Here is a 65701-nt window from a genome sequence, read left to right as displayed (position 1 = left end):
TGTACCCCTTATCGGACCATCGGCCCAGACCACCCCTCCAAACGAGCCTCGGTTCATTCGACGGGAAGCTCAGACGACCGGAGCTCTCGTCTCACCTGGGCCGAAGCTCCTCTTCATTCTCGTCCACCTCAGATATCCTTCATTCCCATACAGTATATTCCACGGCCCGCCGCTCAAACTGACTATAAGCTGCTTGACGCATGTGGATTGGCCGTGTTCAAAAGTAAAAAACAGCAAAAACCCAGCCTCCTCTCACCAAACAGTGGAAACTCCGGAAGCAATGGACGCCGCATCCCTCTTCAATGTCAAGGTAAGAAAGCTCCCTCCTCCTCCTCCTCCTCCTCCTCCTCCTCCTCCTCCTCCTCCGCAGCTCTCGATCTCCCATCTTCCGGAGCTACCTTGAAAGAAAGAGAGAAAAACAAGGGCCTAACCTCGTCTCTCTCCCCGGCAGGGCAAAAACGTCCTCGTAACAGGCGGCGCAAAGGGCATCGGCTACATGATCTCAGAAGGCTTCATCACAAACGGCGCAACAGTCTACATCTCCTCCCGCGACAGCGCCGCCTGCGCCGCCTCCGCCAAAGCCCTCACCGCCCAGGGTCCGGGCCAGTGCTTCGCCATCCCCGCCGACCTCCAAAAGCTCGACGACTGCAAACGCCTCGTCGACGAGCTCGCACAGCGCACAAACGGAAAGCTTCACGTCCTCGTCAACAACTCGGGCGCCGCGTGGGGCGACGCCTTTGACACCTACCCGGACGCGGCCTGGACGAAGCTGCTCACGCTCAACCTCCACCGCGTCTTCACTCTCACCCAGCTCGCCGCGCCCCTGCTGGAAGGCGCGGCGGCAGCATCCTCTTCGGCCTCCCCCGGTTCCGGTGGTGGTGGCGGTGGTGCTGCCGTCGCCGACCCGGCGCGCGTCATCAACATTGGCAGCGTCGACGGCCTCCGCGTGCCCCTGATGTCGAGCTACGCCTACAGCGCGAGCAAAGCCGGCCTGCACCACCTCTCTCGCGCGCTGGCGCGGGAACTCGGTCCCAGGGGCGTGACGAGCAATACCCTCGCGTGCGGCCCGTTTGAGAGCAAGATGATGAAGGCGACGCTCGAGACGATGCGCGATACGATCGAGGAAGAGATTCCGATGCGGCGGATCGGGACGCCGCAGGACATTGCGGGGGCGTGTCTTTTCTTGAGCGGGCGCGCGGGGGCGTTTGTTACGGGGGCGACTATTACTGTTGATGGGGGAATTGTGTTGGCTTCCAAGTTGTGAGGGTTTTTTGTGATGGGAAAAGGGGGTTCTTGTTATTTGAGCTCGGGATGATGATGATGGTAGTGAGGAAGAGTTTTGAGAGATAGAAGTAGACAGAGAAATAGAGAGAACCGCGATGGATCGTGAGTTTCTCGGCCATGTCACAATAGATTGACTACAATCTGGACAATAATCAATGTTGGAAAAGACCAAGAGACTTGGTTTTGTTTCTTTAACTAGGTATAATGCAAAAGATCTAGGTAAGACCTTTGGCCGCCAAGGTGGTATTCGTACAGGAAAATGATAAACTGGTGAGCGGAATCCAAATCAAACGGGTCGTGGTAAATGCCCGAAGCCTTCCCTCCTCCCAACGCCGTGTAATGTCAAAGAGTTTCCTTTCCAAGTAGTTGATATCAAACGCATTCCCTTCGGTCCCGCAATGCAATGATGCCCCTTTGTCCGTATACGCCAATGTGAGTGTTGTGTTTGTGTGTTTGTCATGAAGAAAACCCAATGAGATGAAGCTTTGTCTATCCCCGCCTCTAATCATTGAGAAGAATGCGAAAGCGATAAAGTTCCCCATAGACTTCCATGTCGATTAAATATGTGTAGTGAGCTGTGAGAGGGAAATGATGAGAGAAGGAGCAAAATGGAACGACAAAGGCACTCGAGCGATTGAATCTGGCGAGGGGGAGGCGAGTCTCAGTGTCGGCTCGGTAGGACACGGGAATTCTCTTGCCTTCGCCTCTGCCCCGACTCCGGCGAGCGTCGCGCGGTGCCTCGGTCTTCCTTCGGACCCGTTATTGTGTTTCAGCGGGGTCGTCATCCGATGATTCGGAAGGTTCGTCTGCAAGACGGCCTGAGCCAGTGGAGAGAGAGAAAAGAAAAAAGCTTCCCGAAATGACGGGGGCCATCATCGCTTTCGTACTCTTTGCGTAATTCTTGCGCGACGACAGAATGCTCTCCCTCTATGACAGCCCGCAGGACTCAAAGTCGCGCATCATGACGGCCATCTGGGCACGTTTCGCGGCCTCAGCGACGAGGGTGAAGTCGCGAAGGAAGGCCTCGGTTGAAGGGGGCTGCTGGCCGTTGGGTTGGGGTGGCGCCATCATTTGGTTTGTGGACATGTGCGAAGACGACGACGAGATGGAAGATGTGGAGTCCTGGCGCTTGGGTGACTGGATCGGTGCGTTCATGATGGGCGGTGTGGAGGGTTGATGGCGATAGATCTCGAGATGTTGTTGTGGTGGTGATAGTATTCCCTCGACGGCGAGAGAAGATTGGAATATCCGAGTACGGGATGATTCTGTGTACGGCCAGGAACTAATGGTCCGAATAAGGGCGATGGGTGGTTGGTGGTATTATATTCCCCAGATCTTCGATTTCGGAGCGCCGATCTTGACTCTTTTTGTGAGACCCAAAGCACAGGTACTTGAAAAGCAGGTGATGTCAGGCGGGGGTGAAAGGCAGGAGATGGAATGAAAAGTCCGATAGATGAGCGTGTGGAAGATCCTGCTCTCCTTTTGTGAAAAGAAAAGGATAGTCGACGGTAAGTGCGGAGTACGAAAGTAGTGTCTGAGATTTTTCGCAGGACCAAGGACGAGCAGCGGGGATCCCGTGAGGCGTGGGGTGTGGGTGAGGCCGGCGGCTGGTTTAAAGTGATCGTGGGACGACCCTGGGTTGTCGGTGACAGGCTATAATTGCGGGACCGCTTGTCTTTGCTTGCAACAATATTGGATGGCAATATTGGAACTCGGCGCGATTGCGGATAACCAACCCTTGCTCCGGCAGCGGGTAACAAGCCAACAACGAGTCGGTGGATAGATTGAGCGAGCGAGAAGAGGCAGATAGCCGAACGGAGACGGGTCAAGCTTCTCTTCCTTTTTCTGGCCGAGTAGAGAGGGAGGGATGGATTGTGCAGGATAAGTGAGACAGGCAGAAGGGGGATCGACGATACCACAGTCAGGCGCGGAGGGGATGTTGCGACTCTTATGTGTGGGATATCGTTCGAGAGCGTAGCAGCTGAGCCAGGCCTGGAAGACAGAATAAGGCGAGTGTGAGTCGGTAGTCAACGCGAGATGGGGTGGGTAGCATCAGTAGCAGCAGCGTTTCCTTGCTCGAGTGTAGGTAGGATTCAGAGCCGAACGAAGGCTGGGAGAGTAATTAAGAGGGCAGCTCGAGCGGGATTGTATGGGTGTGCGAGTGATGATGTGATGGGCTTGACTTTGATTGGGGTTGGTTTGCGGGCTGTCCAGTTGACTTGCTTTTGATCCAGACGAGGGGCACGGGTGGGTGTGTCGAACATGAAAAGTGTGGGAGGAGCGTGGGAGGAGTGTGGGAGAGAGGCCGGCCAGAAAAGCTACGGGTGGGCGAGTCGAGGATAAAGAATTTGAACTATGTCCCCATCTACCGACGCAAGACCGAGATGGCTGTCCGGGTTGGGTTATTTACTTTGCCAAAGTACACGGATACGGAGAGTAGCCGCGGTTGAAGAATCCATCTTGTCCCCAGTTCTTTTTTTTCTTCCTCCTCTTCCTCTGCTCGGCGGGTAAGAGGAAGAAAAAGAGGGACGACGCTGCGTATGTACGTCTTCACGTTATTTCCCGCCGTCTAATCCATGACGCTCAATGCCCTGGACCCGACCAACTCTGGGGACCGCGATACTAGGTCCGAAGAAAGAGGTGGAGGGATCGAACGAGCTTGTTATGACGCCGAACCTCCGTCCCCAAGCTGCTTGTTTTTCCTCAGTGCTTCTCCCTCAGTGTACTCGCCTACATCCTCGGCTTTCTCTCTTGCATCATCTAGGAGACAACGGCGCATGCTTATCCATCATCCCCAAAAACGACCCAGACGACCCAGCATAGCCCAGCCAGATCAACTCCCCAGCAGCCTGATTGATGTTTGCCATTGCGGGGGGTACTTGCAGAGGCACAAGCGTCAGGCGTAAAGCCTCGCGGTAAACGTCGCCAGAAGCAGTAATTGAGGACCTCCATTTGTCAAGTATCGGTACAACCTCTCTCCCCCATCTGAGGCAAGGGGGGGAATGGGTTTGCACCTCGTCTCGCGACTCAGCAAAGGCAAAAGGCTTTCAGGGTCTTTGCGGATCAGCGGCTCGAGCGACCGCAGTGGCAGACTGGCAGTTCGGGGAAAGACGGTGACGAGTGGGTGAAGGGGCAAATCATGAGCGGCGGATAGATCGGTCTGCTCGCTGGCAAAGCGTTTCGCAGTGTGGGGTAGGGCCAAGTTCGAAGGCGGCATGTCATGGTGCCTTGGTAGCTGGTACTGGGCAGGTTGGCCTGTGGACATGGGCCTGGATTAGGCGTATGGGGGTGATGGCCTCGGCTCTCCATGTATCGGTACCTACCACCTGCTAACCCTTTTTGCGCCGTTAGCGAGAGACTCAGGGCCGTTTCTCCGCATCGCACTGGATCGCATCAAACCGCCCCCTGGCTGCGTGATCCTGGGAAAGAAGCTCAAGAGCCAATGCACGGAAGCCTGCCTCGTTCGATTTCGGCCTAGGATGAGGGAGAGAACAGCCCAACGATGACATGCTGTGCTCCACTTGGAGAAACCAAGATTGCGCTCTGGGTGTGCTGATGTGCCCATTTCCATCAAGGCCGTCCATCATACGGATACCTATTGCCCTGCCCTGTTGCGGAATGGCTTTCCTCTCTGGCGAATGGACGGATTAACTGAGAGACGCAGGTGGAGGCGGAAGTTGCGATGCGATGCGGTGCGAGATACTCGATCACAGGCTTGACCAGGATGGAGAAGGTACCTAGTATCCCACCCGAAGGATTGTCGTCGTCAAAAACGGCAAGACTAGCTAGACATCTTGTAGAGTGACGACTGTGCATGCGGCTGCTGCTGTCCGAATACACAGGTAAGGTGAGGTGGTTGCGCGGTGCTGGGTTGATGCGGGCTGAACTCTATCTTGAACGGGATTGCGGGGAGAAGGGGGAAATCACAAGCATTGACTGTCGAACATTTGATCAAAAAGCCGGGGATTATGCGAGTGCCCAGAAACTCAAAACGACGGAATATGTATTAGCTCTCGATTCAGGACGCCCCTTCCATTTTTGCTTGTGATTTCCCCCGCCTCTGCCTTCCCTAATGATGGAGGCTGAACACGTCGTCCTCGTCAGCCCTTGCCTCTTCGACGGAGCAGGCACCTCTTGCCTCGCATTCCTCGAGCTGGCTGTGCGCAGTTGGCGCAAGGTTTTTTTCGTCTTTCTCTTTTCTCTTCCTGTGCTCCGTACGTCGCGTGGATACCGACGCAAACCTGGGCCTGGAGAAGTGGCGACGGTCATCACTAGCAGGATGGAGCCTGATTGAACCAAGTCAAGACCAACACTCAGAGCCACGAGAGCCTGCGCTAGGAAATGCCGGCTTCGGTGGAGACATGTGAAGAAGAACCGAATGATATTGACGGTGCATCCGTTTTTTTTTTTTTTTTTTCGGGCCTCTATCCCAACACACAGCTTCTTCGGCGCCTCGCCGCGGCTTTCCTCCCGGTCGACCGTCGACGCGCATGTCCGACCCCCCGTCGCTGGGTTTTCCGACTTTGCTTCGTCTTAGCGGCATAATTGCCCTCTGGGGGCCTTGGGGCCCTCTGGCTCTTGGCTCGACAGCGGAAAATATCGGGACGGAGACCCCCCACGTTAACAAACCTGTCCCACTTTGAACACTAAGGTATTCCCCATGGCCATTGCGGCGTGCCCCGCCAACAGTCTCCATTGAGGTTGATCGCTCCAGCCAAACGCGAGGCTCGCAGACTCGGAATACCTTCGGCATAAGAATCCCCCGGGGGGAGGCGGCTTGTAACACAGAATGATGCTCATATAGGACCACTCTCTTCCGATCCAAGGTTGTGAATCACCCAATGTCCATATGACGGAGAATGGCTAATTTTTTTTTTTTCATGCCTTGATGCCTTTGTCTAGGGTCTCGGTTTTTTTCTTCCCTTAATGGCCCAGTATCAACACTCCCTCCCATCGTGGAGCGCAGCATTCGGAACATGGCCCTCCAGCATTGTGTACCAGCAGCCAGATGTGCAACCTCGTTTAAGGTCTAACCGTCTGGATGTCTTGCAACAGCATAGTCTCGGACGACCATGTCGAAAACCGCTTGGTCTGGAAAGGTTCCTGCTAGCCTATCTTCTAGTATCATGCAGCTTGAGTCGAGCTAGTAGCCAGTGGCAGGTCAACCGCAAATGCTGGTAGCGACGACGCAGGTGTACGCTTCGTAGACGGCCTCATCTTCCGATTAGCTCGCCAGTGTTCGAGTCAACGCTCCGAGGAGTTGCTCGGCATGCGTCGAGTAAAAAGGATCCTCATCGAGGATCCAGAGCGTGGGAAAAAAAGGTGTGGATGGATTCCTGGAATCGAGCGATGGGCCGTCCTTCGTAATAGCGTCGGCGCTGTTGGGGCATGCACCTGCATCTTCTGCACGAGTCGCGCAATCTTTCGCCTGGCTGTTCCTGGCCCGTCATGTTTTCTGGCTTCCTGGTAATGGCTCCATGTTTGCCGGGTGGTGTCGTCGTGGCATTGTTCCTGCGGGCGGGTCAGCTTTCTTCCTGCAACCACCCGAGGCGGAAAACCCGAACGGCGGGAGGCCCATTTGGGCGTGGAATTTGACCGAAAGTACGGATACCGAGGGTCACCTTGCGTACCCCGGGCTCCAGAACAGAAGGGCGCCCCGCTCACTACCTAGAAGGGCTCTCGAACCTGGAATTCGCCGTGGTTGATCCGGAGCCACTCACCAACGGAAGGCACGCTACGTACGGGTAGGACCATTGGCATTGCTGGGACACGCCGACATCGCCTCAGAGGGCCGCTCTAGAATTTGAGCGACACTCCCATGCCTTCCCGGCCTGTGACACATGATATTTTCTAGTCTCATGACCAAGTCTGCTGAAATCTCCAGAGTCGGAGTAGTCATGGACCCCGGCCGCTGCACTTTTGAACCTCACCTGGTTTGTGTCATATAGTATCAATCAAAAGCTGCATCGGTGATGAGGGCAGAAAGGGAAGGAATTTGGGAAGACAGGGGTGTCACGATGAATTCAGGGTCCATCCACAGCGCCGCAAACCCGCTTCGTCTTCCCAGCAGAGTGACGGCCGCTGGCACAGCTGCAGCTTTCCTGCAGCTGTCCAGCACCTTTATCCAAACCACCAAACGGGCGTCCTTCACCCACTCACTGTCCACGGTTCGGTCCAACATCTCCACTCCCGTTTTGCAGTAGGAAGAGGGGAGAGAGACCACAAAAAAAAAAAAAAAAAACTCATGCCACACTAGCAGATCATCCACTTTCTGCCCCTGTCTGTCCCCGAATGCGCCGAGAAGTTCAAGGAGGAGCGGGAAGGAAAGCAAAGACCCCTTATCTCGCATGGAGAAGCGACAAATTGCCTCCTCCAAAAGCACGAAGCAGATGGGCGGTGTAGAAAGACGCGCATCGCGATAGGCACAATCGTACGGATACATCCCATCCCATCCACTGTAGAGTACCGAGACCGAGGCCAGCCACTCTCACTGGCTCTGTCCTTTTCGCAGCAAAAAAAATCACACCAGCCAGCAGCAGCACCGCACCGCACCGCACCGCACCGCACCGCATTTCACCTCTCGTCCCACTACTCACCCCGCAGAGCTCCGGCCACCGGGCACCTCCACTCCTTCGGCTCAATCTTTCGCGTCATACGAGCGCTTTTCCTCCCTCCACATCACCCCGCCCGCCCGCCCGCCCGCTTCACCACCGACCGGCCTCGCCGAGCAAGCCACGCCGGGCGCCGCCAGCTATCATGCCTGACCACGCCCGGAGAAGCCTGTTCGCCGTCCCGGCCCCCGTCGCCGCCCTCTTCCGACGCTTTCCCCTTGCCGTCTACCCTCCCAACGACTTACCCCTCCGCAGCCCCTCCCGCGGTGACACGCCGACGCTATACGTCTTCGTCGCGGACGACGATGCCCCGAGAGGCCGACCGAGCTTCAACCCCTCGTGTCTAAAGTGGCAGGTCCGTCTGATACCTCTCTCCACACACACACACACATGCAGCACCCTATACCCGTCTTCACGTCGCGCGCCGCACCCAGCTAACATCTGCCCCCAAACTTTCCCAGACATTTCTCAAAATCGCAGGCATAGACTTCCAAATCGCACCCTCAACAAACCACGCCTCCCCCTCCGGCGCCCTCCCCTACCTCCTGCCACCCTCCCCCCTACGCCCCATCGCCGGCCCCTCCAAGCTCGAATCCTACGCTCTAGAAAACACCACACTCAAACGGCTACCCGTACTGCCGGCCTCCTTCTCCTCCACATCATCCCCCGAGGCAGAGCTCCACGCCCGCCAGCAAGCCTACCAGTCCCTCCTAGACCACCGCCTCCGCGCAGCCTGGCTCCACGCCCTCTACCTCTCCCCCCCGAACGCGGACCTCCTCTCCAGGCTCTACATCGCCCCGGCGTCCAATAACCCCCTCGTCAGGCTGACGCTCGCGCACCAGGTCCGCTCGGCTGCCGAGGCCGAGGTTCTCAAGGTCACGCGGAGCGCGGTCGTCGATAAAGCAAGGATACACGCCGACGCGCGCGCCGCGTTCAAGGCCCTTGCTGCGTTGCTGGAGGAGAGTGACTCAGGGGCTGGGAGCGAGAAGAAGGGAGGAGCAGCAGCAGCAGCAGCAGCAGAAAAAGGAGATGGCGAGTGGTTCTTTGGCTGCGAGAGCCCGACGCTCTTTGATGCGTCCGTCTTCTCGTACACGCACCTGCTGCTCGACGAGGAATTTGGGTGGGTGGACGGGTCGCTATCGGAGATCCTCCGGGAGTTCCCCATTCTCGTGAGGCATCGCGAGAGGTTGCTGGAGAGGTGTTTTCCCGACGACGAGGGGGTCCTGGTATAAAATAGCAGGATTAAAGGGGGGGACAGAGAGAGGGAAAATGGAAGTAAAAGGGGGCACCAGCTTTTTCGTCCCCTTGGACGATTTGAATAGACGTTTGGCCAGATGTGACGGGATAATACCATTAGCATGTCAAGGCAGGTTCGCCAAGGTACGATAGAGGTTTTGCCTACCGGCATTGCGGTTTTCAGGTTACAGTCACTGTGCATACCAACATGACTTGCCATTTCAACGTCACGCATATTGCGAGCGAAGTGTTTGGATGGGTATCATCTCCAGAATGGCGTCTGCATGACTGAACACGGTAGCAGCTTTTCTTGCCACCGACAGACCTTGCAAGACGGCACGAACAAGTCATTGAGAATGTATTTATTTGTGCAGCGGCGTCGCCCGTCCGAGCGAGACCCACCAGCCTATGTAGACTAGACCTCGTCTGCCGCATCAGCCAATGCAAAGATCCCTCAAAAACCGGACCGTAAAGTCTCCATTCCCACTTCAAGACGAAGCCTGACGCCAATGATATGATCATAAGAAACAAAGCGCAGAAGAGTGGAAGGGGAGGGCATCTTCTAATAATTCACAAAAGGGCAAGCAAAATGGGGATGTGGAGTACCATCTAAGATAACCCCTGAAAGTCTGTACAGCAGCAGCGTTGAGGCTGTTGCGTACCACCAGACTCTAGAAAGGCTGGGACTTTGGAATATCTTCGATGACGTCCTGTAAGGAAACAAAGGCGCCTGGTCCGCCATTTTCCCGCAAATCATCCAGCAACACGCTCGTCTGGGCGTACACCTTTTCGAGCGCGGCACGAGAGGATTTGCCCAGCGACACTATTGGCATTAGTAACCAGTCAACTGGCAATCAGTAGCACACAATGACTCACATAATATCGCAGAGTTGAGTTCCTCAGCTACCGCGAGTCGGCCTTTCCTATCGAGTAGGTGTGCAACGTCCTTCTCCTTGAGAGGGTTTGCGTAGGCAAGAAGCGCATAGATATCCGCCAAGTGCTTGGTGACCTCCCGTCGAGGGTCGTTTTTGAACTCTGCGTGAAGCTCTTGACCGTAGAGCAGAGTTGCTATCTCGAGTTCGTTGATGTCGAGGTCTGGTTCGTTGGAATCTTCAGTATCCATCTGATCCCATGCGCCGTTCTCGGTGCCATTAGCGTCGAGATCCATCGCTTGGGCGCCAAGATCACTGCTGTGGCCATTGCTTTTCTTTGTCTCTGACGCGGTTCTCATTTCGGCTGCCGTTCGGACCATCTCGATGAACTTGCGGCAGCGCAGCCGGAAGTAAACCTGCTCGTTATCCTTCAGAACTTGAGGGTAGAAGGCGTTGGTGTGCTTAAGCGCCCTGTCGATATCGCCTTCCAGCACAGCTCTCCGGATTCCTACAATCTTTTAGCAAATGAACTCCTCCTCGCGGAGAGCTTGACCCACGTTGCCGCTTGTTAGCATGCTCATCGTCCTGAACATTAATCCCTTCAATGGGCGCGTTCGGGTCAAGACTCAGTGCCTTCTTCTCGGCATTAATTTCCTCCGCGAATGCCCTCGCTGTCTCCACATAGCCATCATGCTGCAAAAACTGCAGGACAAGCGCCTGTATCAGTTCTGTTTCGTTCAACGCCGGCGCTAAGCTCGTTGTGCTTGTTTCTGAAATTTCTCTCTGGATACGTTCCTTTTCTTTCTATTATGCCAGAGGAGTCAGTGGTGTCCTCCCAAAGAAGGTTTGAAGATCCTCGGATGTCGGCGTCACAATCCAACACCACTCACACCACGTATCCAAAGTGGGACATGCTCGCCGCAGCTCTGTGCTGGACACGTTCCAACGGCACGGGTTACCGGGTTACGGTACCTTGAAGGGAAAGAGAACAGTTGGGGACAGAGCAGGATGAAATTGAGATGATAACCCAGATGCAGTAGGTTTTGTGGAGTGGGGGCCCAAAAAAAGAAAGACAGAACTAACCGTCATCATGCCCTCAATATCGAAAACGAAGGGTGTTTGGCCAAAGTTGACACGAACATGCTCTCCTGATTTCTTAAGACCGACTGTTGGATAGAGGCTGTTGCCTTTTCCAATATCACGGAAAGCGGTGTCTTGCGAGGTAAGTCAGTCATCGGTAAATGTGAGAGAGTGTGATATACGTCAGGCATACCCAACAAATGACCGTTCTTTGTGAAGAAAGCACAGCCAGTGCGAAAGTTGACGCCGCAGCCGATCACATCAGATGCAGTGAATGGAGGGCCATAGTTCTTGCCGCCATTCTGCCCAGCGTAACAGTGGCCATCGTCGCTGTGGTAGCCCCACGAGTCCGGCTCCCAGCCTGGAGGTCTTGAGAGGGCCACTGTCTTGGCCGAGAATCCGATGCCAATCGTCATACTAGCCACAAGTCAGTGAACTTGTGTCCCGGGGGAGATTGTAACACAGCTAAACCTACTCATCCCGCTTGCCTGACAAAATCTGGACCTCGAAATAATAGATACCGCATTGCGGAGGCATCGGGTTATCCGCACGTATACTAAATGCTTCATGATCCCGCTCTGTCTGGCCCCTAGGCCCAATGTACCGAACTTCGAGCCCGTCTGAAAGAATATCGAGAGCGCCGTACTTGTCGTCCCTGTTCCACCTCGTAGGTAACGGGGGAAACGCTTCGTCATCCTCAACCGCGGAGGCCTTCTCGATGACGTCGTGACTCACTCCTCGATGCGAAGCCGGCTTGCTGTGAAGACTGACGCTGCTCGCGCTCGTGGTCAGGTTCCCGCCGGGCTGTGCCTGAGCCGTCTGAGACTCCTTCTGCGCTTGTATCTTTGCATAGTGCGCCTCCTCTAGCCGCTGAACGTATGCCGATCCAGTCAAATACGATGGCACAAAGAACCCGTGCCCGCTTGCGCCGCCTGGTCCTCCATTTTCGCTTGACGGGTTCGCCATGAACATATCAAAGACCCTTGAAAAGGACGGGAGGTTGTTGGCACCGCCCCGCGACAACCGCGCGGACGCGCCGTTCAGACTGGCACCATTCCTGTCTGCGTCCATGTCGCCGCTCCTGCTCGAATCGTAGTAGGCCGAGGCCGGTTCGAACGTGATGTCGTCGGAGTTGTTGAGAATCTGAGAGATGACCGAAGTTCGGCCCGGGTGGGAGAGGTAGGGCGGGTTATAGTTTGGCGGTGCCCCGGAAACGACTGAAGCGTAGGAGAAGCGGCGCGGCAGAAGACCAGAGCTTCCCGTGGGTGTGTTGGATTCCGTGTAATGTGCAGAACCATGGAACGGGTTCGTCATGGTGAGGGGTCGAGGTTGGTAGAGGGGTCGACCTGCTCGCGCACCCGTGACGTCTCGTACGCAACAAGAGCTTCGCAATGCCCCGAGAAGCCGCAGTCCGAGCTTCTTGGGATGACTATCCGGTGGCAGTTGTGTGTCTTTCTTAGTATCGAGTTATGGGGGTCTCGGATGGGTCTAATAGGGCGGTCGGTCTGAGGGACGGGACTTGGTCGGGTGGTCCAACGAGCAGTCGGGCTCGGAATGGCGTGCTAAGAAGGAGGTTCAGATCGGTCGAGACGCACTACCTTGCTATAATGGGTGCGGAGATGGTTTGCCGGGTAACGGTGAGGGAGTCAAGGTATATTCCGGTCTGTCAAAGGAAGTGAAAGACAGCCGCGCAAGACGACTCGTTCGGGGGTTGGGGGGCTAAGATGCGGCGCAGGACAGCTCGATTATCATGATAACGCAGTTCTGAAAGATCGGGAGATGGGGTTTGAGTGAGGTCAGGTCGGGGTGCTGTCGCTGTGTGGAGACGGGGGTGGTACGCAGGTGACAGAGTGAGGTGAGGTACCGGCAAGGTGTTGGTTTGCTGGCGAGGTACGGGACGGGGAAGGGAAAGCAGGCCGGGCAAGGTTGGTGGTGGACGACGGAACGTGTGGAGAGTTGTGCCTATGCGAGAGCCCATAGGTGAGGTCCAGCGCGCGGACAAATGATAGGCGCCCGGGTTGAGGTGTGAGGTGCTGGGCTGGGCTGCTTAGGCTGGCTTGGCCTGTACCGAGCGTGTCCCACCCGTCGTCCCAGTGCAAGACGCCGCTATAGACAATCACGAGAGCAGGTCATTGCTAGAGGCTAACCCGCCAGTTGAGGCGCCAAATGAGGGGCCCAGTCGCAGCTGGAGCAGCCGCAGGATCCCCCCTACTGCAGGCGAGACTTTGTCAGGGATCATTGGCACGGTGCTATCGGAGACTGGCTGGGCCACTCACTGTGTGCCCAGGGACTTAGGACTGTCGTGTGTGTTGCGCTTGTCTTGGAAGCGAAACACGCGGTTCCAGAAGAAAGCATCCTCTACTGCGGTCGGAAACATGACGGGCTTTTGCTGCAGGAACTGGTCTTATCTACAGTGCAACTACGTGGGCATTATGATGATACCGGGGGTGAACAAAGAGACCTTGAGCGAGCGAGGCACTCGCAAGCCTCAAGGCTCAAAGAATGGGGGGGCCAGAACCGTTGTCGTCACGCAGTGAAGAACACTGTGTGCTCCGCTGCCGGAACTACGGCCAACGCGACTTTCCATCCAGGTTGTCTGGGCTGCTCCATTCCCGCACCTTACTCAGCTAGATGTCAGATCCGAGCTCAGGAGCAAGCATAGCTTATGTAATGTCACGTGGTCGACACCAACCACCAACGTCCCATTTCCCGGCCTCCTCCATCACAAAGAGGCAAACGGGTTGGATGGGGGAATCATGACGGGAGGGACCAGTGCTTTTTTTTCGCGCACTTTGCCGATGGTGGGTTCCCACATGCCTCCGGCCATCGCTGAATCACATCAGCAGCGCCAGTCACACGCGCTGGCCGAGCAGCATCATCACGGCTTTACAATGCACTCGATCCAAATGTGCAAAGAATAAGACGCTGACCGCGCGGCATGGCCAGGCTTGCTCTACCAATCGCCATGGTCAGTGCATTTGATCCGCATGCTCTACCTGTCTTCAGGTCTTAATCCTCCCCAACCAGAGCTTCTCAGCCGAAAGCACTTCGCATCCATGCTTCATCTCCGACTCAAGTGGGACTTTTCACTACCGAGGGTCTCGGCACTACCATACCTATTATCCAGCCGGCTCCTTTTGCCGGGTCAAGCCACCTTGATTCACAATGCATCGCGAACTCAAACGATTCAAAGGTGCCCCGATTGGTTGGAATGGCATCAATTCTATAGCCAGAGATTCATTTCAGGCATGCGCCAACTTCGTAGTATACACTCTGTGCCTGTCCAGGCAAACGCCGTTCTCCCCTTGGCAGCTACCGCGCTGAACCATGATACCGTGTTTCCGTAACGCCAACGGGCTAATGCCGCGTGATAAATTCCAATCCGAAGACTGTATAGACCGTGCCTTGGCCAGATGTTGCAATCATTTTCCCTCCTGAACCCTGAAACTCCCAACTGTTCGGAACATGTGTCAAGAGCTGTCCTTGACGTCCCAACGACTTCAGACAAAAGAAATGTGCGAGTAAAGACGCTGCTGTTACGAAGCGGCAGAGATGGCCATAGGGGCCGGCGAGCTAGCCGGAACGCTGCCGGGCGCGCTCCGCATCTCGACATCGGCGCCGCTGTTGGCGGCACTGTTGGCGTCGCTCTTGATCTGGTCATTTTCCTTGTTCTCTTTGGTGCTGCTGTCGGCCGAAGCAGCGGCAGAGTCGTCGGTGGTGGACTCCGGCACAAACTTGGGCGGTGCCGTCCATCGAGGAACCTCCCACACAATACCTGTGAAGCTCTTGAGGACGAAGCCACCCCTCGCCCACTTGCGACAGGGCTTGCCGCTTCTGTCGAGAGCCCTCAGACCGGCGTTGATGGCACCTTGATTGGCCTTAGGACCCAGTTTGTGTCCACCGGCACCACCGCGGGCATTCGGGTCGATGGTACCATCCTCACTGTATGACATTGTTAACAACAGTCTACGCAGGCAGCGTGCAATATGGGGTGTACATACAGTCTTGCCTTCTTCTTGGGGCCAGGCTTGCCGCGGACCTTGGGTTGTCCGTCAGGCCCGAGGCCATTGGCAGCACCAGCGCCACGCTTAGTACCCTTCTTCTTTACTCCCTCTGTAGGAGGACCCATGGATGTGGGTGCTGGAGTTCCATCGCCAGCAGGCGTGCCAGGATTTGAATCGGACGCGGTTTCGCCGTTCGTGACAGCGGGAGCTGGCAAGGTCGTTGACGTGGCAGGTGAGTCTTGCGCTTCTTGTGTCTCCTTGTTTCCATTCGACTCTTCAATGTCCATTTTGACTGGCGAGTCTTCCTTGACGGAGCTGGGGTCAAGGGTCCGCTTCAGCTTGTCGGCATCGACAGTGAGGGTGATAACGAGACCGCCCTTGCCTCCATTCGACTTGCGTCGACTGACAGATGCGGTGGAAGCCATTTCGAGATGGGATGAGCGGTTGTGTGATGATGAATTGGATGGTGACGGCGAGTATTGGTTAAGCGTGGAGAGGATGGGTGAAGAGTGGAAGTTCGGCGGCGAGGCGACGGGAAGCTGAGAAGGCAATGTTGGCTTTGTCGGAGATAGCTGCTTTGATGAATGGGGTGGCGGACGGGCCGGGCATCCAATGGGCCACGAGTTGTGATCTGGTGGGTAATGGACTGGGCAAGGTTTTGGGCGGTGCGGTGCGTTGCGTTGGATTTTTTGATGAGCGGTGCGGTGCGGGTTCTTCTGGGTGTCTGTCTCTCTTGTCGGTGGCAGATTATTTCGCGTCGGCGACTCGCACATTCGACGGCGAGGCGGTGATGGGGATGGGTTGGCGATGGATGGAACGGGAGGGTGGAAGGGAAGATGAGAAGGGGGAGAGCGAGAATTTTTATTTTATGGGGGAATCCATCTGGTAAGTTTGGCGTCTCATTTTCGAGAGAGCGCCAGACCAGGCGGCGTGACAATAAACGGTTCTCATGCTGCCCGGGTTGGGTGCGGTGCGGTGCTGTGTGCGTGGTGCTGGGCTCTCTCTCGCTCGCTCAAGAATTGACCTCCAGCTTTCGCTTCCTCTCGCGCACCTGCCACTACGCAGCGCCGCAGTTGTGGGTAAGCGAAGGACCAGTGACCTGGGGGGGCCGTGGCCGGAAAGGGATGCACGGGTGGATTTTTCCCCCCTTCCAGAGGTACAAAGGTACATCCACGATCCCACTCCGCGTGCTGCGCGCTGCGTGCCTTCCTCGAAATCGAAGTTTACGTGTAGCTGTCTAAGGTAAGGTAAGGTAAGGTAAGTAGGTAGGTAGGCAAGCAGGGTACGTACTGCGGCACCCTCCGCCCCTCGCTCGGCCGGGGGCCATCCACGCACCGCGCTCCCTCACGTCAACCCGACACAGGACACAGGGCCAGCAAACGTGGACTTCCCGCCCTTGCCTTGCGTGCTTGCAGTTTGCGGATTGCCTGCTTTGACGATAGAAGGCATGCTGGGCTGTCTCGCTGCATCTTCGACCAAGGCATTCTGTTCCTTAATTGCCTCCCCCCTTTCCATCTCGCCATCTGACCTCAGCAGCACCTTTGAGATGGGAAGCTCGGTCATATCCACCGCACACACACACACCACACACTTTCCCCCTCCCCCCTTATTGCCTTCATCTCTTCTCGTCAGGAGCGTCCGTATTGTTTCCCGTCCTTTCCCCGGTCCAGTCCTTGTCCATTCCCTCACTTTCTTCGCATCTCCGTGCCTCAGGCTGGTGTCCATCAAGTATCCGCATCCTCCCACCCATTCATCCCGTCTACTTGTCAGGGCAAAGACGAAACACTTTTACACCTCGCGACAAGGCCCAACAGTCTATTACCCATTTGGGCAACGCTTGACTCGAAGATTGGCGATAGAACGCTACCTCTGGCTCTCCCCACAGGACCTCGCAGCACACCGGCCGATGATCCATGACTTTTTCAGACTTTCTGTGCTATCGCAGATAATTTCCCTCACTTCCATGACACATCCAGGGCTGCGTAGCGCTGCGGCCTAGGTTATTGAGATACGGGCTATGGTCTCCTCCCGCTCGTGGGTAATCGATGCATCATGCACCAAGCTTCCAAAATATATCATCTTCCGGCCTGGTCAATACGAATTCCGGCTAAGAGGCTGGCCAAATTTGCTGCCGTGATCGTTTGTGCGGAAACACCCTGCAGGGAGAAGTCACGGCGGGATCATCGGGTGTCCAGACTGGGCCGGCGAGCGAGGATCAAGGCGACAGGAAGATTAACAAGTCTCAAACTAACAAATTCTCATCAGACTCCGATGGGTTCAGGTCCGCGCTTGGCTGGCGCACTACGACACTCGTCCAGGTCGGCCCAGAACTCTGAATTGGTGATGGCGACCTGCAGGCTTCCGGCTGAGCCTGGAATCCCCTTGGATCCCTCGTTGGGGTCCGAAACTTAGTCATTGTGAGATCTCTCTCGTCATCAATTCGCCTTCCAGAAGTAGCCGTGTCTGCTGCATCAGAAGACCGTGGACGCCGGTGGACGGTTGTCAGCACACGAGCTGCACCTGTCAATCTAATACGATTACCTTAATCATAACAGGAGTTGCTCGAAGCTAATAATGCATTTGTGGGAAATGCCCAGCAGAGCGATTGCCAGGCCAAACCGAGATGGACACCTTTGCGACCGCAGTTGCACCACGTTCAGATTGGACTCTCGATGAGCATTGATAACAAGGCATCCTCTCAATCTGGCTCCCTCTGTTCGACACCGGACGGGCCTTTTAGGGCGTCGTATCACATCCCACGGTGCTCTCGCAAGACCTTTCGCTACGTGGTTCTCTTACATCGAGGCTTTCCTCACCAAACCACCATAAAATGTATCAGACAGAGTACGCGGAGATTTTCTGCGTGCAAAAACCTTGCGAGACTGGAAGCCCCAACGATTCGGAAAAAAGGGGCCAGCGAGAACTTCCCGCATCTGCCGTGGTCTGACTTCCCTGTCAAATGGGTTCAGAAAATGCTTTCAACCCCAACTCCAATTCCACTTGCTGAGAGCCAATAGTGCCTTCGGCTCCCAAACGAATCAACCCGACACCAGCAGAAGTGGAAAGCCGGGTGATGCAAGCCTCAATGAAAATGAGGTCAGAGCTCAGCCCTCATCAACTCGTCCCAAACGTACTTGTGAATGTCATACAAATGAAAGAAGAAGGATTTTGCCCTCTCACTGCACATCAAATCTGGCCATCGCCAATCCAAATGTTCTCTCATCAAGTAGTACTAAGCCGGTGCGTTCTCATCCAACAAACTCCCCACAAGTGGAAGGGAAGGAGCATCAGGCGCAAATAGCAAGAAACGTATGAACAGCATCCGGTGCAACCGAGCAGATTACCTCGTTTCATCGGATCTGTTCAGCCACCGTCGAAATTCACCAACAGCATCCCTTTAAGCCACGATCTGTCCGTTCCCAACAGTATCCAAACGGAAGCTTGAGAGCGTCATGTGCCGGGTGCTGCCCGACAGCGATTATCACCACCGGGGGGAAGCGGATCCTGCATTGTCATCATTCCAAAGCCAAGCGTGTACGTGCACCTTGGATTTCAACATTGCGCCTGCAGCGCTCCACACAACGAGGAGCCTATGTTCCGGCAGCGGCACCACCATCACAACGGCTCCGTCGTGCCGTGTGATTGCTTGCTTGCTTGTTCCGACTGTTCGTCGTCGCCGTCGCCGTCGCCGCAAGCCAAGGAAAAGCCCCCAGAAGTGGAGAGTGACTCGGGCTATGGAAGATCCCAGTGGCAGATTGCCTGCGTCGCTATTGGATGTCGATTCTTGGGAAGACACAAGCGTTGTTTCCCCTTACTCACGGCCGCCGTTGATCCGTCATTGACCGAGAGATGATTTACCTTTGGAATGCATCTCCATCAGCGGCCATCAGACGCTCTCTGGAATGCGTTGCTATGTTTACCTTGTCTACAACGCTGCACAGCTATATCATGAGCTCGAGAAGTCTCGATACATTGTTTGGGAGAGAAACCATCTCGTACTCACCTCAAACATTCCAATATGCATTTCACCAGCAAGATTCTTTACGTCTGCGTCGCTTTACACGTCGCCTTTCAAGGCGCGTCCGGCGCAATTCTCCGGGGACGAACCAGCGATACCGATTCGAACCAGCTGTCAGCAAGTGACTTTCAAACTCTGAGCCAAGCTGCGGAAGATCTTGACAATCAGCTGGATAACTTTTTGCGGAACTGGAACGGTGGTCACCGTAACCCCGATATCGTGAATACTGCAACCATCGCCAAGCGCCAGGCCAGTGGCATTTCGGTATCCGCACAAGATCTTCAGGATCTTCTGAAGCTCATCCAATCTATTGAGCGGCAATTGGCGGCGATAATTGCCTCTGTAGGCACCACAGCCAGCGTGACCGTGGCACCGGCTCCGTCCAACACCTTCAGCAACCCGGGGCCGGTTGCTTCGTCACCAGCGCAGTCGACCGTCCAACCTACCGTCACTGGCAATGTCCCGGCCAGCTCAGGTGTAAGTTCCCCTACCCCCAACCCCGTGCTAACAAGCAGTGCAGCAGGAGATGGTGGTCCACTCACCACGGCATATGGAACGTCCATCACGACCGGGACGAGATGCAAGACGACAGTAACTCAAACATTTACCGAGTACGTGTATGAAGACGGGACCTCGGTCGTGCCCCGAGTTGTTCGATCAATCGTGGAAGACGAAGAGGTAGATGAAGAAGAAGAGGAAGACCATTGGATTACCGCCACGGTACCTCGGGATTCTGAGGATGACGGCGACTGGGAGTCGTGGGTCGAATTCGACGGGACATCAACTGAAGAAGATGAGTCTGATGTTGGCTTCACGACGCGCGACTCCTGGACGAAATTGGGGGTCAGGCGTCGTGATTCGTTGGGTGAGAACAGTGACCCTGGGCTCCTCTTCGCTCGCGACGAAGGGAACATTTGACGATCGACTGGTGCCTCAAGGTAGGCCTCGTAACTCGAATGCGAATATGTCCATCGCTCACAATTCACAGTACATGCCGATTGAGAGGCCATCGATGAATGAAGATGAGAATGGGCAATGACTGATTATGATGGACGACGAAATTCGAATAATGATTTTCATGACTATTGACGACATTCATTTGGCACGAGAAGAACGCAAGGAGGTAGAAATGGACGCTGTTTTGTATTTCAACTACCAGAACGGCAACGGCTGGGAAATCATGGCCGTGTGTCTCGCGTCTTCAACAGACGAGCACACCGGACGGCATTATCACAGAGCACTCATTAATGCAACACTGCAAATTTCCTTATCAGCTAAACAATTATCTGTCTCATTTGTGCGTGAAACCTTTTAGCGTCTCAGTCAGTAAAGAGTCCGGGTCCGTGTGCCAAGAGGCCGGAACGGTTCCGGCCACGGCCACGCCGGCAATAATCGGTCAATAAGTGGGGCTACATAAACTCAATACTCAACCACCCTCCAGTCTCAGAGCGCCTGCATCGGCCTGCCAGAACCACAAAAACTCGGCATCTTGAACAACAAACGACTCGTCAACGCCGAAAGAACTCTGCCTGGAGGGAAACGGATGCAAGATGGTCATGTGGGTGTGGTCCGCGATGGGGCAAGATTCAGGGTGCGCGAGCCAGTGAGATGCAGAGGCATTGTGCTTATCATGGTCGAAGGCCGGATGCAAGGGCTTGGCCAGCGTGAAGGGGGGAGCGAATCTCAGGTTCGGCTATCTAGATGACCCCGTGTGACCAGAGATTAGGATGATATGACAAACAGAAATGGAACGGCCACGACGGACGACGGACGGGGGGGGAGGATTCGTGTCATGGCGGCCGGAGCGAAGAAATGAGCACCCCCTCACTTGAGGCCGGAATCGATTCCGGCCACGAAGTATATACACGGCGCCGAGTGGCGGCAGGTCAACGAAACAAACTTGCACTCCAACTCATCCAGCGACTTGCACTGAGAAGCATCTCCTCCAACTCCACTGGAAATTATTTGGTCTTTTTTACGAATTTTCCGCACACTTTTACATACCCATCTCACTTATACGTGTGTTGTTCTAGCACGTCCAAGTCAACTTACACGACTTTTACCAAAACCCATCCCTGGCCTGGACTTCAGTCACACTTACACAAAGAACCACACCATTATCACTCCATAACCCACACTCTACCCGCACCATCTCCCTCAACCCATCAATACAACCCACCCATCCCCACGTTTCCACCTCCCGCTTCTAACATCCATCACAATGGGATCGATCGACTCCACCCCCTTCCCCGTCCTCGACGACCCCCGGGCCGAGGACACCACCCTCCCGGCATTCATGGTCTCCACCACCCGCGGCTTCCTCCCCCGCGCGGACCCCGTCGCCGTGCTCCCCGCCGAGTTCGCGCCCCTGGAGGACATCCTGGCCCGCATGCCTGTCAAGAAGCTCGACGGCACCCCGGGTCTGCTGGCCTCGTCCAAGCTGGGCGAGACCGTTGACAAGGAGTTCCCGGACCTGACGGATTCCATTGACAAATACAAGGACAACCTGCCCCTGATGAATGCCCTGTACCGCGACTACTCGTTCCTCGCGTCCGCGTACCTGCTCGAGCCTTGCCACGAGCGCTTCGTCCGCGGCGAGGAGTACGGGCTTGCAAGGGACGTGCTGCCGAGGAACATTTCGCTGCCGATTGCCCGCTGCGCTGAGCTGTAAGTCCCTTGGGATTTTGTTTATCCTTTCACCAAGTCTAATAATTATCTTCAAAAAGCACCGGCTTCAAGCCATGGATGGAATACGCCGGCTCCTACGCCCTCTACAATTACCGCCTCGAGGACCCGTCCAAGGGTATGGAGTACTCCAACATCCGCCTCATCCGCGCCTTTGAGCAAGGCCTGGACCCAACGTCCTCCGAGGCCGGCTTCGTCCTCGTCCACATAGACATGGTGAAGAACACGGGACCCCTGGTAAAGGGTACCATGGCCGCCCTCCGCTCCTCCGCCTCCCCGGCCGCCCACACCCTAGACCGCGCCGCCCTCAACCAGGGTCTCACCGAGGTCCTCGCCGCCCTCCGCAAGATCAACAACACAATGGAGACCATGTGGGACAAGTCCCGCCCGCAAAACTACACCAGCTTCCGCACCTTCATCTTCGGCATCACCAGCCAGAGCATGTTCCCCAACGGTGTCGTCTACGAAGGCGTAAACGACAACAAGCCAATGTCCTTCCGCGGCGAGTCGGGCGCAAACGACTCCATTGTGCCCTTGATGGACAACCTTCTCCAGGTGCCCATGCCCGACACCCCGCTCACCGAGATCCTCAAGGACTTTAGGTCGTACCGCCCCAGCAACCACCGCCAGTTCCTCATGCACGTCAAGGACCGCTCCCTCGAGGTCGGCCTCAAGGACGCGGCGCTCGCCACCAAGCTGTCCGCCGAGGGCCTGGGCGAGCACGAAAAGGAAGCCGTCAAGGAGTCCCGCCGCTTGTGGCTGCTGATCCTGCACCAGGTGCGCGACTTCCGCTGGCGGCACTGGTGCTTCGCGCGCGAGTACATCCTCAAGCGCACGTCGCACCCTACGGCCACGGGCGGTAGCCCCATCGTCACATGGCTGCCCAACCAACTCGAGGCGATCCTGGTCGAGATGGAGGACCTGTACGGGGCCGTGGCCGGCCGCGAGGGCGAGTGGGACCTGGGAGAGGAGATGAGGGATGTGATGGACCTCGTGTCGCGGCAGAAGATATCGCTGCGGAAGGAGGTGGCCAAGTACTGCGCCGAGCGGGGGGTCAACACCGCCGCGCAGACGAGTTCTTGATGGGGGGGGGGGTGTGGGTGTTGAGGGGAGGAGACAAAGGAATTAGAGGTTGCGGGCGCAACGTTATCGCGGCAGAGAGGTGGTTTCTCATGGGCCCACCTCCTCGAGAGCACCATACAAATTCAAGTAAAATATTCTATTATTCAACAACTCTATGATTGTCTTCTCGTGCCATGCCACAATGTGAATGCGGTATACGGGCGCGCCAGACCAAAAGTTGCCAAACCGTGATCTGATTAGGTTACTTATTCAATGCCGCGTCCATGCTCTTCCTCCACTCGGGGGCCTTCCTCCTGAGGGTCCAGACGCAAATGTAGCCCGAGACCCACGTAAAGATGCCCAGGATCGTGAAAAGCCACCCGTTGCCAATGGCGTTGATGACAGGCTGCGCTGCAATCGCACCAATACAACTAAAGATGTTTCTGACAAAGTTATTGACCGCCACGCCGCCAGAGCTCCGTTTGGGCAGGAATTCAGTTAGCATGGTTGTGGCGGCGCCACTGGATTAAAATAAAAAAGCAATGTTAGCCGCAGCCGGACGCGCGATAAGAGGGACGAAGCTCAGGCGAATAGATAAACAAGACTTACAAGACAAGCATCGAACTGGCGCCAAATGTAAAGAGACCGATGCACGGCACAAACCAGAACAGGCCCTTCTCGACCACCCAGCCGTAGTAGATGAGCGACGCGGGGTACACCGTCGCCGCGATCCAAATGTTCTCGCGCATCCTGTCCTCGGGCAGCAGAATCAACTTGCCGTCGGCGTCGTAGCGCCCGGCTTTGCGAGCCTCCCTCGCCATGATGACGTCGAGCCAGCGGCCGCCGAGCAGGGAGGCGAGGAAGTAGCCCAGGCCGGCGGGGAAGTAAAAGAGGCCGACGATGAGCTCGCTGAAGCCGTAGGGGGCTTGTGAAAAGGTGGCCTGGACCGAGATGTTGACGACAAAGAGGGCGCCAAAGGTGATTGCGGCGAACCAGACTGTGATGGCGACCGGGGGGAAGCGGAGGTAGAGGAGTACGGACAAGGGGTCGATGAAGGACTTTTTGAAGAAAGCTGCTGCTTTTTTGGAGTGGACTTTGACCGATTCGGTCGTCTTGGTCCGGGACAGCGCAATCTTTTCGCCTCCTCCTTCGGATGCTGCGTGGGACGTGAGTTGGGGCGGTGCCGGGGTGGGCCTGGGACGCGCGAGGGTCTCGGGCAGGCAGAAGAGGATCATGACGAGGACGAGACCGCCATAGATGGCGAGCGTCCACATGGTCGACTGCCATCCGAACCTCTGGGCCAGCGCGCCGCCGATGATGGGCGCGAGGAGGGGGCCCGTAAGCGGTCCGAGGTAGAAGATGCTCATGGCGCGGCCCCGCTCGCGCGGCTCCCAGATGTCGGCGATGGTTCCCGCGCCGACGGCCTGGACGCTGGCGCTGGCGCCGCCGGCGAAGAGGCGCATGACGATGAGCATCTCAATGTTGACGCTCACGGCGCTGAGGATGGAGAAGATGACGAAGAGGGTGAAGGAGAGGAGGTAGATGTTGCGGCGGCCTAGAGTTTCTGAGAAGGAGGACCACCAGAGCGGGAAGATTGCCATTGCTAGCATGTAGAATGCCACAGAGAGATTGGTGATTGTCGGCGTGACGCCGAATTCCTTGGACATTTCGGTGAGGGCGGCTTGGAACCCATTGTCAGTACAAAAAAAGGGGTGTGCTTCTTGAATTTGAAGTCATTGTATATAGTACTTACGATAAAAGATGGATGAGCCCATGGGCGAGACGGCTGCAGCAAGAGCGATGATCAAGGTGATTGTCCATTTTGTCTTGTTGGTATAGAGGTATGGATTATCCACTTCCGGGATGGTGGTGAGCTGTGCAAAAAGTCCTCGCCGTTTCGACCTGGCGACGATGGAAAGAGCGCGGGAGCGGGTGGAGGAGGCCCGGGACCGCGTTCTGGCCGGTACGTCGTCGCCGGTGCCGCCGGCCGACGGGTAACCTTCCGCATCGGACTCGGCCTCGGCCTCGGCAGACTTGCGGGACCGTTCCCCATTCCGACCAACCTCTGTAATTTCGTCTTCGCTATCGCTCAATTGGCTTTGCTCCTCACTGCGGCTGGGAATTTCTTCCGGCGGAAAATAATCCTTTTCCGGATCGCGTGATGTGGCGGTCATCTTCTTTAGATTGCCGACTCGGTGCCGAGGTGGATACAGCAGAAGCAGGGCGCGAGAATCGAGGCAATATGGCGAAAAAGACACCGAAATCACGACTACCAGAGAGGGGAAGAAGGAGAGTACTTGAACTACAAGACACTACGAAGCCGAGCAAGCAACAGTGGAAAAAATGCAAAGCGTAACCAAAATGACGACAGGAAAATGGCCGGGGACCTTGCCGTATTATGAATCGGGTGTTGACCGGCTTTCCCACCCCACCCTACACCCTCCAGGAGCCCAGGGCTGGTCATGATGGCGGCTAGCCTCTTTTTTATGGCAGGTCGTCCAAAATCTGCTTGTCGGCTACCGCTACCGCTCCGCAGTGGAGTGGATCGACACCGCGCTCGGCTGCGGGTAGCCGATGTTTCGAGCGCGAGAGAGTAAGATGGTGGATGCCTCGGCGGTGTCGTCCTGTCTTGGTGGATTAGTAGTATCTATGGCGAGCGAGCTATAGAGAAGTACACAGTATGTGCCGCGCGAAGGCAGAAGCAGCAGAGTCCATCCCCGCTGATGGAATAAAGCACTTGGGGATGACTGCAATTTCCTTTCAGAATGCGGAAGATCGGCACTGGCCGTTGGGTATTGCCGTCTAGAGCCCTGTTTCCGGCTTGTAACCGCTTAGTCAAAGGCATGGCCCATCGGCAATGGGATGTGGCTCATTGGGCATGCCCGAATGTTTTCGCCTCGCTCCTCATCGAAGGCATGTTCCTTATCAGGCGGAACGGGTAGCTCCCGCCGCAACTGGGGCCTTGAGAGGGTCGGAGGAGACTGGCCAGGTCATCGCGGAGTGCATAGGTAGGTTGTAGTCGCCTGCATGCTTGGCGGCATCTAGGATGGACCGGGGGGAACAAAAATGAGAAGGTTTTCGACACTCGGAGATGAACCACCCAGTGAACCAGGTCGATGAAATGAAGCAAATGTGAAAGATTCGACAGTCGCTGACGATGCCTCAATGTGCCTCGGCCTGAGGGATCGTCGCGCAATGTCCGACAGCGAAGGGAAACATAAGGTACCAAGCCAACCATGCATGACTCGAGTTTGCAGTCGCTGGTAGTATTTCGACCACTTGCTGATAGACGCTAGGCCTGAAATTTCAACGAGAGTTCAAGTGCAGTCGCGTTCAGGGACCAGAGGCATGTTCAATGTTGCATCGAGACTATCGGAGAACAAAAAAATACAAGACAATCAGTGACATTTTCCAGGGCAGCCAACAGAGCGGGTCAGGAGCAAGACTTTTGATCCCTGCTCTCTTTGACTAGACCAGTCATCATTCAAATTCAAATAGTGAGCTGCCGAAAAGGGATGGATGGTCGGCATCATGTTGAACGAAGCTGTGGCATAGCTCTGCTACGCGCAATACAAGTACTAGTGGTTGAAAGAGACTTTGGCGAATTTCTGCCTCAGTGATAACAAGGTTGCTGGATTAAAGTTGTGTTATTGGGGAGTTGCCAGAGTTGTTCAACTCAATCTCATTAAACAAATCTGTGCCCAGTGTCACTCCCTCTGCTCCCCCCTCCGAGTGCGGGGCTCCAAATTTTCATGGCCAACGTGCTGCCCGCCGAGTGGCGCGCACCGCACCGCACCATCGACCAGCCTACAAGCCTGGCTGTGTTGAGTCGCGAATTGACTCATACCGAACTCAACCGAGCTTGTAAGTTGTGAGCGCAGAAAAGAAACGAGTCTTGCACTTTCAGCTTTGACGGCGCCAGACACATTACACTCCATTGGACCAAAATCATCAGCGTTCATCCGCAACCATGTCCCTCACAAACGCCTCCCCCATTGACGCCGCACAGGGTGCGAAATCGGCCTCTCACATCCTCGCGACCCTCCCTGCCCAAGCCCGCAATGATGCCCTCACAGCCATCCACGCCGCCCTCGCCGAGGCCAAAGATGACATTTTGGCCGCCAATGCGCGAGACCTGGAGCTCGCACGCAAAGCTGCCGCCGATGGCCAATTGAGTCAGAGTCTCGTGTCCCGCTTGGACCTGGGCAAGAAGGGCAAATTCGAGGACATGCTCAAGGGTATCTTGGATGTGAGAGGACTTGAAGACCCAGGTATGTACACTCACCCATTCTCAAGCAAATTGCTCATTTCTTTTTTAACACGACGTAGTTGGCAAGGCCACACTCAGAACCAAGCTCGACGATGGGCTCATCCTGGAGAGAGTAACCTGTCCCATCGGAGTCCTCCTCATCATCTTCGAGGCCCGCCCCGAGGTCATCGCCAACATCGCCTCCCTGGCCATCAAGTCAGGCAACGCCGCCATTCTCAAGGGCGGAAAGGAGTCCACCGAGTCCTTCGTCGCCATCTCCAAAGTCATCTCCGCCGCCCTCGACAAGTCCCAGGTCCCCAACCCGGCCGTCCAGCTTGTCACCACCCGCGACGTCATCCCCCAACTCCTCGCCCTCGACCAGTACATCGACCTCGTCGTCCCCCGCGGCTCCAACGAGCTCGTCCGCTACATCAAGGAGTCCACCAAGATCCCCATCCTCGGCCATGCTGACGGCCTCTGCTCCGTCTACCTGACCGATTCGGCAGACCCTTCCATGGCGGCAAAGGTCCTCGTCGACTCCAAGACGAGCTACCCCGCCGCGTGCAACAGCGCCGAGACCCTGCTCGTTCAGGAATCGGCCCTCGAGTCCGTCTTCCCCGCCGCCGCGGAGGCATTGGTCGCGGCCGGCGTCACGCTGCACTGCGACGCAAAGTCCAAGGCCGCTCTTCAGTCCAAGATTTTGGGAGACGCCGCCTCGAGAGTGATCGATGCCAAGGACGCCGACTACGACACGGAGTTCCTCTCGCTCGACCTCGCCGTCAAGGTGGTCTCTTCCCTGGAGGAGGCGGTGCAGCACATCAATGCCCACGGGTCCAAGCACACCGAGTGCATCCTTACCTCTTCATCCGACGATGCCGAGCGTTTCATGGCGGCCGTCGACGCGGCGGGCGTCTACTGGAACACCTCGACGCGCATGGCCGACGGCATGCGGTACGGATTCGGCACCGAGGTCGGCATCAGCACCAATAAGATCCACTCGCGCGGGCCTGTCGGCCTGGAAGGACTCATGATTTACAAGTACAAGATCAGGGGCCAGGGACAGGTTTCGCTGGCGTATGGCGAGGGAGAAGGCCAGAAGCCGTTTAAGCACGAAAAGATGGATTTCTAAAAGAGAATATATATGGAAAAGGAAAAGCATGTGACCGGCGTTAGATAGGCGTTGTGGGGTAAAATCAAAGAAACAAAGAAAGATTCCGAACACCGATGATATATATGCGTTGTACTTTAATTTTGTTCTCCCTGCTGGCTGTGCTGCGGTGTGTCCCTGGCAGTCGGGATCCGGCCCCACATCATACGGACGCTCCACCGGTCCGATGTACACCGGCCGGAGTGCCGATTTCTCGACGTGTTTCGCTCGGGTTTGTCACAAGCCAAAGCCCACTTCGACATCTGATTGATCCTCTACAGGTCTCATGTTTACTGTAGGAAGAATTTCTCATGCATGCCGTGGCAACGCCCCAAAACAATCTGCCGTGCCCCCTTTGCTCATCCCTTGTAATAAGCTTTCAGTGTGTCCAAACATGTCTCTCTCCATACCTCAAGTGACGACGATCTGAGCAAACAAGCTCAAAGGAAAGTGATTCAATCCACTTCGGCATACAAACTTGAAAATTTCCACAAAGACGGCATTAAATTCCCAAGAAAGAGAGAGAAGCCCAGTACCAATAGCAGAGCGAGTTGCCGTTGGACGGGCTCTAAGCGCCGCCCCTCTTCATCTGACGCCCAAAAGAGTTAGAGACTCTCTCCATCGCGCTGGGCAGCCCCCAATGATTGGACGACGGTCCAACATCGCAAGCTCACCACTACAACTGCCCAATTGTAGCTGCCACACGATCCAAGGTACCTTTCACGGTATCCCATGCAGGCCAACGGGAAGCTGGGGGACGATGCGGCCACATTTCATAGCCCAACCCCCAAAGCCGTGACAGGGGTGGGGTCCGGCGGAGCTCCTGCAGCTCAGTAGGTAGCTTGCCGGGATTGTTCTGGCGCGTGGAAGCTCCCTCTTTAATGGACCTGGACCCCGAGGCGCCCATTCTCTCTGCGCAACAATTGTTTCTCACTTTTTATTCTTATTCTTTTGGATATTTTACTCGGAAGCTTCGGCGACTTGAACACAGGCGATCAGAAAGCTTACTGCTTGTGGAACGCGAAGCTGACTGCTCGTATCAAGACGCTCTGCATTGGCCGTGGGCGATAACTGTAAGTGCGGGGCAGCGATGGCGATGGGATGCGACCAGCTTGGCGTGCGACTGACCTGCTGCCAGATCAACTCACTATCTCTCTCTTCCTCTCTCTCTCGATTTCTCCCCTCTTCGTTCCTGTCCGAGTCGAATTCTTCTCACTGCCTATACAATACTCACAAAACTTACGTCGCCGAGGAGACACGACATACCGCGGGGTCATGTCTTCCCAATACTATCCCCGTGAGTCCTTCTCCTCACCCCGCCCTACGGCAATAGAACGAAACTTGCGCTGACCACCCGAATTCCCAGCTCCTCCATCGGGAGGTACGTCGGTTGAATTACACGGAAAGTGTTCCCGGGTAAAGGGCTGACAGATAATCAAGTTCAGGCCCAGCAAAACTATCCGCCGCCGCCGCAATCCCCTCCCGCGAACCAGACCAAGTTCTCATACCCTGCTGCTCCCTCGCAACCTCAGCGCAGCCATAGCGGAAGCTACCCTCCTCCGCCTCAGCTTTCGCAAGGGCATGGGCAAAACTACCCTCCTCCGCCGCAGTCAAGCACGCTCCAGAACTACCCGCCGCCTCCTCAAGCCTCGCCAGGACAAGGCGCGAGCTACCCTCCTCCTCCGCAGGCGTCCCCGAGTCAGGGGAGAACGTACCCGCCTCCTCCCCAAGGCACCACGACTCCCTCACAGAACCCTTCGCAATACCCGCCGCCTCCCGGTCTTTCTCAGCAGCAGCAGTACCAATCACCCCCTCAGCAGTCGCCGCAGCCTTCTCCTCAGCACCAGCAGCATCAACAGACGCAGCTTCCCCTACGAGAATCGGGCACCCCCGAATCGCAGCCTCAATTCTCCCCTCCGCCTCCCAGCTTCGACGGTCCGCCCGAGGCCTCCAGCCTGCCAGAGAAGCAGTATGTGGAGGAAACGCCGGTCGACACGAGCAACCCGTCCAATCTCGTGGGAGGCGCGCCGCCGCCTCAGCACTTCATAGGCGCCACCGCGATTGTCGACGATGTCGGGACCTTTAATGGCGGTAGTTACCGCATTAGCCACCGAGACAGCAATACCATTCTGACCGTCCAGCTGGCGATGGGGTGCCCGTTGCACGCGAAGCCGGGCGTCATGGTCGCGATGTCGCATTCCATCACCCTCAGGGGCCAGATCAAGTTCAGCATGAAGAAGCTCGTGGCCGGGGCTGAGCTGGCTAGCTCGACCTACGTTGGCCCGGGCGAGCTTCTGCTGGCACCTCCCATGCTTGGTGATATCACCAGTCTGCGTCTCACAGGCAAGGAGACGTGGTCGGTTGGACATGATGCCTGGCTGGCCTCCACGCAGGGCGTCGTCAAAGATTATAAGCGCCAAGGCCTCAGCAAAGCCATCTTCAGTGGTGAGGGCTTGTATGTGTACAAGATGAGCGGTACTGGCCTGCTCTGGCTGACTAGTTTTGGTGCTATCATCCGCAAAGACGTAAGTAACTCCCCTAGGCAAGCATGGCCATACGGTTGATGCAGAGGCTGACTGTCATCCAGCTCATGGAAGGCGAGAAGTATGTTGTTGATAACGGCCACTTGGTGGCATGGAACGTGAAATACATCATGGAACGAGTCGCTTCCGGCGGCATCATCTCTGGCCTCTCCTCTGGCGAAGGTCTGGTGTGTAAATTCACCGGCCCAGGCACTGTCTTCATACAGACGAGAAATCCGGTAAGTCCAAATAAACCGAGGCATGAACCTCATGCTGACGATTCGGATCACAGAAACATTTCAGTGCCTACCTGTCCGGCCAGGCAAGCCAATCCGTGTAACGCTGCGAATACCAGCCTGCCGCCGACGAATGTGCTCGCTACTGTTTTATCTGCTTGCTACATCTTAAATCATCCTAAGACGGCGATGGCGATATTTCCAAATTCTCTCCGACATACAGCATGTTAAAATTGATATCCTCTCTCGATAACATATTTTTTCTGACGTTCTTTGAAAGGATTGTATGGCGCGATGTGATATTACACTGGCCCCGAATGCACACAGTAACTTGCAAGAGGGTGTCGATGTAGACATTGGAGTGATACTTCCAGGCCTGGTTTGTCTGTCTACTGATTTGCTTGGGTCCGAGCGGTGCATCCATCTTGCTCAATTACTTTGGGCAGTCACCCTTTGCGTAGCCTTCCTGGCAATGAGGATGTAAGGACCGAGAAGCCGCCATTCCCTCAACTCGTCTGCACTGAACTCCTTCTTTCCTCTCCAGCTACCGCGCGGAGCAAGTGGTCCGAAACACCAACAAGCAAATTTGGCCGGAGGGCATTTGTCTACCGCCAACCTCCTTTCGTCATCCACGTCATCCGTCAACATCACACCCATCACCTCAGCCCTCCAATTTTGGACACATCTTCGCAGACTTAAGAGCCTCAGCGCATGCTTTTTACATCAGCGAAGAAATTTCTTCGCGTTACATTACGCCTGGCGGCTCCGTCGTCTCCTTCGTCTTCCGACTTCATCGTCCAGCTTTGGCTTCGACTGCCCGTCACGAATACAGCCATTCCGATTCGTCATTTTCGAGATTTTCAGCCGACCCACCGAGCCTTCTTAACCGTATGCATCAAACTCTCTCTGCTTCTCTCGGGCTGATCAATCTCACTGACAAAGCCAACAGAGACATGGAGAAGGCGGCGGCGGCGGCGTTGGCCTCGGCCAACTGGCGGAGACCGTTGCTTCCCCACGACCAAAATACACGACACATCGAGATACGTCGCATACAGGGGAATTCGAGCTCTGGCACCGACTTTAATGTGTCTGATTCAGCTAGCTACTGGCGCAACCCCGTGGCCGGTGTCCAACCCTTTCAGACCGCGACTGATCCCGTATTCAGAGACAACAGTCATGCCTCAGCCGGCCCAAAGGGCATGGCCGATGGCGTAACGAAATGTGCTGTGGTCAAGGCCGTCCCTGTGACGAGTCGTCGGAGCAGTCTTTCCTCTTAGAAGCAGGATCCCGACTCTCTGGTCTTGGACGTTTTTATTCATGAGTGCACCGATCCCAAGTGCAAGGAACACAACGGCATGTTCAACAATGCAGAGTTACGCAGGATTGGAAATGCGAACCGTTTCAAGTCGCAGACTCGAAATGAGGGTCTTGCCGACTTCGAGAAGCAGTTGGAGAGTGTCGGAATCACGCCTCGAAAGTCCTCCATGATTGATCGCATGCTTCCCTGCAAGCATAAGAGCGACACATCCGGCGATAAGGATCACTCTAAAGACATCCGGAGAAGGCAAAGCCGGAGTGACTCTGCGGTCATTCATGACCCAGCAATTGTCAATATTAGTCTCCGGAATACTAAGGCAATGAACAGCGGTTCTGTATATCATCAAGCTGACCGCTTTCAAGAGCTCCTGCGAAAGCTCCAACGGCCCCCAGAAGAAGGACAGTCAAAATCTACGACCGAGACGAATGGCAGTAATCGTCCAAAACAAGATTCGGAGGATTCTGGGGTTGATGTCAGAGGCCCGCACAAGCCTCGAACCCTCAATCCACTGGCAAGGGAGTTTTCTGTACCCGCCCCTCAGACATCTTCAGCTACAACAGACAAGGCTGAAGAGACGGATATGAAAACCATCATCTCGCTTCTTGAGCAATTAGTCGGCAGAGAGGTCATCAAATCTCCCAAAAATGATTTGAGCGAGATTGTTGCCAACACACTCTCAAAGTTTGGCATCCCAGTAACGCAGCATCAGCAAGCCAGTCCGTCGTCTACATTTTCCCCATTCGTGCCAAACTCAGCCTTGCATCCGTCTCTTCTTCAACAAATTCCTTCAGCACCTTTTAGTCCAGCTTTTGTTCTTCAGAACAATGTCACGGCACCGCCACTAGGCATTTCCCCCCCGATTCCCGCCGCACCATTCAACCCGTCTGCGACGGGCTTTGCACCATCATGTGCGCACAACGCAACCAGACCCCCTCCGCTGCCTCTCGGTTCCCCGTTCGATCCAGCTCATTCTGCTTCACTCCTGTCTGCTCATGGCTCTCAGACAAGCAGCGTTACCCCGGCCACTGGCTTTGGTCGACAAATGGCCAACAATCCAGCCTTACCCATTCCTCGAATTTGGACCGCTCCCTATCCGACGCAAACACCAGTGCCCTATAACGGGTCTTTGCTGAACGCGAACGCTCCTGTGTTCGGTCCTGGAATAGGACCAATGGCCGCTCCTAAGCCACGAGTCCCTGACGCAGCTGGTCAGCAGAGTTATGAGGCATACATTGAATGGCGCAAAGCGAACGAGCCCGGCTATGCCCTTGAATGCAAAGCAAGACAAGCCAAGAGAGCACTTCGTCCTAATTCTGGCTGATTACAAGAATCAACTATGAGCTCATATACCTCAAAGGGTGGGGCCGTGGAGGGCATTCGGGTGCAAGAGCATACATAGGAGGAGGTGGCAGGTTCATATCAGCCGGCGAAGTCTGACTTTTTCAGGTCCATGCTGAATTATACTTGTAGGGCGAAATATTCTCATATCGATCAATGGAGGGTGTCAAGGGTGTATACAAGGATAGGAACTTGAAAGATAGAATTAACTGTTTTTTTGGAGCCCTTTGACCATTCTCAAGGGGCTAGAGTTGAGGATATGGGTAGTTGGGCAAGGAAGGGAGACTTGGAGCATATAGCACTGAGCTCACAAGCCGACTCGATGTGTGCATTCAATAAAACTGTGTAATGGCCAATGCTTTGGAGTTCCAAACAGACTACAGCGAGTTTCCGACGATGCTCGTCACTATCAAAGTAATTTTATGAAGTGGATTAACGGTTGGTCAAGAGTGGCTTCATGCAAAAGTCCGTTTATATCTTACTCTTAGGGAAACAGCAATGAATGGTAGAAAACACGTTATTTTTGGTATCTGTGTGCAAAGCTATATATCTCCGTCGTCGAACCCAAATCCGCGCCAACGTCAAATCACCAAAAATTCCTGGCGATTTCTTTCTAGACGTAGCAAACCAGCGGTCAGTCGTTCATAAGCCCATCTGCAAGCTTAGTAAATCATAATCATAGACAGCATCAATACATTAAACTCCCTCGATGCCATACGCCTTGATAGCAGTGCCACCAAAGAGGGCGGCTTGGTCCTCGGGTTCGAGGGTGGCCATGTAGCACGTGCGCTCGACGAGGAGCTTCCACTTGCGCCAGGCCTCGTCGACGCCGACGGTGCAGACGGGCCAGTCGGAGCCGAACATTGTGCGGCGGGTGCCGAAGGTGGCGAGAACGACGCCGAGCCAGGGGAAGATTGCCTCGAAGATTGCGTTGGGGTCCTGCTTCTTGAGGGAGTCGGGCATCTCGGAGAAGCCGCCCGAGAGCTTCATGTAGGTGTTGGAGCATTTGGAGAGGGCGTAGATTGCGGTGCGCCAGTGGACGAAGGATGGGTCTGTTGTGTTTATGATACCGAGGTCGGGTTTGCAGAGGTGGTCTGGGGTTTGGATTTGTTAGCTATTAGATACGATGGTGTGTGTGTGGGGTGGGAGGGGGGTTAGAAGGATAACGGTTGAGGGTGTGGAGGAACTGACTGATGACGAACGTGACCTTTTCCTCCTCCGGAACGCCCTCGTGCGCGCGGGAGATGATCTCCAACGCTTCGTCGAGCTGCTTGTTGCCGCGGCGGTGCTGGTCAACGCCCATGTCGAAGACGAAGCCCCTCTTGCCCAGGAGCTTGAGGCTGTCGATGAAGTCGTCCGTCAGGCCGCTGCCGTGGGGCTTATCCTGCAGCAGGTACCGGAACCCCCGAATCTTGGGCCAGACGGCCTCGCCGGCGACGTTCTTGACGTGGTCGAGGTACTTTTCCATGGCGGCGGCGCCCGAGGGCAAGGGGGCCCAGGGGACGATGCCGAGGCAGAGGCTGGCTTGGTCCGGGGCGTGGCCCTCGCCGTCGCGGGGTTTTCCCTCTGCGATGCGGCGTAGCCACGAGACTTCCATGAGGGGGAACTCCCAGCCCGAGGCGTCGCGGGCGCCAGCTTCGAGGTCGTTTTTGCGGTCCGTCTCGAGGAAGATGAAGCCTTTGAGGTTCGCGGGGGAGCCGGTCGCGGCGAGGTAGTCGGAGACGGAGTGCTGCTTCGCGAGGGGGTTCTCGGGGGTCGCCCAGGCGAGCGTCTCGATTTCCTGCTCTGGATAGAGGTGAATGTGGGAGTCGACAATGGGGTAGTCGGCGGCCATGGTGGGCTGGTTTTTTTTTTTTTTTGGTTTCTCTTGGGCGAGGAGGCTGCTTGCCGGCTTCAGTTGTGAGGGATGGTCTATGGGAGGTTGTACACTCCTCCTAAGGTCTGATTGAATGTTCGCCTGGAATAATTGAGGCTGAATAACGCAAGTTTAGCGTCGTGGATGGGAAGGAGACGTTAGAAGCTAGGCCAGGAGAAGAAGAAGAAGAAGGCATAGAGAGAGTGTGAGCTAGGAGGGATGTGAAGTCCCCGCACCTATTCTTTGACATCGCGGGGTTGCAGCAGCGACGCACCCTTGTCTCGTCCCTTTATTCGTAGCTCTAGTGGGCGAGCTGCGGTGCAATTGCCCCCACCGAGTCCCCTCCCCGCTTGAGGTTCTGACGTTGTTGGCCCCGCCTTCTTCAGGGGATCTTTCTCCCGAGCACCGACCCGCGACCGTCAGGGCGTTTAATCTGTGGAAGTGGACAGAACTCCTGGCGGGCACAACGGCGTAACTACCTGCCGGCTGCAAAACCACTACTCGCCGTTTTCGATAATTCACGGCAATTTATATTTCCGGGGAAGCAAATCTAGGTCAAGGTGATAACGATTTGTTACTCCAGACACTCAAAGCGATGCACGTTCAAGGTGGTGTTCAATGATGAATAGATTCAATCGGCGTCTATCCATGCCGCCTGTGGCGGTATCTTTGCTATCTACATGATGCTTCATGAAGCGGCCTTGCCCGGAGCCTTCCCAAAAAGCCCAGCCCGGTTGCCGCGAGAAAACGGTCCATCCCCAGGAGCGGCGGTAGCGCTGGCTCCTTTTCCAACCCCTGGAGTCTCGGTCTCTCGCATTCTCCCTATTACCGGAGGGATGCGAAGATGGCTCCGTTGTTGTCAAGTGTTGAGGAACATGACAAACGAAACGGTAGGTAGTCACGCGCGCGGCGGCGGCGGCGACGGCCACCGCGGCGTGGGGTCGCAGCATCGACCCACTTGGAACGAGGAGGCGGGCGGGCCAAGACCGGCTCGGCCGCACCGCTTCTTCGGTGGATGCAATGATTAGCCGTCGGCGAGCGCGGGGCATCGCGCGACGAAATGAATGTACGGCCACATGGGGCCTTCTTCTTCGTGTATTTCTCGTGGTGATGTTGTTGTGATAGGTGATCCCTTCCCAGGGCAGAATTGAGCTCTTCACCTGACGACGATGCCGTGGCGGCGGGTGGTGGAGGGGGCGTACTCTTCCTCCTCCTCCTCCTCGGAGTCGGAGCAGTCGGAGCTGTCGTCGTAGCCGCAGCGGGCACCGCCACAGTCGATCTTGACGCGGTCGCCCTTGCGGGTGATGCCGTAGCGCTCGCAGGTGCAGGTGCTGACGTCGGAGCCGGGGGTGCTGTAGCCGGAGAGGGAGGAGCTGGGGCTGGAGCTGTCGGAGCGGTAGGACAGACTGGATCCGGTGGAGGAGACGGGGGAGCTGGAGAAGTCGGTGACGATATCCTCCTCATCGAAGCCGGCGGCGCCGAAGCGGGCTGTGAGCTCCTCAATGGTCTCGTCATCGCAGTAGTCGCTGTTTAGGATGTGCTGGGTGGCGTGGGGCGACATGGGCTTGGGGGCCTTGATCTGGGAGACGGAGAGGGGGCGACCCTTGGGGATGTCGCGGGACGAGGAGCGGTGGCGGCTGGACTTGCCGTCCTTATCCTTGGAGGAGTGACGGGAGCTGCGGGAAGAGGAGTGGGAGGATGACTTGGAGGATGACTTTGAGCTGCTGGTGCTGCTGGACTTGGAGCTGGACTTGCTGGAGGACTTTCCGCTGGAGGGGAGGTCGAGGATGTTCAGCTCGCGGCCGGTAGTGGGCTCAACGGTGGAGGCGACGCTGGGGTTGTGGGCGACGTGGTAGCCGTCGATGATGTAGTAGTACCAGTAGCGGGAGCCGGCAGAGAGCGTGGAGCCACCGAACTTGAAGGTGCCCTTCCATGAGCCGGACTTGGAGGAAGTCTTATCCTTGGAAAGGGGGAGCTGGCCGACATAGCCGTCCCAGGAGCCGAGCAAGTGGACGGTCTTGACACCGGAGGAAACACGGAGGGAGAAGGAGAGTTGAGTGGACGACATTATTGCGGTTTTTGACGAAAGGGTGCTGCGATTAAGTGGTGTTGCTGAATAATGTGCGTTTTGAGCAAGAAATTCCAGATTTCCGTTACTAGGGGATCAGTTGACCGGCAACTTTGGTGGTGATGATTTGCAAAGATTGGGTATTAGTTTGGAGTGTGAATTAAGATAGAGACCGGCTCTATGGAAAGAAGAAAGAACAAAAACGGAGGAGGGGAAAAACGAAGAACTGGAATTAGTTGTTTGAATGCTTGCTGAGGAGAAGAAAGAGGAAAGGGAATCGAAAAGGATGGGATGCTTCCATTATATGGTTTGATCGGCCACCCTGGGAGGCCCAAAAGAGGCCCTAGTTGAGGCCAACACCACCACCTCCTCCTCCTCTCGTCTACCTCTGCCTTCCCATCTTGTTGGTGGGTTGGTACAGCCACTTGAGATGCGGTGCTACTGGCGCCGGTCATGGCTGGAGCAACGGGAACTTGTTGCTCGTCAGCACAGGTGTGGACCGTGGAGCGTCCGTAGCGTGCAAAAATCAAGCGTTACTTGACGGGCGACCCAATGAGAGAAGGGCTGGGGAGGACGAGACTTGTGGATGGTCGATGCAAGCAACCAATATCACACTGGTGATGTGCTCTGCGGCGACGTCGAAAGGATCAGCCGTCCGGGATTCCCCTCGTCCAAGAATGGACACTAATGTGTGTGTCTCCGAGGTGTACTGGCAAATAAGAACGAGAGCAGCTCTCTATCGAGGAGACCCGTCGCCGTACCATCCTCCCATCGTCCGCGGTGTCCCCCGTCTCTTCCTTCTAGCTCGTTGCCTTAGAGGTGCCACCAAAAGCTGGCCGCCGGGATGGGCCAGGTCTGCAAGCTGGGCGGTTAAGCATGGTGAGGGAGAGGGGTTTCCTGGACAGCCGTCGGCGAAAATAGAAGAGAAAAGTGGGACGACCCGGGACTAAAGCGCGGTACAGAGGTACGTTCCTCCGATCTCAGTGCTGTATGGGGCCGGCCGCTCTTTTTGTCTTTAGATGGGCGTCTAAATCCCTGCCGTCATTGGCCAATAGCCTACGCCCATCGCTCTTCTGTGGTCGGTCGCTTATCACCCATCACCAAGTGATGTGCTGCAGGTCGGGCCAATCAAGACTGTGGGCGGACGATGCAGGTTTGCGAAAGCATCACCACTCACCAGAAGCTCCCAAGCTCCCACGCTATCCAGCCCTCCTCAATAGCTGCCGTCCCGCTGGGATTGGCTCGTCCTCGTGCCGTGTGAGATGAGCAGGAAAGCCCTCCTCTCAATTCCCGCATGGTAATCGCCCGTATGGCCGCATCCGCGAACAGTCAACTGGCATACTACATCATGCAACGAGTCAATATGCATGCCGGCTGCATGTAGATGTGTGAGCTTCGCTGAGATTGATGTCCCTCCTCATTGGAGTATTGTCAGTTGATATAACCCGTTCCAGCCGCTCGACCAGGGAAGAACTGAAGATCGCACGAGTCGGAAGAAACGGAGAGCAAATATGATGCCAAAAGCTATGCTTTGGGTTCCCTGGGTGATATGCAGACCAGTCTGCGTCCTCTAGGATGCCACCTACTTCCCGTACCTGCCTTGACATCGAGTCATGGTCGGGGCTGTCGAGATCTGGCAAAGCAGAAACGTCAACTTCTTCAGTCTAAGGTAGTATCAACATCGCTGGACATATTCAGTGAAAGTCAGAACAATGACAACGTCAAAAGACTCCCCACAGACTTGGCCTCAACGGCTGAAGGAGATCAAACACGCTCGAGATTCGGAGCTGGAAAAGGCGCAGAAAACGGGGTAGCGAACTTTAAAGTGCGTGCTTCTCTGCCTCGTCTGCCGTGGGCTTGCCCTGGCGGTCTGGCCCTGTCAGTCGACATGGCCAATCGTGGTGCGGCCCGCCAAGTACAAACTGCCGTCCTCCGCCTTCGGTCGGCACTCGCTCGTCTGCGTGACCCTTGAGCCATCCACACCTCAAAGGATAATGGAGGTGCAATATGAGAAACAGCATCTTTTTGTTCTTCTTATCATCCTCCTTCGGCATAGTATCGAAGGCGTGTCATCCGGCTCCATGCGTCTCTAGCTTCGGCGGGTATGTGAGGTCCATCACACTGCTGGACTCCCCGCCGACCGGAACGGCAAGCCCGCCATAGTATTTCTCTCATCGTATCTGGGATCTGGGATTGAGAATGCATGCCGTGGGTCTGGACCGCAAAATTCCGGTTCATCGCGATCAGCACTCCATCCGAAAGCAAGAAAGGGCTGCGAATGACACCGCCTCGCAAGCAGGCTGCGACTCTGGTATATCGGCCTGGCCTTGGATGCCGACAGATGTCTTACATACACTGCGAGCTTGAAGCGGTCTGACCTCACAATGGTGAGATCGATGTCGGCTGTCAAGCTGGGCTCCCATGAGTGTTACGTGTGTTGTAGCATCACAGCAGATAGACTTGTGGACGTTGTTCCGGATGCTTGGCCATCCAAGATCTGTAATGGTGTGTTGAGGTCGGGAGTGTGCCGTGTCTTTCTTTGTTGGTGACGGGGGGACCTGGCGGGAGACAGCGGGATCGCCCGTGAGAGGAACAGGCCATCTGGGAGCAGTGGTGTCCACCTACAGTTAGCCACGGTCACGTGGGACATCCCGTGATAGCGCGTTTCGCGTTGATGAGATTCAAAGTATCTACTTTAGGTTGGTACGTTAGTGCATAGTAACGAAGTCGCGTTCAAAAATTGCTAATTGGTTGGTCTGAGTCAACGATCCAAGGCAGCAACCCCCTCTCTCATCAAATGAATCCTTTGCATTAATAGACGTCCTCAAGGTAAAGCCCTGTCGAATAAATCGGATTACCAAACTACCAGTGAGAAAATTTGCACCGACATTTTGATAAATGCCATCGGCGGTCCAGTCTCCTCAAGTTCACCAAACACAGTTGTCCATATCTACCCAAAAAAAAAGAGGCTTAAAGACTTGGAAGACTAACCCATCAAGTTCGTCATCCCCAATGGCTCAAATCACGTCACCAATCAGCGAGGAGCTCGTCTCCAAGGTGACAAAGTACGTCGAGGCTTACATGGCGAAATACGACGCCTCCCACGACTTCAACCACATTAAGCGCGTCGTCTCTCTCGCTCACCGCATTCACGCACGATCACCAGCTACCCCGGCCCTGGACAAACACATAATCACCCTCTCCGCCCTCCTCCACGACGTCGGAGACCGCAAGTACCTCCAGCCCGGCGAGGACGCCTCGACCCTCGTCTCCGCCGTCCTCCAGTCCCTCGGTGCAGAACCGGAACTCGCAGCCCGCGTGCAAACCATTTGCCTCGGCGTCAGCTACTCCAGCGAGATCAAAGATCCACCTCGCGTTCGGGGCCTAATCGCAGAGTATCCGGAGCTCGCTGTCGTGCAGGACGCAGACCGCCTCGACGCTATCGGCGCCGTGGGGATCGGGCGCTGCTTCACGTTTGGCGGTGCCAAGGGTGCGCGCAGCATGGACGACTCCATCGTCCACTTTGAGGAGAAGCTGATCAGGCTCGAAGGGATGATGAAGACGGACGCCGGAAGGGAGATGGCGCGGGAGCGTACGAAGAGGCTTCTGACCTTCATGGAGTGGTGGCAGGACGAGGCCGGTCCTGTCAGTGCCTGAGGCGATGGACGGTCCTTGTCTCCAGGATTTGGGCGGATATGATTTTCTTTCGATTCAACTCGATACCCAGCCTTGTTATGATTTTATGGTCCATGTTTCAACGCGGATTGTGATTACGATTACTAGAATAAAAAATATTACTTCCTCTGAAAAAGCACCATTGCCTGCCTTCTCATTGTTACGCACTCAGATCCCTTCCTGCAACAACACATGGTCCCCACCCTTCCTCTGCATTTCGATGAATTTCACGCGTTTCGGGACTGCCTGTACCGCCAAGCCCAGTCGACCAGCCCAAGAAGCGGCAAGACCAGCACATCCATAATCCTGACCGAAGTCCGCAGAGTGAAGTCATCAGGTACACGGTGCCGTCCAAACGACGAGCAGAGCGTGTTGACCCAGTACAAAGCCACATCCCGAAGCAGCTCGCGACCCTCAAAGTTGTACAGAAACTCAAAGCCGCTCCCATCTTGCCACGGCAGCGTCTGCTTCCGCAACCTCTTGTCCACCACGGCGCTCCAGTCATCGTCCCGCGCCAACATGAAGACCGCAACTGCCCCGCGACGCATCAATTGCCTGTCCGGGCCTTCGAACCAGAGGAGAGTCGCAACGAGGCACGCCCAGGGTAGCCGGTCTCGCAGGCGGAAATAGTAGAGGAAGCACGCGTAGAGGTAGGCGACGCAACACGTGCTGACCAGCATCGTGACGTCGAGACCGCTGGTGGAAAAGAAGAAGAGTACCATCAGGGGGTAGGTCGCCATGAGGAGACGCAGCTGGTTCGTGATGGAGACCCACCCCTCCCATATGATGGCGGCCAGGACCTCCCAGATGATGGCGGGGAGATCTCCGATGGCCCGGAGTACCATGACCGATACGTGGGTCTCTCCTCTCGGAGGCCGCTGAGCCCCCATCGGTGGTCCGCTGTTTTGCTGCGAAGCGGGAGACGTCGGTTGCTTTTTTTCCCGGTGCCGCCTTGGGGGCGAACGAGGTGCGATGAGAATTTGACTGAAACCGCAGGCCTTGTGACTGATGCGAGATGTAGATTTCTAGTAGGAGTTTGAAGGAGAGTTCCTGTAACCTCTCCTTCCTTTTTTTTTTCTGCTCGAGGGGGGGAGCGGGACTAGGTTGGTGAACAGCTGGCGAAGACCGAAGGGGAACAGCTCAGCAAGAGCTACCCAAGACTGTGTCTTAGTTCCCTCCCTTAGCTTCAGGACGGACCCCCCACGCAACGCACCAAGAGCGCCACAAATATGATCCTAATCTCAGGACTAAGTACCCAGAGATGATAAGGCTGGCCCGTTTTAAAGTGACGTAGAAGGAAGCTCCCTTTCCCTGCGTGATTGGGCCGTTGACACTGGTCCATAGGAAGCGGCGTGCCGAGCTATCCACGACCTAGCGTGGACTTTCACGTCTCATCATGTAGCCTTGAACAGCTTAGCCACAGATCCAGAAACGATTGAGAGGTTGGTTTAGTTCTATGAAGCGGGCTTATATTCAGCTCTATGAAACGAGCTCGTAGTTAAGCAGGAAATCGAGCGGCCGGCTAGATCACATGAACACTTGGTTCCTTGAACGAAGTGGTCGGTGAGGATTCCAAAGGCATCCCTTTGTCAGGGTTACTGCCCTCTTCGTATATGAGACAATAAGCTTGGCAGTTCTGTAGAAAGATGCTATTACGACTTCAGAGGCAAAAATAGCGGCATAATTTCATGTTAAATACGATACAACTGACAACGCATCGTGTTGTTAACGGCATGGGATGGAGCAAGGAGGGAAAATTCCAATTTGGAAGCATTACTTTCGAGTAAATACCGTCGTCTAAGCGATAGATGACGTGGAGACCTGCATGCTTCCACGGTGCTCAACTTTCCGACGTCCTTGAATGAAGCATCCGACAATTATGTTCATCACTCTGACATCATGATTGCAGCTTCTCCTTCTCCCGAATCGTGACTTGCGACCCACAGCAACGCGTTTTGAGGTCTTCGTTTCTGAGCGAACTCTGAGGACTGCCAGCCTCTTTCAAAAGTGCGCTATTAGGTCCTAGGCAGGTGATGTTGCTGGTCTTTTCAAGCTGCTTCCACAACTTAATCGTGTCTAATGCATCCCCGTGAACCGACAAGGAGCTTGAGAGCTTCTTAATAGTAGTAGACCACATTTTTGGTGCTTCTAGAACACTTTAGGAATACAAGCATAAACTGCGTGTAGAGACATACAGCACTCACTTACGTATCGATGGACTGGAAGGATCCGCCATCCCGAACTCCATCGATCCGTATGAGCTCCACAGTCTGGCTCAGACCACCACGCAAGCTTGAGGCATGGTCATCGGAGGACGTCCCTTTTGACTTTGTATTTGGTAGGATTTATGGTGCTCGGCGAAACTAAAAACACCTGACCCTGAGCGTTGTCGCCGTACTGGTTAATGATGGCAGGGTCAGGGCTCCGAAGGTTGTAGAGTTCATCTCGAAGTTTTGTGGGGACTGTGATGCCCCTTGGTGCGCTGAAGTTCGTGGCTGTGAAAGTAGCATGCAGAATATGGTATTGAAAGACGGTTAACAGCTGGCTCACGGGGAGCTGGGATATTTCGCTAATGTTAAAGTGTTTAACGAATTGGGTGGATACGTCATTGGTAGGCACCAGAAGGGTGACTTTGTTGTTCGTCCCGGAGGTTATATTGCTTTTGATTCTCGGATTACTGTTCAGTATTTCGTGTAACTTGGAGAGGTCGGCATCAGCCGATAGCGCAATGCTGAGACTTTGCTGGGCCTGTCGAGGGTGTAGAAGCGCACAACAGCCGAAACCAGCGGCGCAATAGTGATAAAGATGGCACCGAGTTCTTGGATGAAGCGCATGCGTATCATTCGAGAACTTGGACGAGCGCCTGTTTGAAGACATTACGGAGCTCGCGAGCTTGGAGTCTCGGGGGGCGAGGAATGTCATATAGGTAAGTATTCGTCGACCTGCCCCTCAGCCGCAGAAGCCAGACATCTGGCTTCGCGTGGCTGGAGAAAGCGTCCCTTCAGCGCAAGGACGTTACCTGCACCTTGTCTGCAACAATTCAATCCGAGCCGAGCCTGGCAGCCGGCTGGGAAGCTAAGGTCATGGCTTACCGCACCAAAAAAATAGACACTGAACTGAGCTGAGATGGCGCCTTTCACTAATAGAGTTGGATATGGGGTCCAATTCGCGAAGTCAAAAGTCTCTAGGCCAGCCCACAGTGTTGGAGGGGTTATGCCCGGCGACCTGTAGCAGGCTCCTGCCGCGATTACTCGTCCAGCTCGGATTCAGGACCGCTGAAGTGGTTGGTGGTCAAACTTGAGGCAGATTCCGTCCATTTCGCATACTAAATGCAGACTTGTGGCTGGATAAGTGTGGTGAGGCACTTTACGTAGGGCTGTGAGTTGGCGGGGAGAGGCCGATGCTGGTGGAGTTTCGAGTTTTCAAGGTTAGCATCAAAGGTATGAGGCACGCCACAGGGTGCCACAGACTTTGACTTTGTCCCCGGCAGCTTTCAACGACTCGGGAGAAAATCAGCCAAAACTCAAATTTGACAATGACGAGGATTCCCTGGGTATTGTCCTTTCTCCTGTCGTAGGGGAGGTGCGTCGTTGGACAGATCGGCGTCTTTCCTACCACATGTGGGCACCTTCACTATGAGATACAGGCCTAACCACGCTTGCGCAAACAAGCTTAATTAACCCCTGCGGCAAGAGAATCGACGAACGAATCTCGGAGACTCGACCGGCGGTTGCCCCGAGCTATTAGTCGTTCTAGCAAGCACGCGGTGGAAGGCGCCTTGCGGCTGATAACAGCAGCACTTAAGTCACCCAATGCGGTACGTGGCTAGCTTAGTGCGAAGAAAGCATCCCGTGAGTGATCCCTTACTTCTTCTTGATCATAGCTTTCCGGCTGCTGCCGCTGCAGCATAGATATTCATCGTGGGAGAAGTGACGATGCAAGTCTCCCCTTGGGACTTGACATGATCAACTAATGTGGAAAATAGTAGACCGAGTCGCCCATTCGTCTACCTTAATTCCTTCCCGTATGGCATTGGTAGAGGTAGCAGGGGCCATGTGTTAGCAGCTAACCCGGCAACATGCAAGGCAAGGTGAGGCAATGTTAGTTAGAAGTCGGGCACATTTCGATCGGTACACAACAGAAACCCTTGCTGCGAGCGTCTCACAGAAGAAGTGACGGTTTGTGGTTGCTGATTCGCTTGGCAAACAGGCACGGCGAGGGGTGGCACGGTGGCTCGGGATGGATACCCTCCTGCCCGGACGCCTTCGAAAAGGTACGGATAACTTGGCAGGTATTGCTCCCCTGCCAAAAGGGCAAGCATCAGCCCCACACTTCCGCCCGAGCTTTTATCAGTTGAAGGTGTGGACAGTGCCACCCTTGCACGACTAGTCCCCTTCAAGTCAGTTATTTGAGCCGTGACTGGACAGTCTGTAGTCACTCTTCGACTGTGCCGCAGTATCGATTTCCGCCGGCGTGAGAAACCATCTGTTCTGGCAACATTCCCCTCCAACAGGCCTTGCCGTTAATGGCGCATTGTTGACGGCAATGACGGCAAAACATATTCTTGGAATCCTGGGTGTCCCAAGGTGAACTGAAAGGGTATGGTCTGCTACCAAAGATCCAATGTTTGTATATACTGCCCGCGATACCTTCCCCGTTTGACCCGTTTCGACGCATGCGCTCCCACGCCCGCGCCTTCCCCCCTGGATGCTAGACGAGGTAGGCAAAGTGATTTGAGGTAAGGCACGAACGCTTGAGTTGGCAAATTGGTAGTCACGGCAAGAGGGCACTTGCGATACAGGCAGCAGCCAAATCAGTGGACAATGCCCTGATGTTCTTCTTCTTCTCATCCGCTCAATCCTCTCCCCTACCCATCTCTTCTTCTCCCATCCAACTACATTGCACACATCACCAAACTCTTCCATAGCTGCCTTCAACACTTAAACCAGCAAGCTAATTCCTTTTGGAATTCCCACATCAATTGCCATTGCATCTATTCTCTTCAATAGTTTCTTCGTCATCCATCTTCATCTTACCGCTACGCCACTTTGACCGGCTCGCCAGAGCTCCAAATACACCAACATGAGACAGACAGTTATCATCGCTGGCCTCACAGCCATGCTTCCCTCTACCGCCCAGGCTTGGTCTGTCCCAGCCCTTCTCGACACCCGCCAGAGCAGCAGTCCGTACCAAGACGTTGTCTGTAAGCCTCAGACAGGCCCTGGCGCCCAGCTTCCCCCTTGCGTCCAGATTGAGAATATTGAGCTTGCCTGCACTCCTAATGGCACCAACCCCATCGACTACGAGGCACACGCTCAATGCATCTGTGGAGGTAGCTTCTTCGCCGAGAAACTGGCCTGCGAGCGATGCCTCACTATTCACGGCCTTCGCAGCCAGCGGTCCCTAGCTTTTTACAGCGGCGTCCTTTCATCTGCCTCCAATTCTCTCTGCACTGGCACTCCTACTGCAGTTTTCGCCAGCATTTATTCCGTCATTGAGGCTGCGGCCACTCCTGTGACGACTGGCGCAACGGCCACAAGCGATCAAGCTCCTAGCAACACAGCTATTTCTCTCTACTATACGGCTACCGGCCCTCAAGGACCCGGCACCATCACCGGCGCAGCTGCGAGTGCTACTGCTGTTGCTAGTCCCACGACGACGAGCCCTTCTGCAACTGCAACCGGCTCAGCTTCGGGAGGAAGCGGCAGTTCCCCTACTCGTGCTTCAACTGCCACCACCGGTACAGCTTCGGGTGCTGCGGCCACGACCACAACCGCTGGCAGTGGTGCGATGCCAGCCTACGCTGCAGGTGGATTCTTGATGGGGGCTGCTGGTTTCGCAGTGTTTGCAGGATTGTAAGAGCTTTTTGAGAATTCGCAGCATGGAGTTTGACGCAGGAGAAAGTGGTGGCCGTGTAGGAAGGTCTACCTAATGATAGAAGTAATGGTCACGCTTGCTACTCGTTCATGATTCAATCAAGTATTCATGAGCATTGAATGAGTGAACTTCAACCATTCCACTTGGCGGAACCGTGATCATGACCATGTCAAGCTTGAAACGTATCACGAACTGAGACGGCCAAGCCCAGAATTGGATTTCTCCAACTGCGCCTGGCTTATGACAGCTGATGCGGGAGTAACGGCAACGCCAACTGTTTGGGCGAAGCTGTTAATCGACGCTGGCTGGGCCAGAAGCGATTGTTTCTTCTTAGAGCAATTGCCTTGTATTCAATTTCGAGAGATTCCTTCTGAAGATTTTGTCCGAGTTGAGGTGATGGCTGGGTGCACTTGGGTCACGACGAACGTGGGTCGATGGGATGTCGAGTTGAGCCCGATGCCAACATAACCATCCAGGTTCTCACGCCAATCCACCACACCCACAAACTCCCCACACCTGTCCATGCTGTCCTTGTCGCTCCGGCGCGGCGTATAAGTTGGAACTCAGACCCTCCTTCCTAGAGCCTAGGGGTATATCTCATCCCACATGCATTCCAATTCTGTTCACTACTTCGTACGACCGGAATTACTCGGGCATGTGCTTGAACGGCTTTGCCAAGTTCTCCTGGCAGAATGGCAGCTTGCCGACAGTCCAGATCTCGGTGTCCTGGAGATGAATCGTTAGCCCCAACATTCGTCTATGGCACTTGCCCGGACCGAGACCACGGCAATTGAGGGGTGTTTTCGATCGACAATGGGGACAGTTGCTCGACTGACCGGCTTCAGGTTCTTCTTGATCTCAGTATCGAGGGTGCCCGCCTTGATAGCGATGATCTCTGGGGCTGCGTCAGGGTCGTGAGCAATTGGCGAGCCACACTCAGAGCAGAAGATGCGGTGAACATCTTTGCCTGACGAGCCCTTACCAGCCCAGCTCTTCGTGGGGCCGTTGATGGTTAGCTTATCCTTGGGAACAACGGCGACGAGGGCTAATCAGGGTCAGTCATCAGTACACCCTCGGGATATCAGCTGCGGATTCGAGCAAGCCACTTCAGGCTACGATATCGATATTTCAAGAAAAGAGTGCAGGCCAATCACACGTACAGTACGTTGAACCGCTCTGGCGCTGGCAATCATCGCAGTGGTCATAGCCGGTGAGGAGTGGCTCATCGACGTCCACCTTATAAGTGACGGCCTTGCAGAGGCAGTGTCCCGTAAGAGGCATGTTGGATATATGAATCAAAGTCGGAAAGGTACGTTGCAAAAGTTTTTGGGTTCTTCGAGAACAGCTGGTTCTAAGTGGTTGGAGAAAAGTGCAGTGAAGCAAAGCCTCTGAACGAAGAAGCAATGGACGGGAACAAGCCTTTTTGTTTCTGGCGATGGAGGGGGCGGGGTATCTGGTGGCGCATCAAGTTTTAGCTGGCGACCTCCGAACACCACTTGAGGCGCTGACATATTTCCGACGACGTCACTTACCTTATTGAGGTACCTGTCCTGGAGCCAAACCGGATGAGCGGGGAGAAGCGTCCGAAACCGTGGAATGGGAATTTCCGATGGTGGATGGCTGCGACCACGACTCAAGTTACGATTATTGAGACGTCAAAGAAAGAAAGACTTTCCAAAGATTGGCACTTGTGCTTTTTTCCTGGCAGAGCAAAAGAACCACAGAATTCACGAGGGAAAACTACTTCGTTTTATACATCCGACGAGTCCTCCACAAAGCTGCGAGACATCACCCCTTTCGTGGTTGTAGACCTGACCTCGATCGGAACCGGAACATCGAACACGACCCAACCCTGGAAACAAGACCTTGGACAACTTTGGAAGGCAATGAGGAGAAAGGGTCCACCAATTCGAGAAACGGTTCTGTCAGCGCTGCAGGCCACGGCGATCCTGAGTTCCTTGGCGTTCCTATTCGACCGGCGGGCAGCTTATCCTGGTTGCACGCTATATCGGCAAGAGCCTGAATGACATCCTTGCTCCCAAATTCGATTCATATACCACGAAGTACAGTACAGCACAGGCCTAGAGATTGCCGGGGTACGGCGAGCGCTTTTCAGTATACGCTGTAGCACGACGGTATCCTGATATTCAAGCGAGCTTTGGATGTTTATGTCTCGAACTCGAACAGTTCGACCCCGCGGAGGGGCACGGAGGGGGCTCAGAGCAGGCGAAGATCAAACCAGTGTTCGGTTTTGCGCCAGCCACGGGCGTTCGGGTCCCTTGGATAAATTGTCTTTTCACCATCTCAATTTGTCATTAGAACCCCCTCTCCACGACAAAAGGTACGTCTGTGATAAGAGCTCGTTGGATCGAAGCTGCGGTTTGCTGACGAGATGCCAGGATCATTGCTTCGAGAAACACTGTACGATTTTCTCGAACGCAGCCCCCCGCCACCCGCCCTGGACTGGACGATTTGGAATTTTTGATGCTGGACCGGACCCGCGTTAGTGCAGCAGCAGCAGCTGGCCGGCGCCTTAGCACGACACACTCTCGTTCTCCTCTGCGGCACTTCGAGTCCTCGGCTTCGAGAGTCCTGGCTGGGTGAAATATGTCCACGTCGACCCCACCCACTGTGGCATACGTGCATAACTACTTGTCGGCCGCATGCCTAGTAGAGTGGTTCAGCAAGCATTCTCTTGCAAATCAATGCGAATCGAGTAATGGCAACCACCAAATGCGGTGCAAGGCGCCCGAGGGCGAGCTATGTTTGGAGAGTGTGACGTGACCCCGGCCCTCCGCTGAGTCCACTCTTGAGGACCTCCAGCCCCCTCCACAACCAGCTTCCCCCGGCCTCTCGGAAATCGGGCGGGGATCCAAACACGGGCGGGGAAGAGTGCGCCACCTCACGGGCAATATTCTGAACCATATTCGCGTAGGTAGGTATTCCAGATGCCATTGACAAAACATTGAATCAACGATTGAAACATGAGACGACTTTTACCCGTTACGCTCGTCAAACGAACTAATTGATTTGACATATTTTTTTTTTCTTCTCTTCCACGAACGCTACTTACCCTGCACATAAGATGGCATGCTGAGTAAGGGCGCGAACGTATGCCGCGTGCTCAATTCTAGGATAGCGTCCCCTTACTTGGTCCATGCAAGCTAACGGACATGAGGTAAGGGAACCCCTCACCCAGGTAAGGTACCATATGCAAAGAGATGCAAATCGGCGTTCACTGCCCGCCCGCCCCTACATGGACCTAATCAGATTACCTGCCAAATCTGCTTTTTGGTTGGGGGAGCACGGAAAAGAGACAAGTATTTCAAATACTAGCTATAACCATTGGACTGCTTCAGATCGCACACCAAGATCCACAGCTGGGGGATCTGAAAGTATCCATCACCACGCAGCTCCGTGTGCTGGCGTGTGATCTCCTTGTGCGGTGTTGCTCATGATACGCTGCACTGCAGCAAGTAAATGATGAAATGTAGGTAAGCAACCAACTTTATCTCCTCGGCCTTATCTGAGACGAAGCATCTCCCCCAATAACAGTGAGCCACGGAAGACAACTCGGCGCATACGAGGAGGGGGACCAGCTGGGCGATGCAGACAATGAGCAGTTGGCTAACATGTTTGATCATCGGCGACATACATTGAAGGCTGAGATGGACTGGTCTAGCCAGAGAGAATCGTCATCTATCTGGAGCAGGGTGGAGAGTGGTTTCTCCTGCTTGTTGCATCTTAGCTCTTCTTTCCCTCCCTCTCTCTCTATGCTTTCTACTAGGCGTTGACCGCCCGTTGTCTAGTTTTAGGAACACAAATATGAGCCGCATGCATGGCGCTTACTAAGGACTATGAATCTCAAATTCTCACAACCTCACAAGCGGAGCAACGGTCGACGACAAGATCCAAGCCACGCCCGCGCGCAGGACCAAGTGTTGCAAATCCAGGAGCTCCACGCTCCCCAGCGCTAAGCGGTCAGCGAGAAACGACCGTAGGACGAGCGACCTGTAAGTGCTCCTCGTCTGCCTGTTCGTCTGTGCGAGGACGAAGCCGTCCATGGAAGAGATGCGGAAGTCACGGATATCGACCTTTTGCACGCCGGCGCCGTTACCGTCCCCTCCTCGTCCGTCTTTGCCCGTATTCTTCGCGGCTGAGGTCAGCGGCCGCTCGATGCGCTCCGGCCTCTGCCGCAGGGCGCGTATGGCCATGAAGTAGACAAAGTCCAGGATGTTAGTCGTCTTGAGGGGTGGCGCGGGTGTCTTGAGGATGAGTTTCGGTAGAAGCTCCGGTTGGGAGATCCAGAGCGTGCCGTTGTCTTGGAACTCGCAGCAGACGGCCTCTAGGTCGTGGGCATAGCGCACGAAGCGGGTGTAGAAGACGGGCGTGAGGACCTTGAAGTCGAGATGCTCGGTGCGTTTTGGGTTCTTTTTGGCCGCCGGCGAGAGCATCGTCTCGATTCCGGTGCCGGCTGCGGCAGACGTCCCGCCGGGAATGTATCTGACGGCGATTGCGGCCGTGGACTGCGCGACCAATTGCTGCAGGTAGGCCCGGAAGACGGGCTCCAGTCGACCCTCCGTCGCGTCTGCCTTCCTTCCGATGCTCTCTTTGAGGGGCTCCGGGCGGAACCACACGTGCAGACCTTTGCGGAGGGAGAGGACAGCGGCCTCCTTGACGATGCGCGGGAAGGTCACGAAGCCGACCCACCACCAGCGGCACAAGAAAGTAAACTTTTGCAGAGCGATCATGGTGCCCGGGTCGATGGCGGGCGCCGAGTTGAAGAGGCGGGCGACGATTTTGGGGTGGTCTTTGGAGGAGCTTAGGGTGATTGTGCTGTCGAGGGTGTAGTCGGTTCCTCCCGCGAAGAAGTCTGTTGCCGAGAGGGAGTAGGAGCCCTTGCGGGAGTTGAAGGGGGAGACGTGGAAGTCCTTTGGCCAGGTCTTTATCATCCTGACCGGCGCTCTTCTGGCGGCCGATTCTACGTTTGCTTCCTGTGAGGCTGACTCTGCAATGTCGATGTGTGTCCCGTCATCGAGACGCTGGTCAGAGGGGACGGCGTCCGCGGTGAGAAAGTACATCCTGCGCTCGTCAAAGGTGTTGTTCACCTCGAGGACCATGGCCGTCAGCTCCTTGTCTTTAGAGTAGAGGTACCAAAAGGAGACTGGGTTGAAGTGGTATCCCAGGAACCTGGCGGCGGTAACGAGATATGCGTTGGGATATTGCGCTGGATCCGCGCCCTGTACGCCGTGTGAGCTCATTTTCATCGCCGTGTTTTTTCATCACGATTTTGTTGAACGAAATGCCGTTGGGGGACCGTACCTGAGATGTGAGATACGCATCAAGCTTCCCCCTCAGCCCGAGGTGCCCGTTGCCCCGTTCTAGATAATCCGCAGGATCCACGTGAAACCATCCTCGCCCGGGCTGCCGCGGCGCCAGTGAGAACCACGAAAGCCAGCCTCCGCCTTTCTCGACGTCGCACGAGACCATGCCGGCGTAGGTCCCCTTCCAGCCGACGGGGATACCGACGACGAGGTACGAGTACACGAAAGCGTGCTTCTGGGGAAATGTCCTCCTGTGCGTCGTCGTGCAGGGGATCAAGAGCGGCCTCACGGGCGTCGTCCACCTCGTCCCCGTTCCCGTCGTCTCGGTCAGGCCTAGGAAGAAGCGGCAGATTTGGAGGAACACGAAGCCTAGCAGGAACCCTGGGAGGAGGAGGAGCTGGTTACGCAGGGCCTGCGGGTCCGTGTAGTCTGCGATGAGGCTGGCGAGGGCGTGCTTGTTGCGATATGCGGTGAAGAGGAGGAGGAGGGCCGTGTCGAGCCAGCTTCCGAGGAGGGAGTAGTATGCGAAGCCTGCTAGCAGGGTGAATGGCCGGAGGCCCGGGTCGGCGGCGGCGGTGCGCATGGTTGATTATGCTTTCTCGGTCCCGGCTTGTGCGGCGGCCGTTGAGATGTAGGGGAAGAGCCGGCCGGTGTCACACGGATAGGGATCGGCGTGCGGCGTTGAAGGATTGCCGGCCGGTTGGTGAAATTTCTCAGCTGTATTATGGTGAGGTAGCTCTATACCACCACCATGGTAGGAAGTTGGTGTGGTTGACGAGTATCTGAACGTTCTCGTTTACAAGTGGCTTTCTCTCCCGTCATGGATCACGAAAGCTTGGCTACTAATATGCGATTGCCAAATCGGGGTCCTTGGGTGGAGGACGGGGCGGGTTGTGGGCCGATACGCATGTTCGATGAGATCAAGACTCACGGTGAACATGTCTGAGCCGTACCCTGTCACTGCCTGTGCCTTCCAAGGACGTATGAGATTAGTCATCACTGAAATGCGATTGTTGCCAGGTGTCAAGATTTTGGCGTTGAATCGGCCGGGACGGCTTCTCAGAATCCGTACTCCTTTGACGCCAGACATGGTATTGAATTGTGAGAACAATGAGCGTAGAACATGCAACACGAAATGCAGAATGCAATGACGGCAGCGGTTGCCATACAGCCGGGGTCGCACCATGGCGGCGCAAAAACCGAGGATGAGTCGACGACTATCCTGTACAGCAGCGAATGACACTGGAATCAATACCTGCTTCCAGGAGGCCGCTCTCCCGGATTTTAGCGGGCTGACTGATGGTAAACGACGACGACGACCTTGATATCCTCGAATTCAGTCTGATGTGTGGCGCAGTCAGGCAAACATAGAGACCGGACAGCCACCGGGGGATAGCCACCGGGGGACAGCTCTCAGCGACGGGAGGCTCTTCAGGCTGATCACCCCCGCCATTTCCAGCCCAGTCTGACAGTCGGCGCGGCGTTAGGCACATGCAGGGATAGCCGCCCCTCTTACCTCCGCCGGTTGACTCAGTTCGCTCAGTTCGCTCAGTTCCCTCGATGCCCCTCGCCCCTCCCCCCACCGGTTTTTGCCATCTATGCCTGTCCATCGACTTCCATACCTGTTATTTGCCAACCGACCTACCAATCCATCCCACGCACCAGCCACAGAGGCACCGACCGTATCTCAGGGACCCTCTCTCTCTTTAACTCTCCCCCAAAACTGACGCAGCAAAGCCCTCTTGTATCAACCTCCCACTTTCCTCCACCAACCAAACCAACGATCCTCACGAGACCACATCATCGACCCAACGAATAAGGGAAACACATAATTCCCTGCGACCACCATAATCAACAAACCCCTACCTACCTACACTCACAACACTTCACACATCAACAATCGCCCACAATGGATGACTGGGACACCGCCACCAAGATCGGCTCCAAGGCCCGCGGCGGAGGTGTGCAGAGAGAGACCGTCATCAAGGGAAAGAGCGCCCTCAACGCCGCCCAGCGCAGTGGTTCCGTCATTGGAACTGAGAAGAAGTACGCTGCTGGCAATGCTGTACGTTTTGATGACCCTCCATTTCCCACTCAGCTTGCTTGCGACGACACCCTTTTTTTTTTTTTTAATTCACGCTTGACATCATGGACCTGGCCCTTCCTCACCCCTCCATTCTCCACTATTCCTCAATTCGTAACGGATGAAGGAGCGAGAGAGAGAGAGCGACAGAGAGCGAGAGAGAGAAAACACCTTACCTCGAGACACCCTGCCCAGAGAAGCACCTCGGGATCAAAAGCCGCTGACTGACATTTGTTTCTACCCATTTTCAGGCCACCAAGCCCGGCGTTGAAGGCCAGCGCCTGACAAAGGTCGACCGCTCCGACGACATCATCAAGCCCAACACGGTCGGCAAGGAGGTCGGCGACGCCATCTCCCAGACGCGCCAGAAGATGGAGCCCAAGATGACCCAAAAGGACCTCGCCACAAAGTGCAACACCACCCAGTCCATCGTCGCCGACTTTGAGCGCGGCAGCGCGGCGCCTGATCAGAAGATTCTCTCCGCCATGGAGCGCGTCCTCAACATCAAGCTGCGCGGCGCCAACATTGGCGAGCCGCGCTTCGCCAAGAAGAAGTGAGCGGGAATCTTCCTCACACTTATTCTTTTTTTTTAGAGTTTCCACGGCCAATGGTGAAATCGTCACAATGTTAGGTGGGACTCAGCCTGCGCGAAATAAAGAGCGCTCGCAGCCCACACACCTTGCGCTGGGAATATAGTCATTGGAAGGGCGGAAAATGGTCATATTGAAAAAAACAAATGACCCGGCTGGTTTGCATAGCATGAACAAGACTAAAGACTCAAAAATGTCTTGAGAGGCTGGCTCTTTACGAAGGTTACGGTTCCTAGACGTTTTAACAGCGCAATAGATGAGTTGGCAACTCCAGAGCTGACGATTACACTGATTCTATTATCTGCATCTCTTGCAGTCTATATATGTGGCTTGCTGTCTTATTTGGTCATATCTAAATCCGACTCTCGCAGGTGAATCAAGCGCCCGCATCACCATTACTTTCGTCTCTCTTTCCATGGTATCTTCCAAACTCCGTATGCAGAAAACACGCTATGCCATGCATTCATCCAGCCTCGATAATAATCTTCCATCGATAACTGATAAACTCCACTCAGATGTATCCATCTATGCAAGAAGTCGGTTTACTCGCGCGGCGAGCTCCGCCTCGTACGGTTTGCGTCTCGTCTGGATGACAACGTGCTCCTTGCCGCCAACGGTGGCAACTTTCAACCATTCCGGTGCGACCTCTTTGGCAATGAGTCGAACCGCATCAACGCCTTCCTCCATGGGCATGGGGACACGCATTGAATCCTTCAGCTTCTGCTGCAGAACGGTCATGGTAAAAGGCATGACCAATTGTCCGGCCGAATTCGACGACGACACGAGCATGGAAATGATGGCGGAAATATCTCCGACACGCTGCAGCGCCCTCTTTCTAGCAAGCTCTGGGCCAGTGGGTAGCTGGATGTTGGCGTTGGCTTCTTCCTTGGCTCGCAGTCTGTCAAGGAGGGTCATCTTGGTGCCATTGGGGTTGAGTGTCGGGAACTTGGCCGCTTGGACTTGTGCCTCCTTCTCCTGCTTCTTTGAAAGGATGTCGTTCTTGATCCCAGTCAAGGCGCGTTGGCCTTTGGCGAACATGGGGTTTTGCGAGATCGTCGTGTGACGAATAGTAATGTCGGACTTTGGCAGATCGTTGAAGCTGAGGTTCTCGAAGCAGATATCGAGATCCGACATCTCGTCCATGGCGCGCTGGGAGCACATGATTTGGAGGTTCTCCTCGAATTGCTGGCACAGCTTGTCCTCATCGATGCGGCTAGAGTTCTTGATGAGATCCATCTCGAGGCAGAGCTTGCCGCGGCCGTAGTCGGTGACGATAAAGGGCGAGCCGAGGAACCCATCCTCTTGGCAGGCAGGCTTTGTGTCTTGAATGGCAATGCATCTCCGGATGTCGTCGACTGTGACTTTCCTCTTTCCCCACGTGCGGGCGACGTGAGGTGTGATGGAGCTGATATCAAGCGGGGCGTTATTGTTTTGATGCACAAGTTGAAGAGAAACAGTCTTTAAGATGGCGCGTTGCAAGTCCAGGAGCTCCAGCAGCTCGGCAGGCAATTGCTTCTTGACTACTCTGTTGTTGATCTCCGACTTTGTGGCATTGTGCTTCTTTGTTCGTTTGACCTTTTGGTTGGCTTTGCGGACTTCGTTCTTTGCTTGGGAGATGATGTCTGACTTGTGAGTCTTTCGGCGACTGTCGGCGACTGGAGATGGTGCGCTCTTGTGTGTAGAAGTGGCGGTGGTGGTTCCGACTTTGGGGACTGTCTCGATCTTGATGGGGACAGGCTCGTCCTTGCCGCTATTCCTGAAGACTCGCTGGCGCTTCATAGACTCGCGTGCTGGGATGTCGCTTCTCGCGTTGTCTTCGTCGATCGATCTTGCCTTGCGTTTCTTCGAGGGGGTCGCTGCAGGCTGAGGGGGGAGGGCTCTCTCCAGGCTAGACTCGAGCTTGATCTCGGTCTTGACTACCGGCTTGGCGACCGAAAGAGACGTAGGCAGTCCAATGAAGAAGACCTTCTTCGATGAGTCGTCTACAAGAGTAGGATGGGTCTTGGAGACTCGGCCATACTTGCTGATGAGGTTGGTCGCTGGCGTGGCAACAGGCTTGACCTGCCGACGGGACGCTGCACGAGCCATTGCGTCGAGAAGTGCAAGTGCTAGTCGTCTAGGCGATGGAAGAATGTAAGCGGTCGAGAGCGATGCAGCGTACAGGTGAAAGCTGTAAGGTGAAGATGAGAGGATTGGCAAGCGCAATTAAAATCTCAAATCGTGTAGAAGTTACGAGTTGACATACTGGGAAGCCGCGAAGAAAGTGAAGAGGTTTTGTACATTGGAAGGAGAGTGGGGAGCGGAAATGATGGAGCAACAATGGCAGCAACACGCCGGGTTAGGGGTTCGCGGACCACCGACCGCGACAGACGCGTTTTTCGAAAGGAGCACACGATGTGGAGGTCGCGTTAAGTGGTGGGGCGCGTTGGTGTTGATGGCCCGTGCTCCCGCAACAGGCGAAACCTCGGCAACATCCTTCACCTTCCCAACGGGAATGGACACGAAGACTGGGCAGCGAAAGCATCCTCAAAAAAAAGGAAAAATAAAAGAAAATAAGGGGGAAAAGACGAAAAACAGGAAAAAGAAGAGGGAGTCGGACCAGACCGATATTCTATCCGACTTTTAAAACTACGTTTAATTTTGGGAAAAGTATTGCAACCACTGTTTTGGGATTCCTTGCTTGTCCCTGCTCGCCTCATTTCTGTCAATTAACCCGGGGATTAGGCTGTTCGAACGGTCCCAATGCAAAGATGGGACGGCCCTTCCCCCCCTGTCGACGGGCAAATCACTCGTAGAGCGATTCACACTCCCCGGGTCTTTCAAAACGCAGCAGATGTAGGCGAAGTCAGTTGCCAAGAGACAATTGTTAACAATATCAAATCGTAGCTAGAGAGGCCAATCTACTCGATACGCACGGAAATGAGTGCGCATTCTGAATGATGTGTAGAACGCTCGCTGTTCCCAACCATCACCGTTTTTTGCGGCTACTTACTGCCGATAACCAATACGCATACTAACGAGAAGAAGAAACCCCATAATATGTGCCAGCCCTCCCTTTTGGTGTATATTCCATTCTCAAATTCGAAAGACTGTTTGCTCCGCGCCCGTTTCGCTCCGTACTCCCATGATTTGTCCGTATGCCGATTGTACAAGTAAAGACGTGCCCCCGTGTCGAGCAGTGGGCAGATAGAAATTGGTCGTAGCTCTGAATAAGAGACTTTCATCGGCGGATCGATGACTGCCAGTGGTCCGAGGCGAATGATACGGGGCTTGGTGGGGGAGGAGCGGGAACGCTGTAGTCATTCTCTTGAATCATGTGTACAGGCGTCACTGGTCGGTGGGTGGTTGAGGCGAGAGTCGCGTTTAAACTCGTGTATAGATCTTGGCCCGTCATCAGGCGCAGATTTCTCCGCTGAGGAGGAATGGGAAGAGGTGAGGCGATCTGGCTGGCAGGCATTGTGAATTTTGTGTGCCGAAAAAACGGTGAAGAGCTATCACACGATGTTTGACGAAGAGTATGAATGATGCCGCGTTGTCGACAAGCTCCACGTCCCGATGATGACGGATCTGTACGGAAGAATATGGGGAGAAACGGGAGCTATAAAGCCAGCTGTGGATGTGGTTGCTTGTTGAGAGGCTTTTTCAAGCCTAGAACTGGTGCCGAGGCAAAGTAGAGTGGAGTGATATTCTTTGAGATGGTGAAGGCGTAGAAGACGAGGTGGAGGCAGCGGGCGTGGTGAAAGTGCAGACGACAGAATATTTAAAGCTGAGAACCCAAGCCAGAATCGGCTGGCGGACGTAGGACAGAGAAAGGGCAGAGGCAGAGAGAAAAGGGTGCGACCGGGCGTTTGTGCGCGATCCGTAACAGAGATTTCACAATTCCTTCCTTGTATCATAGACCACCCCCCGGGGCTGGTCAAGTCGGTGCGCAAACACGACAAGGGTGGTGGAATGCCTGGAGCAAAAAGGACCCAACAGAACGGTCGGAAGTGTGGGTTATGGGCAGAGCAAATCGACGGAGGCACGAGTGAGGTTGCAGTTGCCGGGAGAGTTCAACAGAAGCGTGGGGAAGAAAGTCAGGGGTTTGCAGCGATGAAGGGGAGATGAGCAAGACGAGGGGGGAGAGGGCGTGAGAGGAGGGAAGAAGAAGAGGGTCAGATACGGCGAGTACGGCAAAAAGTTGAGATGGACGAGAGTTTGCTCTTTGACAGCTCACGGGCTCCAAGACAGGCAGAAACAGAAAGGCAGAGTAACCGATGTTGAACGGACGTAGAATTGAGACAGGATGATAAGGGGAGAGAGGAGGTATGGACAGGTACACAACGAAAATCGCGGAGCTGGTATGCGAGGCGTGCGATTTGCGATGTCGTAATCTAATGAGGCAAAGTATAAGACGATGAAGCACCTGGGCTTGGGTCATGACGAATGGGCAATATCATGTCTCAGCGGACTGGCCGTACTTTATTTTTGATTACCTTGGGCATTCGGGGTAGCTCGAGTGAACACTTCTTCACATACCCGCAAATTAAAAAGTTAGTCGATACTTTGCGTCCCTATTAAAACAGCAAGCCAAGGTACATTGCGCTGCCTCTGAATTCAGGTTTGTCAGCCAAAAAGCAACATGTCGTGCAGTCTAATTTTCTGTCGTGCTGCCGTCTGTTTGTTGTGCTGGCTAGCCCCAAACCAGCACCTAGGTCTCCAGAGTCCAAAGACTATCCCCGGCTTTCACGGGGAGCTCTGGAAGGGGAGGAATGTTCCATGTGGATGTTGATGTTCCTCTACCAGGATCAGGGCTGATTGCCCCTTTGAGAGAGCTCGGCGATGGGGCCGGATGGGCTGACCCTGACCGTTCGGGTGTTCGGTATAAGAGGGGCAGTACCGGGAAAATGGTGGCAAATACGGATACAGGTAAGGTGCCTAGAGACACGAGGAGGACAGTCATTAGAAGCCAAAGGGGTTGAAGACGTCTTTCTGCCGAGGCAGAGCTGTCTCCGCCTTCGTCCTCCCTGCCTATCATCCGTTCTTTGGGTATGGAGCATGGCTCAAACATGGACCCAAGAACTGCGAATACTGCCCGGCGGATAATGGAGCCGGCAGACCTCCTCAGATAAAGAGACGGCCAATTCGGGGAAACAGAGCAAGAATGCCGCCCTAAGTCAGGGCAAGCTGGGATTGACCAGAACAGGGCTGTTCCTGTGCTGGTAGCTTCCGTGGGTTCTACCGCCATTCGCCTTTGGATCATCCCAGCTGTCTTATCCCGTCGTTGGATTTTCTTTCTCTCTCGGCAAGGTGGTACGGTAGGTGTTGGTATACATCGTCCTTTCAAGGCCCCGGATTTTGTTGCTCATGCGGGTGCGAGAACAACCCCACGGCAGCCTGGGACATTGCGCCTCGCCCTTGGGGGACTTGCGGGCCAAACGGATCGAATGGATGAAATAAGGCGCGAGGAGAGGGCTTCGTCCGGTCTCCAGTTCTGATCAAGGTCGTCCCATCCGCCGGAAGTCGGAAGTTGTGCCTTCTTTTTCTCAACGTATTGGACGGAAATCGTACGGCAAGTTCAGCCTTGCAACTCACTCCTCTTGAAGTTGTTACTTTACGGTGGGGTGAGGTATCTTGGTACCTCCGAGGTCCCGCTTGCCTTTCCCACGATCTGGACGGCTACGGAGCTGCAGCTTGCATACCGGTATTCCGTCTTTGAATGCTTCTTCCCACACAAAGTGACCAGACGCCGCCCGTCTTACCCTTTTCTCTTGTCATCACCAAAGATGGGACGGGGGGAGTGAGCGACCTTATCTCGGTGGCAAGCTTGGAAGCTCACCCCCTAGCCGAAGTGACAAAACAACTCGGGCTAGGTAGTTTCAGCCACCCCTATCTGGGAATTCTGGTTGCAGAGAGAACAGGACGAAATAAAAAAATCCTCGAATTGTCACAGAGTCCGCCCTTACTCCTGGAAGAAACGCCTGCCGGTGTGGGGGGGACGCCATGTGCATTTATCATTCATGGGTCACACAATACAATCTGCTTTCTATCTGACATTCGGGTCGTGGGCCGGATCGCCATGCCTCCTCACGCGGGCTCTCCACGTCCGTCCTTTGTGAAATCCGATCTTGTTGGGATGCATTGAATGCCTGCTCTTTTTTTTCACCTCCTGGAAGGAACTTCCGTCCTTCCCAAAGGTTGCGTGGGTCGGAGATGAATAGGTAGGTAGCCAGACTCCACTCATCAGGTACGTAAGGAGAGTGTGGGGTCTCTCTTGCATTTTGCGGAGAAGCCCGCCAAACTATCCGTATTCGTAAGGAACCCCCAACTTCCAGCGTTCCCCAAACTCCGGGGAGAAGTGGAAGTCACGGCCGGGAGGGGACCTCCAGCCTTTCAGGCATGCCAGGTTCCCCTACGCAGGCTCGCAGCACACCACCTCGTCCCCCCAAACGCATTTCGGCCAGGCGGATTGGGCCTGGGAACGACATGCTACGAGCGCACACACCTCACCTTCCCGTCCTGGGACGGCAACCTTGGGTGAACCCCAACGCGACACTCGTCTTGGTCTTGCGAGACAGGAGCGCATCAACGAGCATATGTAAGGAACCAAGGTACCTAACTACCTATACTCCAAGTCCCCCGTGCTATCCTGCGTGGAGACCGAAGACAAGGCGTACCTCATTGATAATCAGCGAGGGTCGGAGCTTGGCGTCCTACCACTTACACGTATCCTGCAGCGGATTGTCAGCAAGCCCACGTCGTGCAATCAAGCAAACCCTTCGTATCAAGCTTCCCGCAAACAACGTAGATATCCTCCTTCGCCTCGACTTAGGTCTTGCGTCCTGACTCACGGTCCACAATCCCCCGGCGCAACCTCGATTCTTTCTGTCACGTTGCCTCCAGCTGTCGAACGAGTTTCCCAAACTTCGGCGGCGTTTCTGCTGCACCCCATAACTGGCACACCCATTACCGCCCCCCGACCTCGACGCATAAATCCAAGGCCATTAGCGTCACGGCGCCGCTTACACTTGAACAGAAACCGCCATATCCGTCCATCAAGGCCTCATTCCACTTCCCATGCCAGTTGTCAGGGCTGGACTGTCGTCCTGCCGCCACCTCCCTCGGGGAACTCAAGCCGGCGCGACAAGGGTGCCACAGACGACCGTCTCTGCTTGTCCAGCGTGTTTGTGTTACCGGCCGTCTACGCGCTTCGATGGGAATGGTATGGTTTAGCCTGCCGGCCTCGGCCCACTCTTCCGCCATGGACGCTTGGACGAGGAATTGACGTCCAAAGTACGAAATCCTCACCACACTCCTGTTGCATCTTGCCGTCCTCAATGCAGCAAACCTGACCACTAGGAGCTCACTTTTGCCAGACCGAGTTGCGGTGTGCACCTACGCCTCCATCTCTGGTCACTGACTGGCGGAGAGTGACTGCTGTGGCCGCGGCTCAGTGCCCATCCGGCGCCGCCATGCCACCCTCGGACATGAGACTTGCAGTCAAAAGCGGTCTGCACAGATATATCACTTCATGATTGGCGGCTTCACAACCTGTGGTTTGTTTTTGGTCGTCATCAAATTTTAATATTCAGCTATCCGCGACGGGTAGCTAACGCCCACGCTTTAGACTCCCGTTCCCCGCGTTTCCACCAAGCACACTTCGCCGCGCCCAAGCTCCTTATTCGACCCCGCCTTGCAGGAATGTCTCACTTAGGGAATATGTCCTCAGCTCTTCATCTAACCTCCAATGCTGCGTCCGAAAGTCTTCGTCAAAAACTGGACTACCTCTGGCATGCAACAATTTATGAGCTCGGTTCTGCCCTCCTTGCTGCCAGCAATCCAGCTTAGGCCCTGTCCTGTGTTTCTGCTCATCTCAGACTCATATCAGATCGACGTGAACACTGCTCGTGTTAAACTTCAACCAAGTGGTGGCCTCAATGTGAGGCCTGGAACAATTGCTGGTTCGGCATTCTGCATAGCAGAATTCCTTATCGCAAACGAGTTATCTCCTCGGCATGTCTTGCCGTTCTATGGCGCTTTAAGACAAGATATTGCATTCACCAAACCATACTGCTCTCTCTTCTGGAGCAGCATGAATTTCCGATAGAAACTCGTACATGAGCCAAAAAATTACTGTAAGCCCGTGCTACTTTAACCTTGGCGACTAGACGCGCAGGGTGGATTTGGGATTATGGTGCATGGCTGATAGGTTTTGTTGAGACATTTGCATTTGTTGTGGACTGAAAGCACCACTTGACTGCGTACAGCGTTCCTGAATCAAACGCAATCGATGTCCGACTCCCCAGGTCCGCAACAGGTCGTGTGCGAATGGTGGGAAAGGGTTGAATGTCAATAAAAACGAAACGTGCTGCCCGTAGGACCGCAGCCAGCCGCGTTAAAGTATACTCCGATTCTGGTCGCGGTTAGAGCACGACTTGAAGAGAGACTTGGGACGATTTGGAAGGGGACGGGGACTCTGGTGTGAAGTTCCGATTCGTCGATTCAACGTCGGTATGCCCGCACAAGGTTTCGGGGAAGGGAATAATGAGACGCAACACCGGCTGCAGTCAGAATTGGGACGGAGGTGAGATGGGCTGGCAGCGCCGGTTCTGTTCGCAAGCCTCGGGGCTGCGGGGATGCTCCCGGACCACTAGCTGACGGGAGCTACGCAACCACGTCCCTTTGATGCCCTCGTCTTTAGGTCGCCTTTAGAAATATAGCCTTTGAATCATGGAGAGAGATCGTTTAAAGTCGTATAGTGCAACGTCCGAAACCTGGCGTCATGAAGTGCACGCCGTCCGTTTGGCTTGGTGGCGGTGTGGGGCCGCTCCGTCCGTGAGCGACTTTCTTAGCGGCCGGGCAGAAACGTCCTTTAGGACTGCGCATCAAGAAATTATGCCCCGTATCTGCTATCTGCAAAAGTCTGGCTGAGTGGTGCTGTATTCCCAGAAATCCTGGTCTGTCTCTTCGGACCTTGCTTTATCCCTCTCTTTCTATGAGTGTCAACGTGTATGTATCCCTGCATCCCTATATCCCTCTATATGTTTAGTACTCACTATTCTGTGGCGGAGTACCGCTATCCCTTGGTAGCGTTCATTTTGGATTGATTGTCTTGTATCATCGCTTGACGCCGGCAGAAGGGGATTTCCATCTTGCATTTCAGAATACAAGATATTGATACCGGGTCTGGTCATTGTATGCTTTCTAAGCGTAATGTCTTCAATAAAGGAACGCTGGCGACGGTTTGTCTTTTATTGTATTGGGAGCATTCGCTGCTTCATTGGGCAGTTCAGTAAATTCGAGCTGAGTTCATCCATAGAGAATTGTAACTTAGCAAGGCTTTACGGTGTCGGCTTGATTGCAGACACTAACATTGATTCATATCGTGCTGAAGGTCGTCTTCCAACGTGGAGACCGCCCTCAGATTTCCCCAACTTATACAAGGGATTTCAAACGGCAAGCAAATCGATTGCTAAGGACCCTTGTGGTGATACCCGCTCCATACAGAAAGGCAAGTAGCAAAGACTGTGTACAACCCGCTGCTAGCATGTAGGAACCAAAAAGTAGATGCATATCAGATTTCCTCGGCGGGCCAATGGAACAGGCTGGGTGTTCATACCGCATCGTTGATTAGTAACCTCACATGTGCATCTCCTCGGGAACGCAGTAGATAAGAAATGTTCTGGACCACAAGGATGCATCGTCGGATTCTCCAGATTCTCCACCGCTTTCACGACCGCATCACGACACATTCTTTCTCACACCATGGGCAATGGACAGATTGCCGAAAAGAAGCATCAGTAATCTCCCCGGTCAAATCACTGTGAGAGATGCTCTACCCCGCGTCTATTGAGGCAACAAATGATAAACTCTCCTCGGTGGTTTGGTAGCTCCCCATCTTTTCATTCGTCAGTCGAACTTACAAACTGTATACTCCAATATTGTCGGTAACTTTTTTGTTCGTTGATTTTTCCCAACATCAGCCGGTATGGTCTCGGATCTAACTCGGCATTCTCTGTTCTCACATGCATCGTACGATCACTGGGACCAGCATCCTGCTCGGGCTTTTCTAGTTGCCGTCTTCGTGACCCTTGTGCTATTCCGAGTCTACGCAACAGCGAGACAGTATGGGTGCCTCCGGCGCTTTAGAATCCGCCTCTAGCGGCAGTGTCCAGATTGTGGCTTCTATAGACTGTGACCGGTTCTCGGGGAGATCTTGAGTTCTTCAAAGTCACAAAGAAATATGGTGGGCATTCTCCTGACCATAGAACCCACCTTCCCGACCATGAGTCAAAAGAGACTGGGCTTTCTAGATAGATCATGGTCCAACTCGAAAAGTTGAGAGCGTGGACTTGGACTTTACGAGATTAAAAGGCTCTCTCGCGCGAACCGCTCCCAACGACCTCCTTAATGATGATCTGAGGCTCATGAGGCGTATGCTCGGCATGCGGAGTGGTTACCGACGATTGAACTGCTACGACGAAATGCGCTTCAAAACGTCCAGGAACAACGACATATCATGCCTAGACGAGGATGAGCACAACAAGCTGCTGTCAAAGATGGCTGCGGGTATACGTATCCCCCCCCC

The 65701-nt window shown here is 54.9% G+C and overlaps 24 protein-coding genes across 24 annotated transcripts; 10 read left to right on the top strand and 14 right to left on the bottom strand.

Annotated features, from left to right (window-relative positions):
- Positions 1-280: 280 nt before the first annotated feature.
- On the top strand, positions 281-1264 carry CORC01_09346 (short chain dehydrogenase/reductase family protein; the record flags this gene model as incomplete). The annotated part of the gene is made up of 2 exons (XM_022620975.1): positions 281-310; positions 452-1264. 2 exons carry the CDS (start codon positions 281-283, stop codon positions 1262-1264), a joined length of 843 nt encoding a protein of 280 aa, XP_022472497.1.
- A 947-nt stretch (positions 1265-2211) lies between these two features.
- CORC01_09345 (uncharacterized protein) lies at positions 2212-2439 on the bottom strand (the record flags this gene model as incomplete). Its single annotated transcript, XM_022620974.1, has 1 exon — positions 2212-2439. One exon carries the CDS (start codon positions 2437-2439, stop codon positions 2212-2214), a length of 228 nt encoding a protein of 75 aa, XP_022472496.1.
- Positions 2440-8040: 5601 nt separating this feature from the next.
- CORC01_09344 (uncharacterized protein) lies at positions 8041-9127 on the top strand (the record flags this gene model as incomplete). Its single annotated transcript, XM_022620973.1, has 2 exons — positions 8041-8250; positions 8357-9127. 2 exons carry the CDS (start codon positions 8041-8043, stop codon positions 9125-9127), a joined length of 981 nt encoding a protein of 326 aa, XP_022472495.1.
- A 675-nt stretch (positions 9128-9802) lies between these two features.
- On the bottom strand, positions 9803-12532 carry CORC01_09343 (SPRY domain-containing protein; the record flags this gene model as incomplete). Its single annotated transcript, XM_022620972.1, has 6 exons — positions 9803-9954; positions 10008-10511; positions 10561-10807; positions 11087-11217; positions 11277-11500; positions 11559-12532. Coding segments are annotated over 6 exons (2232 nt in total), but the record flags the coding sequence as incomplete, so codon positions are not given.
- A 347-nt stretch (positions 12533-12879) lies between these two features.
- Positions 12880-13460, bottom strand: CORC01_09342 (uncharacterized protein; the record flags this gene model as incomplete). The annotated part of the gene is made up of 2 exons (XM_022620971.1): positions 12880-13189; positions 13360-13460. The coding sequence occupies 2 exons, from the start codon at positions 13458-13460 to the stop codon at positions 12880-12882; spliced, it is 411 nt and encodes a 136-aa protein (XP_022472493.1).
- Positions 13461-14619: 1159 nt separating this feature from the next.
- Positions 14620-15512, bottom strand: CORC01_09341 (uncharacterized protein; the record flags this gene model as incomplete). Its single annotated transcript, XM_022620970.1, has 2 exons — positions 14620-15025; positions 15085-15512. 2 exons carry the CDS (start codon positions 15510-15512, stop codon positions 14620-14622), a joined length of 834 nt encoding a protein of 277 aa, XP_022472492.1.
- A 3593-nt stretch (positions 15513-19105) lies between these two features.
- Positions 19106-20023, top strand: CORC01_09340 (uncharacterized protein; the record flags this gene model as incomplete). The annotated part of the gene is made up of 1 exon (XM_022620969.1): positions 19106-20023. One exon carries the CDS (start codon positions 19106-19108, stop codon positions 20021-20023), a length of 918 nt encoding a protein of 305 aa, XP_022472491.1.
- Positions 20024-21326: 1303 nt separating this feature from the next.
- On the top strand, positions 21327-22873 carry CORC01_09339 (indoleamine 2,3-dioxygenase; the record flags this gene model as incomplete). The annotated part of the gene is made up of 2 exons (XM_022620968.1): positions 21327-21772; positions 21832-22873. 2 exons carry the CDS (start codon positions 21327-21329, stop codon positions 22871-22873), a joined length of 1488 nt encoding a protein of 495 aa, XP_022472490.1.
- Positions 22874-23114: 241 nt separating this feature from the next.
- On the bottom strand, positions 23115-25026 carry CORC01_09338 (major facilitator superfamily transporter; the record flags this gene model as incomplete). Its single annotated transcript, XM_022620967.1, has 3 exons — positions 23115-23373; positions 23462-24533; positions 24606-25026. 3 exons carry the CDS (start codon positions 25024-25026, stop codon positions 23115-23117), a joined length of 1752 nt encoding a protein of 583 aa, XP_022472489.1.
- Positions 25027-26822: 1796 nt separating this feature from the next.
- Positions 26823-28230, top strand: CORC01_09337 (glutamate-5-semialdehyde dehydrogenase; the record flags this gene model as incomplete). Its single annotated transcript, XM_022620966.1, has 2 exons — positions 26823-27123; positions 27182-28230. 2 exons carry the CDS (start codon positions 26823-26825, stop codon positions 28228-28230), a joined length of 1350 nt encoding a protein of 449 aa, XP_022472488.1.
- Positions 28231-29523: 1293 nt separating this feature from the next.
- On the top strand, positions 29524-33645 carry CORC01_09336 (uncharacterized protein; the record flags this gene model as incomplete). The annotated part of the gene is made up of 7 exons (XM_022620965.1): positions 29524-29545; positions 29615-29629; positions 29689-30773; positions 30836-31009; positions 31063-31106; positions 31956-32217; positions 32284-33645. 7 exons carry the CDS (start codon positions 29524-29526, stop codon positions 33643-33645), a joined length of 2964 nt encoding a protein of 987 aa, XP_022472487.1.
- Positions 33646-34358: 713 nt separating this feature from the next.
- Positions 34359-35496, bottom strand: CORC01_09335 (amidohydrolase; the record flags this gene model as incomplete). Its single annotated transcript, XM_022620964.1, has 2 exons — positions 34359-34756; positions 34854-35496. The coding sequence occupies 2 exons, from the start codon at positions 35494-35496 to the stop codon at positions 34359-34361; spliced, it is 1041 nt and encodes a 346-aa protein (XP_022472486.1).
- A 1177-nt stretch (positions 35497-36673) lies between these two features.
- CORC01_09334 (uncharacterized protein) lies at positions 36674-37585 on the bottom strand (the record flags this gene model as incomplete). Its single annotated transcript, XM_022620963.1, has 1 exon — positions 36674-37585. The coding sequence occupies one exon, from the start codon at positions 37583-37585 to the stop codon at positions 36674-36676; it is 912 nt and encodes a 303-aa protein (XP_022472485.1).
- Positions 37586-40597: 3012 nt separating this feature from the next.
- On the top strand, positions 40598-41242 carry CORC01_09333 (HD domain-containing protein; the record flags this gene model as incomplete). Its single annotated transcript, XM_022620962.1, has 1 exon — positions 40598-41242. The coding sequence occupies one exon, from the start codon at positions 40598-40600 to the stop codon at positions 41240-41242; it is 645 nt and encodes a 214-aa protein (XP_022472484.1).
- Positions 41243-41487: 245 nt separating this feature from the next.
- Positions 41488-42150, bottom strand: CORC01_09332 (uncharacterized protein; the record flags this gene model as incomplete). The annotated part of the gene is made up of 1 exon (XM_022620961.1): positions 41488-42150. The coding sequence occupies one exon, from the start codon at positions 42148-42150 to the stop codon at positions 41488-41490; it is 663 nt and encodes a 220-aa protein (XP_022472483.1).
- Positions 42151-43157: 1007 nt separating this feature from the next.
- On the bottom strand, positions 43158-44137 carry CORC01_09331 (fasciclin domain-containing protein; the record flags this gene model as incomplete). Its single annotated transcript, XM_022620960.1, has 3 exons — positions 43158-43416; positions 43469-43591; positions 43659-44137. The coding sequence occupies 3 exons, from the start codon at positions 44135-44137 to the stop codon at positions 43158-43160; spliced, it is 861 nt and encodes a 286-aa protein (XP_022472482.1).
- Positions 44138-46342: 2205 nt separating this feature from the next.
- CORC01_09330 (uncharacterized protein) lies at positions 46343-47119 on the top strand (the record flags this gene model as incomplete). The annotated part of the gene is made up of 1 exon (XM_022620959.1): positions 46343-47119. The coding sequence occupies one exon, from the start codon at positions 46343-46345 to the stop codon at positions 47117-47119; it is 777 nt and encodes a 258-aa protein (XP_022472481.1).
- Positions 47120-47782: 663 nt separating this feature from the next.
- On the bottom strand, positions 47783-48418 carry CORC01_09329 (glutathione-dependent formaldehyde-activating enzyme; the record flags this gene model as incomplete). Its single annotated transcript, XM_022620958.1, has 3 exons — positions 47783-47863; positions 47974-48182; positions 48298-48418. 3 exons carry the CDS (start codon positions 48416-48418, stop codon positions 47783-47785), a joined length of 411 nt encoding a protein of 136 aa, XP_022472480.1.
- Positions 48419-51009: 2591 nt separating this feature from the next.
- Positions 51010-53044, bottom strand: CORC01_09328 (uncharacterized protein; the record flags this gene model as incomplete). Its single annotated transcript, XM_022620957.1, has 2 exons — positions 51010-52377; positions 52460-53044. 2 exons carry the CDS (start codon positions 53042-53044, stop codon positions 51010-51012), a joined length of 1953 nt encoding a protein of 650 aa, XP_022472479.1.
- Positions 53045-54370: 1326 nt separating this feature from the next.
- CORC01_09327 (multiprotein-bridging factor 1) lies at positions 54371-55101 on the top strand (the record flags this gene model as incomplete). The annotated part of the gene is made up of 2 exons (XM_022620956.1): positions 54371-54526; positions 54796-55101. The coding sequence occupies 2 exons, from the start codon at positions 54371-54373 to the stop codon at positions 55099-55101; spliced, it is 462 nt and encodes a 153-aa protein (XP_022472478.1).
- A 558-nt stretch (positions 55102-55659) lies between these two features.
- Positions 55660-57222, bottom strand: CORC01_09326 (uncharacterized protein; the record flags this gene model as incomplete). The annotated part of the gene is made up of 1 exon (XM_022620955.1): positions 55660-57222. One exon carries the CDS (start codon positions 57220-57222, stop codon positions 55660-55662), a length of 1563 nt encoding a protein of 520 aa, XP_022472477.1.
- A 1132-nt stretch (positions 57223-58354) lies between these two features.
- CORC01_09325 (uncharacterized protein) lies at positions 58355-58591 on the bottom strand (the record flags this gene model as incomplete). The annotated part of the gene is made up of 1 exon (XM_022620954.1): positions 58355-58591. The coding sequence occupies one exon, from the start codon at positions 58589-58591 to the stop codon at positions 58355-58357; it is 237 nt and encodes a 78-aa protein (XP_022472476.1).
- Positions 58592-59050: 459 nt separating this feature from the next.
- Positions 59051-59554, bottom strand: CORC01_09324 (uncharacterized protein; the record flags this gene model as incomplete). Its single annotated transcript, XM_022620953.1, has 1 exon — positions 59051-59554. One exon carries the CDS (start codon positions 59552-59554, stop codon positions 59051-59053), a length of 504 nt encoding a protein of 167 aa, XP_022472475.1.
- A 2284-nt stretch (positions 59555-61838) lies between these two features.
- On the top strand, positions 61839-62465 carry CORC01_09323 (uncharacterized protein; the record flags this gene model as incomplete). Its single annotated transcript, XM_022620952.1, has 1 exon — positions 61839-62465. A coding segment is annotated over one exon (627 nt), but the record flags the coding sequence as incomplete, so codon positions are not given.
- Positions 62466-65701: the final 3236 nt, after the last annotated feature.

Source organism: Colletotrichum orchidophilum, assembly GCF_001831195.1.
Source record: "Colletotrichum orchidophilum strain IMI 309357 chromosome Unknown Scaffold_84.1, whole genome shotgun sequence".
In the NCBI taxonomy this organism is placed as follows: Eukaryota; Fungi; Ascomycota; class Sordariomycetes; order Glomerellales; family Glomerellaceae; genus Colletotrichum; species Colletotrichum orchidophilum.
This window is presented reverse-complemented; position numbering and strand designations above follow the sequence as displayed.